Source organism: Apteryx rowi, unplaced genomic scaffold (assembly GCF_003343035.1).
Source record: "Apteryx rowi isolate R43461 unplaced genomic scaffold, aptRow1 scaffold_111, whole genome shotgun sequence".
Lineage (NCBI taxonomy): Eukaryota > Metazoa > Chordata > Aves > Apterygiformes > Apterygidae > Apteryx > Apteryx rowi.
Window position 1 is genome coordinate 1 of NW_020447320.1, and position 72089 is coordinate 72089.

Here is a 72089-nt window from a genome sequence, read left to right on the forward strand (position 1 = left end):
GGGAGCCCGGGCGGCGGCAGGGGGAGGCGCGCTGGCTGCGCGGCAGCCGGGCCGGGCGGGGGCCAGGTGCTCGGGGCAGGGCGGGCACGGCCGCTCGCCGGTGGGCTCCGGGAGGGCAAGAGCCGCGCGGGGGGGTGACACGTCTCTTCCTCTCAGCTTTTCCAGCCTTGGGGACCCTTTCTAACAGGAGCGGGTAGAACGTTTTCGGGCTTCTCCTTACGTTTTACAGAAATTGCTTTTTATTGCTTGGTGAGACAACAGAACAATCCAACGAGGCCTCACTCAACTGTTGTGGGAGTTATGTGGGAATCAAAGCTGCAGACTTAGGTTAAAAACTTCAATTGTGTCTTTGTGTTTTGTTGTTGTTTTTAAGTCGGATTTTAGAAGGCTTTTTTTTTTTGAGCATATTTAGGCTGAAAATAAGGGAGTTTTTGTTTGTATTGTTTACCTGACAAAGAACCCTTCTGTCTTGCTCAATAACTTGCGAGGCCTTTGCAAACTTAGTTTTGCAGAGCAAGAGATGCCACAGGCGTAGTCTGGTAACACTGGGTTTTGGGCAAAGGAAAGAGAACAGTGCTCGTGGGAAAGGTGGCACATGAACACAAAATCAACTCTTCGTTCTGGCGTGTTGACCAATGTGCACACATGTTTTAGCTGAACGGACAATACGTATGTTTCTAAATGCATAGCATAGCATTTCTTGCCTGTTCTGTAAAGGGGTTGTGAAGGAGGGATCTGAACTAGCTGTGCTATTAAGTTTTAGAGAACATAAAAATTTGGGGAGAAATAATAGTTGGTTAGTAGAGGAGTTGTGGACATGAGATCTGGAGTTGGGAGTATGATACTGTGGTTGAGTGGTACATAGATACAAACCCAATTACTTTTTCTGAGCTGGTTGTAAGATAATCTGTTGCGTCTAAGAAAGGATCCAGAAGTCATTTCGATCTTGTATTGTTAGATGCATCACATGTAGAAAGAGTGATTTTCCGAATCTGTGTTTAGATACAGACTTTAAAACGTGAGTGTAGTCTGTGAGTCTATTTAAGGTTATGTTGACTGAAAAACTGGATGTATGTTGCAAGATAGTTACTGCTTCATGAACTTGGAAAGGCCGGAGGAGGGAAGCAAATGCTTCCATTCATTTCTGCAATGAAGTTAGTATATATAATTCATTAATGTACATTCTTCAGTCTTCTGTTATCCTTTTTTCCCCCTACTACTTGTTTGTTCAAGAGTTTAACTGTAGTAGTTGGAAATGAGATATGATAATCTCCCTGATGCTACTGCTGAAGAGCAATTAAACAACAAGCAAGCGCTCCCTTTAGTAACTAGGGGACATAGCATCTTCAGGAACCATTCTTAATATAAAGTTGATATCAATAAGAACTCCAAATTTGTAATTTGGAATTAAGTTAAAAATAATTAGATTTCATATATAGTTGCTGGAAATGGTGACTAGTTTATTTTTTGTTTTTAAAGGCCTCACAGAACTGAGTTGTATCAGGATGTTCCATCAACATGCTGGCCTATCGTATATTCTCCAGACTACAACATCACATTTATGGGACTTGAGAAACTGCATCCTTTTGATGCAGGGAAATGGGGAAAAGTAATCGATTTCTTGAAAGGTAAAATAACAAGAAGGTACCTCTTAGACCAACATTTGCACAAAAGTTAATGTAATTACTACAGACTTGCATTAGTAATTGCCAACATAATAGTGACTGTACTTCTTCATTGCTTCTTTGGTAGTTTTAAGCTGTGCCCTTTTATCATATTTGGAGTGCTTTAGTATTCTTATATATTTGCAGGCTTAAATCTTAGCAAGTTAAACCAGTTGTTAGGATTTCTGAGGTGAATTCAATGTCATCTGTTGTACATTGCTGAAGAACTTGCATATGCAATATTTAAAAGATGACATAGCGCCTAATGTTAGAGCAAACATTCTACACTGGGGCTTTTTAATAAATAGGTTTGTTTCACAGTCCTTTGAAAATGCATGTTTTAGCCCACTGTACTAAATAAAACCCACAGTTCTGGTTTTGTCTCAGTCATGGTGTCTGTGCGGCATGAAGCTCCTGAAATGTGACTCAAAATGTAAGCTCATTAAACAATTTGCCTTCCCTAGAGGCATGAATAACACTAGTCAGCGTAGCTAGTTTTTGTTAACTTCCTTCTGGTCCAGAGCTTGACAAAACTGTGAGTAAAAAGGAGTATGAAGAAACATGAATGCAGCAATGCAGTAGGCTACTTTAAAATATTTCTGGTCTTTACGATTTGAATGTAAGCATGAACTGTGTGGAATTGCACTGCTTGGGCTTTACAAGAAACAGGAATGTGGAATTTCTGAGAACCATTTCCACACTTATCTTTAAAGTTAGCACCACAATCTTGACTTTAAGCCTAACGTGAGGTAGGTGCAGAATGCTAGGGCCTTGTGTGCATAGCCCAGAGCTCCACATTTGGATGCTTGGCAATTTTTTAATGACTAGAAAATAGCAAAAGTATTGTCCTCGTACACTAATCTACAGCTGAAAAAAAAAATTGAAGTTAGCTCTTGAAGATCACTGCTGTTTGCAGTTCCAGTTTTTCTTCTGTCTTTTGAAGACTAAACCTGGACCTGAAACTGAACACAGACTCCAGTTTTGTCAAAGTGAATGGAAAATTCTTCCAATGTTAGCTGCAAGCTTACAAATGGTTTGGCTTGCAAGACCTGAATTGCAATGGCAGGGAGTACTGTGTATAACTCTTATACAGCCAGTGTGCTTCCATTGCTTTTATATCTGGTGTGACAAGGGAGGGAGCATTCCATTTGACTTCTAAAACTAGAAGTGTTAATGACTAGCTTGCTGTGTTAAAACGAACGTGGAGCATAACTCAGTTCTGAGATTGCAGACAGTCTGGCAAATAGCCTTTCTCAAGCAGAAAGATCAATGCAGTTTGTATAAACACATATCAATGTTGGGATGTTATTGTGGTAATGTTTGTGAAGTACTTTGAGATGCCTCTGATGATAGGCAGAAATCCTTGTGATGGCAGTCATTGTTGCTTAACCAAATTGAAAGATACATGCAGAAATACTTTAAGGAGTTATAAATGAAAGAACCAAGGTTAGGATGCCTATAAAATCTTGTCATCTCTTCATCTGAAGTTTAAGCTTGCTGATCAAGCTTGGAGGGGGAAAAAAAAAATCCAGAAAACCCACCATGCTTTTGCTCTTGCCAAGACAAATGTGGTCCCAAAGCCAGGCTTGTTCCATCTATGTAGTCCTTCAACTGATAATCTTTTGCAGTTAAGTGCTGCCCTTCCTACTTCAGGCTAGCTCATTTATCACTTAGATTAATTTTAAGAGTCCCTTCAGTTGCTGAGGTTTTGCATCTTCCCTCTAACAGCCTTAAATTATTAAGCCATCGGTTCCACAACCATTTCCCTAATTAATACCCGGTGCCTTTGCCTTTCTGTTCCTTTTCTGTGCAAAGGCTTTTCCTCTAGCTCTTTTGTGAAGTGTCCACTCTTTACTTTCCGTCTTTCACAGAAAATCTGTGTCCGCAGTCACTTTCCACTTCTTGCTTTGTAAAGGTGGAAGAACCCACAAAATACTCCAGGAAGCTCCTGGTTTGTAACCTTCTCTGACTTTGTAGCAACTACTGGCAACAGTTGATCTACGCTGTTGCCAATTGTTTCCTAGAAAATCAGGGGTGAAAATCTCTTTCTACATTTACCTTCCCCAAGGATGACACTGTTGGCACTTTGACTTTCTATCTGACAAGAATGAATGAAATGTTTCTCAAGTCTCAGTCAGGAGGAACATAAGCTTGTCAGAACAAATATTGTTACAGGTGTTCTTATATGGCACTTCAGGAGAAAAAAATCTCGTTAATAAGTTGTATTTTTTTCAAGTATGGAAGTATAAAATAGGAAAGATACAGTCTTAGACAGTCCTGAAATAATTAAACATCAAGATTTGTCTAGGAAGATCAGTGATGTACCCTTATTTGTTGTTTGTCATGATAATATGCAAAGCAACAATGTTTTTCTGCACTGCTTTTTTTTGTCACACATTGGAGAATTTTCTGGCAAGTACAACTAGATGTGTGCCTTAAAATGTATTATCTTTGCCACATGCAGAAATCTTGGAGGGATATTTCCTAATTTGCTCTTGTAAAACTACATTTTAAATAAGCTATCTTTTGGTCACTGAGAGGGAAAAAAATAGCTGCTCATAGGTATTTCTTGAATTAAATGTAGGTAGGGGTGTGTCAGAGTTAAATATCCCAATTAAGTCTGTGTTCAATTCCGTGAGCATCCTAGTAATTATTTTGTTTAGAATCTTTTTTTCTCTCTGCTTGGATTTAGGGAATTAAATACTAATGTCAACTGTGGAATTTCTTAAAGCATATTATAGGATGGAGGTGAACACTTCTTGGTATGAGCACTAAGATTTCCCAAGTGCATCAAGCCCTAGATTGTCTTGTGATTCTTGTCTGTCCTACTTGTCTTTCAGTTTGAATAAGAAGTTAGCATTCTGAAAACTTTTTCCATAAACAATATTTATGTTCACATTAATATCTTACATGTATAAAGAGTATGTATTTGGAGAGCTTGTAAAAACTAAGTAAACAAAAATGGTGTTAGTGATTTACATCTAGGATGTAGGAATTGCAAAGTAGCATCTTTGGTTTAAATTCCCATATTCCACCCTGCCATGATATACAATGCCAATTGTTATTTCTCTTGTTGTTTCAGAAGAAAAACTAGTTGTAGATGACTTGATTGTACAGGCACGAGAAGCTACTGAAGATGATCTCTTGGTTGTTCACACAAGGCGCTACCTTAATAAATTAAAGGTACGGTACTTACCGATGTGTTTTTCAAGCAGGCTGTCTGGAATTACTGTCAAGGACAACAGATATCCTACTAAGTTCATTGTAGAATCAACTTTTACATACCGTAGAATGGCATCATATTTGGAATTCAACATTGTTGAGAATACTGAAGGAAAATTATAAAAATAGTAGGCAATTCAAATTATAGAAGGGAACAAAAGAGGGTCTACTGTGTTACAAAGGTAACCTGAAAAATGTTCAGCTACAGTGCTGTAATTCTAAAATCAACATAAAGTTGATAATTCATTTTTTCAGAAAGTCAAGTCCATGAATTTTTCCTTTGATTTAATAATGTTCAATCACCACAGTAAAAACTGAGTCTTTTTTGCATGTTATAATACAGTGTAGTAAAAATTAAAAATTGCATAATAGCTAGCAAAGCAACTTCATGAACGAAGACTGCTGGACTCTTCCCAGAGGAGAGAACTTCAAGGTAATAAGTAGAATTTACTTTACATTTGGACTGACCTTAACGTGTCTGATCTGTTCGTTCTTATTCTTTTTCGAAAGCACTTAACGTGGAAGAAATCTTGCTTATTATACTACCATTTTTGTATTTTGTTGATATATCTAAAATGATATTTCAGCAATGTTAAATGAATATAAGGAAAACTGTTTGAAATGCAATCAATAGTCTCCTTAGCAATAGGGGTTTAGCCTTTAAAAGGGTAAATTTTGATTTACTCTGAAGTGTGGTTCTATAATTGAAAATATATATTGAAGAACACTTTTAAATGCAAGGATTACTTTATGGGTTCAAGCTTTAAGTAATCCATAAGAGTATTTCTCCAGGGATTATGTTGTCAGTCTGTGTGTGTGGTGGGGAAAAGTAATGGCTTCATATTTAAAGACCCTGCCCGTATTACTGGAATACAAAAAGAGTTGAAAGATGAATATAGGGGCTTGAGAGTAAGGCAGGCTTTAATTATAATTTTGCAAGTTATCTGTATGTGAAGGTTTCCAATACCAGCTCATATTGGTTTACATATTAACAATGAATAAAGAACACACTGGACATTTCTAAATGAAGCATCTGTTTGTTAAACTTAACATGTTTACATTTTAAAATTACATTTATGTGAGATCTCTCTGAAAATATATTCAGTCACCTGTAGATGGAATTGGATAGTAGATGAGTGTTGATGACATCATTTGTACTTGATGACTTGGAGGGTAGAGAAGAGATTTGTATTAAAAATAATCTTGCTTTTCATCATTCAGAAGAAGACTTTCTTGAGAACCATCTTTGCCCTTGAACAGTGAAAGAATGCTTGTATTGCTATTTCTGGAATGCTTTATTTTTTTGTATAAGGGGTCTATTCTTTGTGTGATATTTTGTTCACTTTTCTTCCTTTTTCGTGCTCTTGCGCTTGTTCATTCTTTGCTATAAACTCACTTGAAATTTTATGCATCATTAGATTTGATCTTATTACAGCTATGCATGCTATTGAGCTTTTGATTCCATAGAACCACCTACATCTTTTTATTGAATTCCTTCATGAAGCAAAGAAATAAGATGTAATGTGCATAGCTCAAGTTTGAAGCACCATGATAATATTTTTAGTACATACAGGACATCTTTACAGAGAATTGTCTGTATAAATTCTGTCTTGGTGTTTATAAACAGTAGTGTCTCGTGCATTTGGGTTTATATCTCTGGTCCATTCTTTTCTTGTGAGAATGTTTCCTGCAACTGTAGAAATAGGAAGATGTCATATTTGTCGTGCCAGAGAATTCCTGCCAAGCAATAAAGATAAGTGCTTAGCTGCAAATGAAAAGTACTCTGAATGAACATGAAAACACCCAGGATATCCTCTATAGTGCCTTATCCAAAATCTACTGTGCTAATTTTTTAATTGAGACAAATTTGCATAGTTTTCTGTTATCACATCTCTGAATGCTACAAAGGTGTTTGTATTTCTGGGAATGCCTAGGTCTCTTAAAATAATGGATCACTTGAGTATTCTTCATTTACAATTTGGGCATGAATTTGCTAGGAAACCTCCATTCCCATTTGGGAGAGGAGGAGGCGGCGTTTAGTGTGTTATCAGTAGCTGAAGAAACTGACCTAAAGATAGGATGAGGATTGGTTGAAGAGAAACAAAACTGTAGGCAGAAAGTAGATCAAGCAATACTGCAAATTTAGTTCTGTATTAGGAGGAAGGGTCTCTCTGTTGCCCTGCATAAGGTGACATGAGTGGTCTTTGCAACAAAATTTGACCTTTGAACTAAGGTGATTTCTCCCCTTCCCCGATTACCTTTGAAGAGTGTAGGTCCCTATGGTAACAATGAATTCTGTACAATTTCCTGCAGTACTTTTCCATTCATTGTTTTGTTCTAGTGTTACGTAAGATAATGAATTTTCTGCATATAAGCATTCTGAAATTTTGGAAGGAGACAGGCAAATAAATAAAACCTAGAAGTTTCAGAGGATATGGATCTTACATGTGAATCATTTTTGTCAGGTGTTTTATGATACATGTGAGGGAATACTGAAATGCAAATGACATGGAACATGCTTGTGTGTCAGTGTTATGCAGAATATGCTTTGCTGGAAGTGACAGAGGCGATTAAAACTTGTAAACTCAGCTGATCACTGTTTTATATATTTCTGAATTATACAAGTTTTAGTTTAAAAAAAAAAGTTAAAAATTAGTAAGCTTTGACTCCTCCTGCACTGTCATGCAAGTGCATCTGCCATGTGACAAGAGGTGCTTGCCTGTTTGTCACATGGTGAACTTGCCACAGGTGGTGTATTTAGCAAGGGCTGTAGGACACTGGAGAATTAACGCAGCAGAAGTAGGCTGATAAAAATAATCCTTTCAGCCTGTGATATTTCCGGCTGTTTGAGGTATCCAACCGAGCAGCGCAGAATGAATTTTGGGCTGTGTGCGTTGTTTTAGTTGGCCATAGACATGGTAACTAAAAACATGTGGTTTTGATCTGGATAAAATGAGCACTTTCAGAAGTCCTTAATATTCCCCTGTCCAGTTCCTCAGCTCGTGTTTTTCAGGCTGTCATCCACTGTCTGTTTGCTTCCTACATTATTGTGCTTTTCCTTGCTTTTTCTTTTTTTTTTCCAAACTTCATTGATGAAAGTTTTGTGCAGTTCAGTGGTTTTCTGTAAACTTTCTTGAGATCAAAAAAATGGCTTTTTTTTCCACCTGAATTTCCATGCAAATGTTAATGTATCAGATTAAGAACTGTAGAAATGTACAAAAATGTTATTTTTAACAGTAAGGATTCTTGAATGTGTGTGGAGAAAAAATTGAACAAGGATACGCAGTTACAAGTAACAAAATCTGGCAGATTTAAGTACTTGCACTACTGTGCATTCTGCAGCATTGCTGTGTAGGGAATGCTGCAGAGCATTCGTTACAGCTAAAGTATCTGTTAAACCTCTTGCTATTTGGTTTTCCTGGGATTAACACCTGGTTATCATTAGATCATAGCAGTGCAGTACCCTGTTGTTGTTGTTAGTGTGTTCTTACCTTGACCTGGAGACTTTTGTGAAAGTTAAACTTCCATGTCATCTTTAAGATTTTTATCTTGTGTTAATTCAAGTTAAACTTGCTTTCTTTATCTGCTGAAGATGGACGTAAGTAGCTTGCTCCCCAGTGAGCTTCTAAATATAGCATCACATTAGTGGCTTGGTGTTGGTTCTGTGAATTTTCCCTTGAAGCTGGAACTTGCTACAGAAAATTATCAAAGATTTAAACACAATTTAAATTCAGATGTTAAAGAACAAAATTCCGTAATTCTATTTGACTTGGCTATTTTAAAATTCTGGAATGCAACAAATGCATAACATTAAAGGCAATACATCAAACTTTGGGTTTGATCATTCATGTGTTTGTATTATTCAAGGATGTATCATCATAAAAGCAATTACTTTGTCTTTCTAATACTTTATTTTTCAGTTTAACTTTTAGTTCTTGAGTACTTACTGCCATATATACAGTTTGGAAAATGATTTAACCTTACTAAGAAGGAGTTTTTATTGTTAAGGGAACTAAAGTTAATAATAATATACTTCAAATTAAGTTCTGCCAAGTAATACCTTTGTAAGTTTGACTTTATATAGGTAGCTGTATTAAGATTCAAGAAATTACTCATTATTGAACCTGAACTTAGATGTTGTTATAGAATTTGGGCTTAAGTTAGGAAAATTAAAATTTCTGAAGTTTTGGGGGTTTTTTGATGTAACATCTTGATACAGTATTATACTTAGTCAAGGTTAATGATGCTGCCTAGTGGTTAATTTGGGGGAGGGGAGGTGTTACTTAAAAAAAAAAAAAAAGTTAATGGTTAACCTGACTGCTTTCTTCTCTTGAAGAGAAGAGGGAGTGAAATTTTGAAAAACTGGAGACTTAAATTCATATATTTAGTAACTTATCTGAAACACAGGAAGGCATTAAAAAATTCTTATGATAAAAATAAAGAAAATGGGTTAAATGGAGTTAATAGCCAGAAAAAATAAATGAAGGCACACTATTGACTATGATGTTTGTATATAATTACTGTTGTATGAATCCAGAACTGGTTGTAATTTTGGTTAAGTTATAGATGCATGTCTACAAGTACTTTATTAGAGAATCAATAAATTGATAATGGCTGAGTGAGAGCAAATATCTCCCAAAAGATATAGTAACTGATATTCTGCTATGATATACACAATTTGAATGCGAAAAATAGTGATTTTTAAAATTAAAGTGTAAAGGGGTTTTAAACCTTTTAACCCTTTTCAAGAAGTATTTTCATGAAAGTGTGTAGCTGTGTTCCTGAATCCCAAGACTTTCCTTAGTCGGATGACTTCCTCCCCATATATTAAGAATTACATGAACACAGTAAAAGACTTAACCTATGTCCAAAGCAGTGACTTTACTCAGAACACTTCTGTAAATGTCCTCAACTGTGAATAAAGCTTTGCTTGCTCTTTACTCATACCATGCATGAAGGTCTTGCATTGCTTTTAAAGATCTGCAACAGGATACTTACGGACTTGAGTTTTTATTGCTACCATTTCTTCCTTTTGGGATTAATAAAAATTAACTCCCTGTTTCAACTTTCTGAAATTTCCTGATCTTTCACACTGGACATCAAAATTTATTTTGAACCAAATATGAACTCTTGCAATTCCATTTTAGAGCAATAGGATGGAATCTAGCTTGTTATATTTGTTTAAAAGCTAAAATATCATGCAAAATGATTTTATCACATTTGACTATATTACAAAATAACTAAAGTACTTCGTGAGTGGTGGAGAGGTGATATAACAAAATGTTTTACAAATATAAGAGTATTAAGAGCTTAAACTGAACTGCTGACAAATTATACATAGTGCATAATCTTATTTATAATGCCACCTTTCCACCACCCTGCTAGTTCAAATACTATGTAGTAGTTGAGGGATTGATAACTGTGCAGTCAAAGTAGCTTAAGTTTTTTTTGAATATCAGAAAACCCTGAAATTGGCATATCATTGTCTTTGGTTAAACTGACCACTCAAATGTCCTATAATTTGTAAACATACAGCTAACAATAATCAGGCTACAGAATATGCAGAATCAGTTGAAATTTCCTAATACTGAAGAAAGTGGGATCCATTCAAAATCTTTGTACAGGGTTTTCAATTCATAATACTTAGTACCTGAATGTTTTAGTATTGGTAACAATTTGAACTGCAGAAGAGGTATATAGTCTTGCTTGTGACTTAGGCTGTGAAATATATTTAGATGTTTTATCACTGGTAGCAATGTTAGTAGAAGTTCTCTGAAGTAATCTACATGTGTTTTCAATAAAAGCATTTACATATTGCAAATTTTTTCTGTTCCAACCTTCAATTCATTTTTTTTGATGATATGACTGCTTAACAAAAGACTTCCTTGAAACGTATTCTAGGAGTCTGTAATATGCTAAATAAATTCTAATCAGTTCTCCATGCTAAAGCTTACACTATATGGTCACTTAAGTATTTGAACTTCTTAGTTCAGTTTTTTTTTCCTTTCTCCTTGATATATTCTTTTGATTCAGCACTGGAAAAATATATTAGATTTGAATGATATATAAGTACAGATTACTATTAACACCACTGAAAGACACTGCAATTCTTTCTCCCAGCCTAAGGGCTATTAGTTTGGGTTTTTTGTTTTTTTTAAGGGAGCTTACTGAAAAACTACTGATTTACCAGCATTTGATATAAAATTCCAAAAGCATAGTGATGGTGTTTTGATTAGAAGTGATGATTCTCATAATTGCATCTTGAGGAAGAACCTATTTGGAGGTTAGTAATAACGATATCTGTGGTCACTTGCATCTGAAAATATAAGTCTGAGCTCTGAGATCTGTATAAAAAAGCCCTGTGAGCTCCTTTTAGGTAAAAAGTATTGATGATGAATCTTAATGTCATCATTAATCAGAACCCTTTTTTCTCCTCCTCCTCATAGTGGTCATTTGTTGTGGCTACAATTACAGAAATTCCACCAGTTCTCTTTCTTCCCAATTTCCTTGTTCAGAGAAAGGTTTTGAAACCTCTGCGAACCCAAACAGGAGGAACAATAATGGTAAGGTGCTCTTGATTCACTTTTGTCATATTCAAATGTGTTGATCAAAACATTATAAATCTGTGAGTGGTAATAGTTTGTATAATTCAGAGCCTTGAGCTCTAAAGCCTTATGGAAGGAATTGGGTTAGTAGTGGTCAGTCCTAAACATGAACAAAGTCTGGCACTTGTTAGCAAATACCAAGGTGAAGGACAGGGACCTGATGTTACTGCCTCTAGCTTGCAGAAGGGAAAGGACTAAGGGGCAGTCTATGCAAGCAATGATAGATATGGCAGAGTTTACAGCAAATACAGAAACTGAAATAGTTTAGAACAATGTTCAAATACAGGCAAATTTTAGGAATGCAAGGTTTGAAAATTGATAACAAAAATATTTTTAAAGCACATCATTTACTAAAGAGTTTTTGCTGTTCTAGGGAAAGATGTATGGATTAGTTACTTTTGAGAATAGGTAAGTGTTTACATTTAAAAATCAGATGACCTTGCTCGTTTTATTCAGTGTGTAATTGTAATAATGAAAGTTAGCTTCTCTGCTTCTTCTATTGTAACTACTATATAGGCAGCTCAGCTGAACCAGAATAAGATATATCCTGTTTCATCTTAACAGAATTGTTTGCTAATTAGTTGAATGAGTGCTCTGGCCAGTAGAGCTGTGTAGGTATCACTAGCCACTTAATTTTGCCTGAAAACTGCTGTTAGGAAGCAGGAAGAAAGAAAACAATTAATAGGCAGAGTTAGGAATGTTATTAGAACCATCTATTTGGGAAAAGATGCCTTTAACTATAAACTAGTAGGACAATAAGTAATGGAGGTCTTTTTGCTCTGTTTATCATTCCTTGACATGTTAGAACTCAAGTTCAGAAACGGTACAGCATAGCACAGGGAAAAGATGGTGACAGCCACAGTCTCTCTTTGCAGGCACTGAGCTGTGGCAGTTACATAAATGGAAAGCAAATAATCTTCCCTGAAATCATTATTATTATGGTATAAATGGGTCTTTGCTGTGTTTTAGCTGCTCTTCCTGAAGCTAGCTGTAAGAGTAGGTGCATGTGAAAAGGATAGCCCCAGATTGATTTTTCTATATCTGCTTGAAGCCAGTTATTGAAGAACACTTTTCTGTGGGTTGGCAAACCTTTTTGCATGTGTGCCAGATACAAGAATACAATTTATTGCAACCAATAGATATTAAAGGTGAAGAAGCCATAAATGAATGATAAAGTAATGACATTATTTTCAGAAATAGGCTACTAGGTTGCTTCCCATTTCTGTCACCAGTATATAGGACCTTAGAAATCAGATGGTATACTAGAATCAAGGTTTCTTATTTTTAAATGCTTACTTTCATGAATGTATCAAGGATTCATTAAAGATGTACATAATATAAAAAGCTCTTTTATGACTAATACATAAAAGGCAGTGCAGCCTGGCATTCAGAAATAATGAAAATGCTGAATTTGTTTGCAAGTCTGACCTGAGAGAATTATGTGAGTGAGTCCAAAAGAATTTGATGAAGCAGTTCTACAAGTATTTGATTGTGCTGACCTGAGGTTAACTGTCAATATACTATCATTAGTGTGTATAAGTGGATCTGGGCACTATTAAGTTTCAGTCCTCATGGGTTTTACTATGTGAAATGAAAGCAGATAACCAGATATTATCAGATTTTGAGGCAAGATGAAATACATGATTTTTCTGTTATATTTACTTTTTTAATGGTGTATCTGTTCAATGCCTGATCTGATATATCACAGTTCATTATTAGGAAAAAACTGACAGTCTCTTTCAGTATTTTAATACTCTGTTAAATCTGTGTCCCATTTAACTGCTGGATTGGGGGGGGGGGCATCTAAAAGTACCTGGAGGCTTTAACACCATATACCTTCTCAGGTTTCAAAGCTTAATGGTCATACTGTGAATTAATCAAGTAAAGAATTGTTTTCCCAGTTGCCCAAAACATATAGGTATGTGTATTTGTTGACTAGTACTGCAGGAGAACATCATTTGTATGAAGATTGTTATTTAAAATGAAATGATTTTAATTTCATATTTTGCTTAATGTTAGACTGAAAATACTAACTTAAAGAATGTTAAACATCTATTTGTATTTCTTCAATATCTTATTGCTACCTTTAGAAGCTCTATATTCCCAAAAGAGAAATCAGTAGAGCTATGAAAGAGTGACCTGAAGTGCTGTATCAGCAATGATCTGAAATGCATGGAGTAAAATGTCCTGTCCTGTGTTTGCTTTTATATAGCAGTATTAATCACTGCTTACAGACAATAAGCCTACTGTAAGCAATATCAAGTGAGTATCTGTATGTTTACAGACATATTTTCAGGCAAGCTATGTTTCTGATACCAGGACTCAAATTACTTTTCTGTAGCATTTTTCTTTCAGGCTGAGCTTTGGAAATATGACAGCATAACCAAGGCTTTATCTTACAGTTCTTGAAAGCGTATACTTTTTTCTTACAGTTAGTTGGATGCAGACACAAAACCAAGGGAAACTTTGGTCTCTTCTGAAAAAATAAGAGGATATATAATAACTTTTTGAAAAGCAAAAAGTACCTCTAGAAGAAGTAAAAGCCTTTACTTTTATTAAAACTATTTAGAATGTCAAAAGAGATAGGAATTCAGAAGAGACGGTCATCGGTGCTTAATTGTACATATTGTTGAAAAATGCTTCAATCTAGCATTTGCTACAAGAGAGGACACATTTGATCATGACAATTTTGAAATTTACAGTGTTTAAACTGTATAGGAAACTTCATTTTTATAGTTTTAAGAGCATACTTTCTAACTAATTTAATAAAGTTTAATTCTCTAAATGGTCTGAGGCTTGTGACATCCTTTTGTGAAATGCAACATAAGTTGGAAACCAAGCAATGGAGTGGAGATAAGGTGTTTTGTGTCCTAATACCTCCATTTGGTCTCTCTGGCATAATCTTGGTAGTTACAGGGTTCAAGCATAAAAAGTTTTTTTCTGTCAAGTTGAAAGAGACCATTTACCTTATTTTTGTAATTTTTAAATTTGTCTGAAAAGCCCTTAAAATTCTGAGCTATAGTCAATATGGCACTAGGTTGGAAGTGATTATACTCGTATTCTAATTAGGGTCCTTAAACAATGATCAGTTTAGTATTTACAATTTTTATTAGTTATTAACAAACATTTTTGTTGGTTATGTCTGTCTCATCTTTTTCCTGCTGCTATGAACTTCTGCCTTCCCAAACAGACTGAGTTAGCATTTGGTGCAAATGAAAGGATGGAACCCCTTCCAGTGAGGTGAACAGAAATTAGTATTATGGGAAGTCTGAGGTGGACATATGGGATTCTCCTGAAATGAAGTATCATCAGAACAGAAAACTTTCCTAGCATTGGCAGAACCTTTTTGTCATGGGCTTGCTTGTTCCTGGCCTGTGGGAAGTTCTGGCTTCTGTGTTTTTGCTGAATGCCAAATCAGCCCTTTATGTAGGCACTGTAACTGCAATCTGTAGGAGGAAAGTGTAAAGGATGAAACTTCCTGCATTTTTTTTAATACTGATTGTAATCTGTACTTAAACCCAGACCCTGCTCAGTCATTTATCTGAAATTTGAGCAAGGCCCTTTCCACCCATCTGTCTTTCTACTTTAGTGTTTATCTTTCTTACCAACTTCTTGCTTATCTCCAATTCTACACTTGCTTTTAAAGCCTTTTGACCAGTTTTTCTATGGGTCACCAAGCAGTTAAAAAATGTACATGCATGCATGTGTTATTGAAGAATTGTGCCATTAATGTGTAAATTCTTCAGGGCAGAGACTGTCTAAATGTAGGTTGTAGATTCTGGGAGTCTGCATTATACCTACCAACTATTATAAGGGAAGTGTCTATGGTTCAATTCTAGTGGAAGTTACCCACATTCTTTTCATTAAAATTCTATCACAGTAAGAAAAAATTAGTAGTGCAGCTTCCCTACTAGTTAGACAAATTATTCTTTGTATGATAGCTATAAACCTTACATTTTTAATATATATTTTTTCCCAAGTTAACACTTGAAACTTTGTGCTTAGCATTGCAGTATTTGGCACATATGCATACTTTTAATGCGTGATATGTTAATGAAATGAATTGCTTTGACTTGTTAATATTTCTGCCTACTGCTGCAGGCTAAATACATTTCTCAGTCCAACTCCATAACTATAATGGAGTTTTAATTTACTTGTGACTCTTTTTCTGTCAATTGTTGGTTTTGTCACCACAAGATAGTAGAGAAAGGAATAGAATAGGCAATTTGTGTCTGGGCTTAAATATCTACTCTTAAGATTGAAAAATATTTTCTAACAGTGCAATTTGATTGTTACAAGCATAAGACTTATTGGTCATAGATATTGAAGTATCCTGATCACTTCAAAAAGTTTGAATACATTGTCATGTTTGAGCTGTGTTGCAAACTGGCACGCTTTCTTGTTTATAATGTGTAATGTAAATTTTCATGATAGCATGAAGTACTCAGAGTAGTTAAAAAAAAAAAAAAAAATCTGTCTGCATAGATATACATACATTTAGAAAAGTCTTGCTTATGTTTGGAGGTAAGGTGAGAGTTGGTACAACAGCAAAGACCTAGGAAAGGAAGATTTTCAGTAAGTTTCCAACACATAGAAAAATAGAGGGGAAGTTTAGAAAGTCACCTCCTTGATCCTGAAACTATCTACTGTGAAGTGAGTTAACTGCTGCTTATTGATCTGAACTGTTAAATAGAAATGACCAGTGACTTCCTCCCAAGTCACTAGAACAATAGTGAATCCTGTGACATTTACCATTCTCACAGGTTGTTAGGTTTTGGTTTTATTTAGGCTTGTGGGTGGAAAATAGTTTTCTGTTATAAGTTATTTTGCCCTTTTTGGACCCTTCAAGCTGCTATTGTTCTCACCTCTGAAATTCCATTTCATAATTCTGCTTTAATACTCTTCCTCTGTTGCTCTCTTCTTGGATGTACATGTTACTTAAGATCAAAAAGCAGTAAGGTAGGAAATAAGTGGATATGTTTGTACACTGTGACAGTTTCTGATGCCTTGTTAAAGACCTAAAAATCTCCAGTCATGAGAAAACCAGATAAAAAACTGAAAATGTTAAACCAGCATTTAAGAATCATTTAAGTGTATTAGGAATTTGGAAGGAATGTGCTAGGTTATGGATAAATTTTTAAGCTTATTAGATGATTGTAGTAGGATAGATAACAAAAAGTACTACCTTTTTAGTAGATGTTAACTGGCAAAAGTGGAAAAGACAAAACCAGAGCATAGTGCATCTCCCCACAGCAAACCCAGGCAAGCCATTTGGAAGATTGTCTCCTGGAAACTTATCAGCAGTAGTTGGAAGGCAGCACTGAATTCTGTCTTTGCTGGCATCTGTGTACTTATCTTGCATGGGAAAGTCTGAGACAGCGTGGTGGGTGTTTTTAACTATATTTTTTTAAACATGCTAACAAGTTAAACGCTAATTTAATTTCTTATGTCTAGAGTGGGTAGCAGTGGAGCGAAAGAAAATAGCTTTCTGAGTTCATGCATTTCTTATAGCTGTAGTCTCTGAAAAAGTCTTGGTTGCTTTGGGTGACAAGTTGCTTGCTTCTGTCTCCATTCAGTCTATCAGTGTCACTTGAGACTCCTAGACAGTTCTCTCCTTCTGTGTGCTATTTCTGACTGGAGTCAATAATTGTTATTGAGAGGAGAATTTTTTTGGTCTGCAAATGCTTCTCTGGACAGCAACATGCAGAGTCCTATATAAGCAAACTGGCTTACTGAACAGCAAAAATAATTGTAAGGAATGAAGGAAAAGATTGGGGAGAAAAGTAATAGAGAAGAGTCTAGAATTTCCTAATATTCCAGCCTTGATTTTTCTGTTGAGGGTGTTGATGGTTACACATGTGAATTCTATTATTTCAGCTGGATTCTACCTAGTCAATACTGTTATGCAGTGTTTTGTGATGCTTTTGCATCATGCTTTTGTTATCTCTAATTTCATAAATGTGTGCTCACTAGTCGTAAATGTGGTCATCTAGAAGAGCATACTAAGCAGGCTCATTGGTCATTAGTTGCCTATAATGTTTGTATCATGCCTAATATAGTAAGTCTCCTGAAGTATGGGTGACATCACTGGTCATTTTTTGACTGATCTTGATGGCTGTATGCTCTTTCTTATCTTGGTCTTTTTTATTTTTCATTATGGGGGAATACATGTACTGTTTAAAAGCAGTTTTGGTTCATCAGACAGTAAAGTTTATACAGTAAGAGTCAAAAGTACAGACTATTTCCAGCGATTGCTGATGGTTCTATTCATCATTAAAATTCCTGTTGAGATTTTTGCACTTTAGTGACTTTTTTTTTAGCAATATAGGAAGATTGTTGGTTTTGTTTTATGAGGAATCCCTAGGAAGTATGCTAAATGACTGATAGCATTGTTTCCCTGTGACTCAAGGGTATTATGGTTTGGAAGCTGTAATCACTTCAAGATAAAATTTGTGTAAGTTAGTATATACTTAGGGCAATGTTTATTACCCCAGAAGTTTCCTTAATAACTAGAGCTGTTCAAATATAAATATTATTGGAGCACTCAACTGTCTGAATTGCATATATGATGAAAATGTATTATGTTCTTTACATAATTTTGGAGAAATAATCTGTTTATTTTAACTGGCAATAGCTCCCCTTATTTAATATGACACTTTAAGAATATTGCAGTTAAACACTTGCCTGACTCTACTTGGCTTAAAAAAAAAAAAATCAGGTTTTTCATTTAAAAATTCATCATTTAAGCATTATGTATCTCTTCTCTATCAATGCTTTCCCTTTCTTGAATGTAATTTGAGTCCTTAGGAGAGCAACAGCCACTGTTTGTGTATCGGGGGGAGAGGGGGGAAATAGATAATAGCCTGTACGATGCTTGTTACATCACTTAAAATGTGTCACAGGACACTCTTCATACTTTGGGGGTTTGATATCTCCCTCCTCCCTTGCTGAAACTGTTAATCTATATTTTCAGGATTTAGTTTACTTTCCTCATATTTTTACATGAACAGGAAGAATATTAAGAGGTTCTTGCTCATTTTTCTACTCTTACCAATATTTCTGCTTTTGGAAGCACTACCACCTCAGATTTTACCAATTTTAACAATGGTTCTTATAAGCATCCTGCACTTTTCACTTTTTGTCTACGAGGGATCGATGTTAATCTTTGCAAAGCACAGTTAGTTTTAGAGCTGTATGACTGCCAGAGCATAAAGTACATATGTGATATCAAATATTTTTTCACCAGTTATGCAGAGAATAGTTTTTTATGCTTTGTATTGAGAAGTCTGATTCAGAATGACCTGCAGAGGTGAAACTTCCAAAACTTCAGTGGGCATGTCAGAAATGCAGAGAGTTGCATTTAGGATAGCCTATAGTGCTAAATGGTCGGCTCATTCATTCATGAAGTTCTTACTGTAATTTTCTTAAGGCAGGAAAACTTGCTGTTGATAGAGGCTGGGCAATCAATGTGGGTAAGTACAAATGTAGCAAATTAAATGATACTTAAACAACATGTTTAAAATCATATTATTCTCATTTAGCATGATGTGTATTCTATTTTTAATAATAGAAAGTGACTCAAGTGTACCTACCTAAAATCAACTCTAACAGGGTTAAAAAAAAAAAAAAGGGAAAAGTACGAAAAGTACAGGATTTGTTTTCTCTTCAACTGTCACCCGTATTGCAGTTTTGTAGTTAAAATATTCTTTGGATGGAGGGATGGAAAAAGGTAACTAGATAAAGGTACATGGTGTTTATTTTTTAGGAAAAGTGTTTGGCTTGAATTAATGAGGTAAAAGTTAGGGAAAAATGTTTGGAGTAAATGTAAATATTTCAATAGAAATTATTTTCATTAAATTATACATTAATTTTCATAGACCTTACCATCAGCCAGTTTACGTATGACACCAAATCAAGGGTTGGTTGATACGCTGGAGAGTTGGGTTGTACTACTTAGTTTCTGGTTTTTGGCAGTGCCGTACTTCAATTCTATTTTTCTTGAAAAAGACATGAATGAACAAATTATTAAGAATATAGTCAATATAAATCTGCTCTCCTGCTCTTATCAAATAGTGCAAAACCAGTAAACTACCAAAGCAATATTTTGTCATGTGAGACCTTGCTTGTAGACTTTCTAGAGTTCATCAATGCTGAAATTTTCAATTATTTCTTACAGGCACTTCTTGATGTTTCTAAAGGCAGTAAATCCTACATAGTGGCATCTGTGCAGCTGTCCTGTTTGTTTGGTTTTTTAAAGTATAAGTAAATTTCTACCTTCAAATAGAAGGAAGATTTGCTATAGCATAACAGAAAATTATCTTTTACTTTTCCATTATTAGCAAGTAATACTCTAAAATATTTTTTTTACAAAGTAAATATCAAATATTGAAAACAAGACAGACATGTAAAAAAAACAAAACTCAAAGCCTGTCATTTACTGACCCAAAGTGAGCAAGTTTATTAAATTTCTGGCTGAAATGTTGGTAGCGGGTTTCTCAGTAAAATATTGTGGCTTGGTATATAAAAAGTGTTTTGCAGGGGAGTTAAGTACTTTTTGGTATAAAGCGTATGCATGTTTGTGTCTTAAAGAGGTTTTCTTAAAGTCTCCTTCTGGTCTGAGTGTTTGCAAAAGACTCTTACAGTGTAACGGCATGTGCAAATAGTGATGACATGATAGTTCTTATTTGGTCTTTTTTTGACCTAGTGTTTGGCATGGAAAAAACCTATCTTTTCCAGTTGCCCCATAATGTTAATTTGGCTTCATTGGGATATGCTGCCTGAGGGCATGAACGAAGTGCAACTCTGATCGTGTGCCTGGGAATAGTTGAACTTTCTCTGCAGTGTGCTTTGTCATGTAGGTGCCATGTATTACATTTGTATATTACTCAGTTCTTATCATAGTTGCTAGATTACAGGGACAATTCCCTTTAAAACGGGGGTGTGCTGATCTTTTGCTCAGTGGCCTGACAGGCCAAATATAAGATAGGTACAGATGTTTTGTGCTGCTATGTAGGGGATTGACAGCTCTAGGTATATTTGCTAAAGAAAAAAGCCTGACATGCAAGTGAACTCTGTCCCTTTACAGAGACAGTGCATGTTCCTCAGTATTTAGCTGTTCATATCTCTTTAAAATGTTTATTTTAGGGGGTGGTTTTCATCACTGTTCAAGTGACAAAGGTGGAGGTTTTTGTGCATATGCTGATATCACACTGGCTATTAAGGTAAGAAATAACTTTAAAATAGTATTTTTTACCATTTGCGCAAATGGAAAAAAAATCATAAGTTTATAAATACTTTCTAATTTACATCTTAATAGGAGAAAATAAAACCATCTGTAGACAGGTAGGAGAATGGAATTGGTGCACTTGATGTTGCAGTACATAACGTGCAGCTATTAAGTGGAAGTGAAGAATTGCAAGGATCAAAATTATGAATGGAAATATGACCTGCTACAATTGTGGTGTTAATGTTTTCTTGCAAAAAACACTAAAAATCAAACTAGATTGTCATTTAGTATCTTCAGTGGTGATTATCCCAGTCTTGCAGTTGAACCTGAAAAATCCACATGAGCTTCAGTGGTTACAATCAAGGCCTATGTAGACACAGAAATCCTCTCTCGGAATCAAGTTGCAGGAAAGGCTCAGACTTGTGAATAAAATTGTGAATGTCTCCAAAATAATCAGGGGATGTAAAGAAATACATCTGGTAGTAGCTGTTGAAAGGCTGAAGCAAGAGCCTTCTGCAGCTAAGGCTTATTTTTATCAAATGTGCTATGGTGTATTTCTATACTAGAATATCTATAAAATATCAATAAACATAAAGCCCTAAAGATTGTGGCACACTAAGACACAACATCTTAATTTCTGTATGTGCTAGTTTGCAGAAAGTAATATACAATGTTCTATTTTTCCTATCGTTTAAACACAGATTGGGAAAGTATAGCTGGTCATAGTTTGTACAAAAACAACAGGTTTTTTTTTTACTATCTATTAATGGTAGTAGCTTGTCCAAACTCCAAGTTAAGACTCGGAGAATTAAACATATTTTTCTTCTCAGACATGACAAAACAAATTAATTGTATTAGCTTAAAAAGTGGTTTTAAGTCTTATGGTCCTGACTGCAGCTTTTTGGTTTTAATGGTGGAATTCCATGCTTGTACAGTTGGCTGTCATCACAGTGCAGTTCTCCACTCTTGCCAATAAGCCTCATTTGAGAAATGTGCTATGATCTGTGTTTTATAAAATTAGCTCCTTGCCGCTTCAGGACCTGTGCAGTTTCACTCTGTCCCAACCCACAGTTGTTGCTGTTGCTTTCTTCATGTTCTTGCTGTCACTAGTTCTACTCCTGCCTCTGATGGCATCAATGCTAAGATCAGTTTTATAAGCCCTAGTTGGACCTATCCAACTGCTGTGGGATGCAGAGGCATACCAGCTGTGCTTGTGTAGAGCCAATGCTAATCTAACAGGACGCATTACCATGGACTCCATTCTGTTATTAGCTGCTGTTGGGTTTATGCCTCGCATGTGGAGCCCACTTCACAAGTTAGAGTGTGTGATGTGGTAGAAACAACTCCTTGATCCTACATTGTGTCAGGTACTTTGTGAGAGAAAGAGGAGATGAGCAGAACTTATTCTTTCTCCTCACAAACTTTCTCTCCAGGTAGGTAGCCACCTGCAGAAATGTCTGTGAAATGTTTCATTCATTTCATGTGATACAAATGTATAGGGTTTTTAATCCTATAACCATAGAGTTTTTATGTGAAGTAAATAGCTTTCATTATCAAGTGTTTTGAAATTGTGTAGCCCTTTATTTGGAAAAATGAAATGCATACACTATGTACTTCATTCAGATCAAAACTGTGCGAGCTTCAAGCTTTCAACTTAATCTGTCACCTAACTATCTCTTTCTCCTTGCTTATGTATTCAGTTCTTATTTGAAAGAGTACAAGGGGTGTCTAAAGCCACAATTATTGATCTGGATGCTCATCAGGTGAGTAACTTCCCCGTATTCAGTACTGCAGATGTTTTGATAGAAAAACAAGGGTGAAGCCATTTTTTCTAGTAGTTTTATAAAATAGCAAATCACAGAATATGAAGTTAATCATAGATAATAGAAGTTGTGAACAGCCTAGTTGTTTATTTTATGGTCCAGCTGGCTTTTAAATCAGTTGAATAAAATTGAACTGAGTTGTAGCTCCATCATGTGGCTAGATGTAAAAATATTTTTGACTTGCATGCTGTTCTGTAGTGTAACAATCTTAGAATAGTTCAGTATCCCAGAAGAAACAAGAATCTCTTAAACAGAATTACAGTTAGTTCAGCATGTATGATAATTGCAGCAGCTTTTGCAGGAGATGAATTTGACCTTCACTGTTGGTGGGGTAAAGCCTGACTTCAGGCTAATGAAGTACAGAATATATCTGTTCACCTGGAAAGATGATTTACTATGGGTACTGAAAACAAATCTCATATTTGGTAGGTTGTTCAACATAATAAGTGGCTAAAAGGAGACTTAAATTTGTTTTGCAAACTGATTAGTCCACTTTATAAATAACTTTTTTCTGTTCTAAATAAAAAGGAAGGAATTATTTACATTACCATATAGATATAATAATATAATTATAGAAAAGTAGCTAAGGTACTAAAGTTAAGTTCAATCAGAAACATCAAAGATATTTTAATAGGTGAAAATAATCCGTTTTTGAAGCAGCTTGGTTGCAGTGAGGAAGCCTAATGGCTGCAAAAGTCTTCCATCATTTCTCCTATCTGCAAGTTAAGGTATCCTAAAATTGCTGTGAAACAAAGGCACAGATTATGCAATAAAAAGATGCTTTGTGTATATGATTCTTTTCAAGAGTGACTGTCATGCTGTAATGGTGCCTTTTTTAAAGACTTGGAATATATTTTGATTTTCAGCTATTGTGCTGGTGACCTCAATCGGCACACTAAACCACCCTTTTCTGTAACTTTTTCCTTTTTGAGGGGAACCAGAGGTTTATGAAGTAGTAGATCAGCGGGTTTATTTTAAGTATACAGACATTTGTGTCTTGTAAGTGTACTAATCCTTGGTACATCCGCTAGTTTCACCTGCCATAATAAAATGGTTCACCCAGAAGCTCTCATTTTACATCTGTTAATTAACTGTTTCTTTGTGGACCAAAGGTGGTGAAGAAAGTAGGAACTGCCTAATTTTTAGCCTAAACAAAAACAGAGGGGTATTCCGATGCTTCCAATTTCCCTTTTCATGTGTATTGGCTAGTTTAGCCCTGTGTTTCTAATTTTATTTTTTTGTTTCAGGAGGAGAAGTCATAGCAGAAGTGTAGTTTAAGCTGTCCAAGGGTTTTTACAAAATGACAAAGTACTGAAGATTTATCTGTGGACTGTAGTTTGAATGAAACGATACTAATAAATGTTTTGTGGGTTTTAGGGTCGACTCCCATGATGCACTGATTTTGGCAAAGATAACTTAGGGATTGCTGTGGAAGATTGTTTTATGCTAGGTGACAAGAGTCTAAAGAGCCGAAAGAATACCATTTAAATTCAGAGATGGAGGAAAAAACATTCAGAATCTGAATTTTCTCTTGAGCATCCATCTTTCTAGCCAATATAGTATTTCTATTGGATTTTCTGGTTTTAAACAATAAAATGTTAAAACTATTGAATTAAGTGGGTATTTAGTTTTTATAACTTTTCCAAGGATTACTTATCTCTCAAGGACTTGAATTATTAGAAGAACTTTAGTCTGATCTTTTAAAGTATCCTTGTAGAAGGCTATTCTAAATGTTGGAACTGACTTTTTGCAAAATTGGAAGGTGGGAGGTTTATTCTTTGGTCGGGGTCACAGTTACCTTTGTAATTTTTGCTTATTTGCATGCATAAGGACAACTGTGATACTTTATTACTTTCACAGGGGTATTATGATGTTGATTTTGATAATACCTACAGTCTTCAGATATAAAAAATACTGTTATTATCAAAACTCCCAAAACTGTACACCTCAAAACAACCTTCAAGACTGTAAACATGAGAATGGCACAGGATTTTTAAATATTAGATCTTTGTAGTCTTAATTACCTTTAGAACTTGCAGATTATTTAGTTCTGTATGAATGTGCTGGAAAAAACCTAACTGTGAGTTTCCTTCAGGGAAATGGCCATGAGAGGGACTTCATGGATGATAGTAGGGTATATATTATGGATGCATACAATAGATACATTTATCCAGGGGATGGATTTGCTAAACGTAAGTATATTTGAAATTAATATTCAAAAATGTAAAACTACTATGTTGTTAAATAACTTTTTCATTTACTAAGACTCCTTGCAGCAGTGTTAACTAAACTTTCTTTGTATTTTACATTGAACATATCACTTTTAGTGATCATTGTAAGTCCCAGTTGCAATAATGCTATAGTGTTCATTGGCCTGTCAGAAGCATCCAGTTGGTTCCTGAAGCTGTAGTTGTGCTTCCTTGTCTGCCTCTTGCCTAGAAGCTTTTTTGGCCTGAAATCAATGTCCTCCCCAAAGAGAAGGGAGACAAACTTGGAGAGAAAAGGTGTGTAAGATGATATAAACAGAAGGGATTTGAATTTGAGAGTTCAAGGAAGAAATATTATTTCATGATAATTCTATAACTGTGTACATGAGATCTTAAGGTTAAGTGTTGCTGACACTGAACTTTTATTTATAAAAAGAAAGTCATGGAATAGTCTGAACAGAAGATTGGACAGCTGCTATTTTGAGGTCAAAAATGCGTGAAGCAAGCTGCTATTTTGAGGTCACAATGAGTAAAGCAATTTTGGAAGAACTAAGTAAAGAATTAGTCACACTTAAATATGCTTATTCACATTTAAATACACTTTTTAAACTTGCATCACATATGCTTGGACTTTTTAGATCATGTGTTAAAGCACAAATTGAAAAAAAATATGGAATAGCAGTTGTTACCATTAGTGATGAGATTTCTTTCTCAAATGTTCCAGAGGAATGTACTTATGTTCTAATGTGTGCACAAAGCGATTCTTAGTTTCAGTACATTATGCTTAGCTGTTTGATGGCTTCTCTTCTAATATAGTGAAAAAGTATCCATTGTGAAACTATTCTTGTATTCTCTTCATAAGACAGTGTTCTGCAGTTCTTTTGAACATTTAGAAAAAGTTGTGGACCGTTTTGATAACAAGTAAACCTCTGGAATGCAAGGGCTTAGTACTGGGTGGTCAGTGATAGCAGTCCATTCAAAAGCTCATGCCAAGCTTAAAACAGTAAGTTAAGTAAGCCTATTGATTTGAAGATAACTGTTAGAATTTGATGTTTCCCTAGATTAAATTTACAAAAATTCATTCAGAATGTTTCCCTAGACGAAACTTAAAAGTCATCATTCAGGATTAGCTAACATGTGAGTAAAGTTCATGTTCTTTTCAGAGTCGTAATTTGTAACACATTTGGGTATTGTCTTATCTGTAGAACTTGCTTTATCAGCATTTAGAAAACAAGACATATCTGAATGTGAAGCAACTTGAAAAAAATGAAATCATGCAAATATTAAGAGCTGGTGCTTGATTCCCCCCCCCCCCCAATAGTGATGTGCCTATTATGTATTATCATTTGTATTAGGAGACAAGTATGTGACAGTCCTAAAAGTATTGCTGCTTGGAGAGTCTCACCGTCACGCCTATTGAAGTATACCCTATATTTGTGCTGAGGAAAGTTGCCTTTTGGTTTCTCTTGATTATTTGGGACTCCTGAGCACCCAGCTATTCTAGGTACATGTATGGCCTTTCAAGAGTAGTGCTGGAATGCACCCTACGTGGTGGGTTTTTTTCCTCACTCCTGCAGAGTTGGAAACGCTGTTGTTCCCTTTCTACAGATGAAGTATGAGATACCAAAGGCTGTGGCCCAAAGGTACATGAATATGTAATTCCTTGTAGGTTGAATAAGGGTGTCTAAATAAGAGTTCAATGTCTGAATACTTTAAACTTTCTTGTGCTAGGTGACCAGCCTAAGATGAGGTCAGAGGGGGAATCTTTTGAAGGGAAGTAGAAGTTTGAGCCTGGGAGTTTGAATCCCTAGGGTAAATACTAACTCATCTTTGTCTCCCTGGAGTTATTACTCTTTTTTTCTGTTTTATTAGAGGAGTCTGTTCTGTACAAGTTGTTTTTTCTGCACACTTCATTAGAAAAAAATTACTAACTAGCATTGCATAATGCTTAGCCCTAAGCATCAGCATATTGTGTCCCTGAGAAGTGATTTGGAATTACGAAGAAGCTTAGGAAGAGAAAAGGAGAAGATAGATTGGGAAAAGACCTAGTTCACTGAAGGGTGAGCAATATAAAGTTGACAGCTGCAGCTCAAAATTTAGGTCCTAAAAAAGCTTTGCTGTTGGACTGAATGTCTTTCTACCTGTTTTTCAAAGCTTTAGAAGTATTTTCATTAACTAGCAGTAGATGGAGGGGAGAGAGAGGCTGTAAAAGACAAAAATGTTGTTCACTGTAACCTCACACATCCTTTGCTGTGTCTATCAGTAGTAACTCTGAGCTGGGTAATGACTAATCAATGTAATTCTGGTTTGTGTGTTGGAGATGAAGACAGGGTGCCTGCAGAAGCATGGAATCTTATTTATGAGTGTCACAAGTTGTTCTTAATGGTTTCATGGGAACAATATGTATTTGTTCCCCATGCTAATTTGTTCACCTCATTCTTTAAAGCTCTATCTAGTATATTCTTTACCCTGAATGGACTCTGAGTGTTGTTCAGAGGAGTACAGCTGTGCAGACTTTTATGAATGTTGTATATAACAATAAGAAAGGAATTCAGGAAAGATGATATTGTAAAGAAACAAAAATCTCAAACTATTCTTGATATGAGAAACACGGAAAGGAAAAGACCCTTCCCTGATGTTTGACAAGGATGAAAAACAAGAAAAGAACTGCCCAGCAATCACTAGCATGAATAAGTGTCATTGTGTTGCATTCGTTCATGCATACTTGGTGGGTGCTGAAACCACACTTAAAATTTAGGGCCCCCAGCCATTTAATTCAGGGCATACTGTATGCTGAGTCTTACCTTGAAGGACCTCTGAAATAATTTGATTAGTTCATGTTTTGAGTTATAACTGCTTAAGAATCCCCAAAGCTAGAATGTATAACCTTGAGTTTCTTTCCTCTTCTACCTCATCAACCCTTCTCTTTAGCTTCTAATGCTTTATTAGAAGCATTAGAAATAATTTGCTTTAAATTAGGAATAGGTAGTTGCTGCTTCTGGTCAGACTGTAGGATAAGAACATTAAATTGTAAATGCTTGGGGCAAAACTAAATGTATTCATAAAGGGCATAACAGCAAATGTTCATGAATTTATGTGAAGTTTTGATTAAAAATAAATGGTCTTAATTATCTCAGTGATATTCATCTTGGGTTTTTTCCAACTGATTGTCTATTTTAGCAGTTGTGTGTTCTTTCCCTTGCCCTTTAAGTAAGTTACTTTTTAATTTAATGATTTTCTTTCATTTTTTTTTGCTGATTGGTAAATCACCCTTTTTCAATAACATTTTCTACTTACTGTCTTTAAGAAATTTTTTGTACATCAAATGTCCTCTCTTCAATGGAATTTTTTCCAGGTCATTGTGCTTACATTTGCTGCTGCTTGCCGGGAAAACAAATTGTTGAATAATGTTTTTTAATTCAAGATTCTGAAAATGCAAAGTACTTTCAGAATTTTGAGAAATGTTATCTTTTTCTCTTTGCTTACCTATATTTTGCTTTTTCTTTCATAACAAATTGTTTATTCAATAACATTGGAACATTTTTTTTTTAGGTGCCATAAAACGCAAGGTGGAATTAGAGTGGGGTACAGAGGACACTGAATATCTTCAGAAGGTACAAACTCATGTGGAAGGAGCGTTAAATGAATTAAAACCTGACATCATTGTTTATAATGCTGGAACTGATATTCTAGATGGTGATCCATTGGGAGGACTTGCTATTTCGCCTCAGGTTTGTATAATACTGGAATGTATACAGACTTTCTCTTCTCAACAAATACTGAAGGTAGGCCTCAAATGAATTACTTGTGGAAGTTTGTTAGATACAGGTAAGAAGCATATTTCAGACTGAAACAGAACCTTTTTCTGTTACAGATACATTTTTCTTTCTCTGCCCTTTCCCAGTGTTTTTTATCTTCTCTTCCTTTGCTGACGTGAAATATTTGTTCTTCATGTGCCCGTTTCAATATCCCTCATCTTTTCTCTAAAGTTTACTGCTTTTGAACATCCAGATAGTACCCAAAGAGGTGTATCTTTTCACTCTTCACTTAACTCCTGTTTTTTTCCTATGTTTAGGAAGTCCTTCCCCACCCCAACCCCATTCTGTGATGTTTCTCCTATCACCTGCCCCCAGCAGGTATCTTGCACTCCATTTGCCTGTAGCACTCCCATCTGTTTCAAACTGTTCTTCTGGTATCTTCCAATTCTAGCTATTTTGTGCACCCCTATCTGCATATTCTTAACAAACAGCTTTTTTTCCCCCCTCTACATTCTTTTCTATTCAAGTATCACTGCCCTTTTTCAGTTCAGTTTTAGGGTGTTTTGGCCTTTTTCAGTTCTCATTTTTTTCTTCTCGAATCTAGTTCCTGCTTTAAATTTTGATTTATTCTATATAGCTTCATAGAGGAATTGATCTTCCTGACATTAACAGGTTCCCCTCTTCTCAAAATAAAAACTTAGAGATCCCTTATTTCCCCCAGTTTCTGTGTGATTCCTTCTCCAGCAATTCCTCAGTCTCTTCCTGCTTTTATATTTGGTCCTCTTTTGCTCTCTACCATTTCAGTACAGGAAAAAATGCGTTCTTGATTTGTGAACTGTCAGAATCCTTTCTAATTGAGCAATCACTTAGCCTGTTCAGTTTTCATCCTGTTTTGCAGTACGTCAGTTCTCAAACACTTTCTCTTGCTTGCATAGAGCCCTGGTCCCTGTTGTTTTTGTTGACTTCCTTATGCAATTCCTCATTCTCAGTCTATGTAACTGAGGAGTCTCTTCGGTGCTTTCTGACTGCATGTGAAGCCCTTGCTGAGCCATGGGTGGAACAGCTCAGGAACTGCACTGGATCTCTGGGTTTTGTTCTTGTGACTGTGTAGAAGTCTCCCATTGGAAAGAAGTGCTGAGGGACTTGGAGTTGTTTGGTTTTCAGCTGGGAGAGGATACTGCTTGAACTGCAACATCTCATTTGATGGAACAGAGCTTTTTTGGAAAGGAGTGACCATCATGAGAAATGGAGGCTGGTGATGTATGTAAAGGACTTTAAGATGTGCTTTGTTAAAACTTTATCTGCTGTGTGAGAAGGGATGGTGCTAATTGCCAAGGAAAATAAGTTGCTGCACCTTGTTGGGTGCTATGTAGAGGAAGAGAGACAGAATGTAGGGGCTGGGGGAAAAGAAAGGTGAAGATATGCTTTTGAATAGAAGCTGAGTTAAAAGGCAGAGTATGTCCACTCTCCATGCAGCCACTGATTCAGGTCCCTGATGGAGAAAATGTTTCTGCAGCTCAAGCTTTTGTTTTTTGAATTGAGGGTTGGGCTTTTTGTCTCTGATCTTCTTGGTTTACATGTGAATGACATGTTCGACCAAGCTTGGTAAACTCTCAGGTTATGGGAAATACCAAAAGTTGAAGGCATTGAGCTTGGATAATTCATCTCTTCAAGCCTCATTATTCCAGTCTTCAGTGATATAGTTGTAAATGTCATTGGTATTTTAACGTCTTTCCATAGTGTTAATTGTACTCAAAATTATGCATCTATAGATTGCTACTAGTGGCAGTCTCTTGGTGCTTCAGGTTATAGCCAGAATATTTGAGTAGCAGCATGCAAGTCCCTCTTAGCTTTGTTTGTAAGCGGCAACTGTATCAGGCTGTTATTTTCAGCTTATGTATTTTCTTTTCTGGTAACAAGCAAATGCTGGAAATGAATTCAAGTCTTTTTCCCTCAGTTTTTCCAGAATCAGCCACTAGAGATTGTGGAGGAGGAATGAGGAAACTAGGTTCCTATGAACTGTGACATGGAATACTTCCATTTCCTTTGTCTTGTTTTTCATTTTAGTCCTGATTCCTCTTCTTTTACAGGGCTGTCTCAAACTATAAAGAAATCTTTATCATTGCGTGGTTTTACAAAACATTTTTTCAGATAAATTTGAATTTTATTTTTTCCCTTTACCATTTACTTGTGGTTGGTCTCTCTTTTTTGGTAGAGTAGTATTTCCTAATATCTTTACAAAAAGTGTTCCTCCACTTTAACCCCTCTGACTAGCATATATTCATTTTGTACCACTTCTGCTTCTCCTTTATAGTTTATTGTATTTGATTGCATTTTGAATCCCTTTCCCTTACTCCAACTCTTTTAGTTCTTTAACATTTAAATTTTGAGCTGATACTCTTCTAGTATCAAATACAGGCTTTTACTGAAGAAACTAGAAGCTTATAATTAAGCTAATGGATGTGGATATGTGAGATCTGATTTCAGTTTTTGATTCTACTGCAGGTTTGGAAAAATTGATCAGGTTGCTTAGCTTTTGTCAGTAGAGTGCTATAAAAGTTGAGCATAAACTGAAGTGCTTTGTGAATTCAGGCAATCTTTCTTAGTCTCAATTCATCACCTGTAAAATGGGGTGAAAATTTTCAAACCTTGATCACGTAGTCAGTTTAGATTTTTATGGCTTTTGGGCAGGAATTATTCTAGGAGATTTTATAAGGGGACTTCAGTCTATTGTGTCCTCTAAAAACAAAGTGAAATTTTTCTGATTTTGCTGTGTGTGGGGGGGGTGGTGGTGGTGTTTTTTTAAGATTGTGCTTGTAAAGCTGTTAAAGAGACTTTGAAGTATTTTGTTCCTACTATAAAATGCAGGGCTTGGTCACGTATCCAATACTGTAAATCATAGGCTAGAAGTCTAAAAACTAAAATACTGTATTTGTATCACTTTTTTTGTAATTGTTTTAAATATGTAGGGAATTGTGAAGCGAGATGAAGTAGTATTCAAGGCTGCCAGGAGCCGCAGAATTCCAATCTTGATGGTGACATCCGGAGGCTATCAGAAGAGGACAGCGCGGATTATTGCTGATTCCATTCTTAATTTGCACAACCTGGGGCTTATTGACAAGGAACTAGCAACCAGTGGAGTTGAAAATCCTAAGGTAGAACAGATGCTTAGAAACTCTGTTGCAGACTTAAGCAAGTTGTCACTGCAATGACAAGATCCTAAATATTAGGAAACAGCTTACTGTTTCAGGAATAGGAGATCTCCACTTCATTAGCATAGTTATTATAACATATTCAAAAAGGACTTAACTTGTCTATAAAATAACAAAGTACAGATAATATATGGTCACAGAATAACTCTGTTTAACTTCTGAACCTATCTTCCACAAAGGCAACATATCCTTGTGAGCTAATTTAGACTTGCACTGAAGGACACTGTCTTTCAGTTTATAATATTACTGTAGAAAACGTTAATTGCTTCTCTTATTGTTATGGATAGTCTATTATGTTTAAAGAACTATGCAGTTGGTATCCAAAGACTGTCCGAGACATATTTCAGAGGATATGGCTTTGACAGTGGTGGGAGAAATCTGGACTAAACCTGATTTGTCATTCTTTGTTAAATATATTAAATTTTATTTATTTTTTTGAAAATTGTAAGAATTTTGTGCAGTCTTCAACTGTCAGTTTAATGCTAAAGTTTATGTTCAATACTATGAAAAACAGTTTAATTATTTGGCTTTTAAGCCATAGCCTATTAAAACATAAATTAATAAACTTTTATTTTATTCCTATTGTTGACAGTGACTTAAATCCTACTTTATAAACAACTTCAGAAAAGGAATATGAAATACTCATGTTGATATGCAAATGACCCCTAAGGGCTCAGCATTAATAGTCTGTTTTCTGCATCTCTAAAAATAAGGCCTGCATGTAAAAGGCAATAGCTACTATGCACCAAAAATTGCGTAATAAAGAAATGAAATTAGAATTACTTTTAGAGTTCTGAGAAATCTTGTAGAAAATAAAATTAGCAAAAGTTCAGAGTACCTCTTGTTGTAATAAACTGATACTAACCAGCCTGTGTCATGTATAAACCATCATTGGAGAGTTAATTTTTGATTTTTTTTTACTAGTGCTGCATTTTTCATGTGCTCAGAGACTAGTGGTAATCATAGTTGTAGTCATAGTTGGTAATCAAATAGTTCATATTTAGAATAAAAATACTGTGAAATTGCTACATTAAACTTATGTAATATCTTTATATGAGAGCTTTCAGGAGGTACTATGATTTGGGAACAAAATAGTGTATTCAAAAGAAAATTAGGTGCATTTATTAACAGCAAAGTTTGTTTTTATTTAAGTTAATATACTTTGCATTAGATACTGTTTGTAGCATTGAGTCATAAATTTACTAAACTGTATATTTTTCAGAAGCTTTTTTAACTTCTAAGCATTCGCTTATTTGTAGTACACGTTTCATGTGATAAGGTTTGAGCCTCCTTAAGAAGGGACACCAGTATTTTCCTCATGGTAGTAGAATCGGTGTATAAGCCATTTAAGGAATGTTTAAATCTAATTAGGATACTTACCTCAGTTAATGCTAATTTTGAGACTAGTAGGGTTTTTTATTTGTAGGAACTTGCACAATTGCTATGTTTGCTTTAAAACAGATTTGGCGTATTGCACTGATCTTGAGTTGCAACACTTATTAAAAAGCACTTTTAAATTTCTTACTAGATGGGTGGTCAAAGTACTAATGTTGAGATTTATTTTTTTCTATACTGTGTTACTTAAAGATGTTGCTATTCTTTCCTATAATTTTTATAAAATTATAAATTATATTTCTATGAACTAAAACTCTGTAGTAATGCCATATGGTCTTTTCCAAAACACTTTCTGTTTGTGTTAACCTGTTTATATTATTTTCCCTCATTGGAAATTAAAATGATGTTGAATATTGCTGACTGGATTTTTTTTTTCCTTTCACTTTACACATCTTGGGTGACAAAGATTTTGAATGGAACAGTTCATTGAAAAGACAAGAATGTGCATTTTTCATATGTAAAATGTAACTGAAACTGCAGTAAGTCTTAGTGTGAAGAGTCCAATGCTTGTTAACAGTGGATGATTTCTGAGAGGTAAGGTGTCGACCTCTTAAAGTTTTGTCATTACAGATATTAAGCTATAAACTTAGGTTGTGTAAGGACTGCAGATGTTTGCTAGAGGTCTTTATAAGTGACTGCCCTTTCAGAGGGAGAACTAAATATTTGCAGAAGAGCCTCCAAGTTTTCAAAGTAAAATTTGTGACTAATTAAGCCACTGACATGTTGATTGCATTTTCAGTGTTCACTCTAAAGTTAGAATCAGCAGACTGCTCCATGTATTTCAAAATCTGTAATTTAGTGCAATATTTGAGTTGTTAAAAAACAAAAGATGAACTCCTACACCTTATGAAGCCATTTCAAGATAAATGACCACTGCTTTTTCAAAACAAAAAGGATGAAACTGTTTCTAAGTTGAAAGATGTTGTGGGGTTCATAATTCCTGTAACGTTCAGTGCACTTTGCCTGATAACAGTTCATCGTGGAAACCTTGCAGCTACCAATAACTATCAAAATGTTTAGCTTTGACAAAAAGTTCATGGGACTCTGAGGAGAATTTCAGAACTGATAACCTAACCTGTAATGAAGAAAATACTTTGAAGAAAGATGTAGTAGATCTTGATGTTAGACTCAAATTATTTAAGTAAGAAGTAATTTGGATTGTTCAGTATCTTAGTTAAAGTATGCACATGAGTTTCCTGTTACTCACCTATTGTGAAATGTATTAAAAAAATGAATAGAGTTAGTTTCATCTGTTTGATTTGACAGTTCGCATGTCGATTTCCAGCCCCCTTTACCTCTGTTTTACCCTGATTTGCAGCACAGAACTGAGCATTAAAACACTGCAGGGATTTTGATGGGAGTCTTTGACTGACTAAGTTTTAGCTGTAGGTTCTAATATCAATCTCCATTGAATTTAAGGCTTTTTTTGTGTGGTGGTTTTGCCTGTGTGGTGTTTTTTTTACACCCTGCATTGCAAAATTCCAGAGTTGCATCATGAAGTACTCCATGAAAGTATTTGAGAAATGCTGTAATTGGATAATTGTGATTAAAATGTGGAGATTAAGTGAATTAATAGTCTACTTTGTGTGTGTGGTGTAGGTAGTGCATGTGTTTGGTAAATAATAACTATCCTGACTCCCAGGGTCCCTGCTCTTTGTTACCCTCATTGCTTGAGGAACCTAATACTTCTGAAATCGTTCTCTAACCTTCTGGTCATGCTACCAGACTAACTTGTTCACCCTTCTTTCTGCCCTGTCACATACAACCATGCACACAGTTCTCTTCAGTGCTGGCTGTATACCTTTTTCATGGTCTGAAGTGACAGAAGTTTCTCATACTTTACAAATTGTACTATATAATTCTATGTCCTATATGTAACATAGCCAGTTCGAGGAGAACAATGCTCCTCTAACAGATACAGAAGTTAATAATTTAGTAATCTGGGATATAGTCTTTGCTCAGACTGTGCTGCCAGGCACTAAAGAAACTTGCTGAGTTCAGAAAGCTCGAGGGTCTTGGTGCTATGTACTATGACAGTTGTTGAATAATTGAAAACATTCTTCATTCGAGAAAACTGCTTTCCCTTGGAGAAGCAGCAAGCTCACTTGCCATCTTTACTTGATGAAAGACAATCTTCCTTATATCCCCTGGTTGATTCTAAAGTGCAGGGCAGATCAGAAACAAAAAAAGGGCTTGATCCCAAGTGATACCATGCCCTGAACTGAACTTGCCTTGAGTTTAGCATGAGTTGTATATTTCCTAACCATTCTAGAGGAAGGTCCAGAGCTTGCAAATTGGTCTGTATATACCAGCCTTTAGTTTAAGCTTTAAATAGGTGTGACTTTTGTTTAAGTCTTCCTTGATATTGATGTTTCTGGTAATCTGTTAGACTTCCCATCCAGTATCCATCAAATTTTCTTCTTCTCTTTTATGCAGCCCATTTTGCTACAGCCAGTCACTTTTACCAAAGATTAATAGAATGAACTCCTTTAAATAAGTAAAAAATTTAAAATTTTTAAAAAAGCATCTTGGAAAACTGTATGAAGGACTAATTCCTATTACTAGACCTGATTCTCTGGTATGATCATCATGACAATAAGAATAGGAGGTTGATTTTGCTCTGTTTCTGAATCAATGCAAGTGTAGTACTGACTGTTATGAGGCTTGTGGCAAAACAGTAACTCCTGCTTTACTTCATACAGTATTTGAGTGTGCAAATATGTGATGTGCTGTATGTAGTAGTGACTTTCTGAAAGTAGGATAAAATGTTGCTTTGACTGGAGAGATTGAATAGACATAGGGAATAGTTGTGGTGGGGCTGTGGTTCTGAAGTGGTAGCCCAGTACAATTCTGACTTCCACCCCAACAGCTTACCTGAGATCAAACTTTTGGCTGGAGATGAATTAAGCATAGAAATTATGAAAAGTAGTATTAGGCACATCTTGTGTTACCAGTCCTGCAGTATTATATTTTGCCAATACAATGGTCTGTGGAGCCACAGCATGCTTTCATATATCATTTTCCTTCAAAAGCAACATTACAGATAATTAAATTATGTTGTTAGATATAAAGCTAATTACATATTTCCACTAATAAGATCTAACCTCTATTTATTTAATTTTGCATCCCCTTCCAATCGTGATGTAACATCCTTTGAGCTTGACAAGAACTGACTATTTTAGGCTGGCCTTGAATACACTGATTTTTCATTTTTACATTAATAACTTATCAGAAATAACGCATCTTGTCTTTATAGTTTCTTCAAGTTAATCCTTAATAGTTTTAACAGGTGAAATACTTTGTGAAAGCAAGATCTGTCTGATTTCTTTTGGTTCTGATGTCTAAGAAAGCTCTCAATCCTGCTAGCCCAAAGGCAGCTTGTCATTTGTTCTGTGGCCTTGCCCTTAGTTTTGTTTCAGGTACGGAGGAGGGCAAAATGGGCTTAAGATAATAGCCAAAGTTGAGACAGTGACACTGAAAAGCTAATTATAAGTCAGAAGTTGTACCCTGCTCTTTATTCTTCTTGTGTGTGTGTTGTTGAGAGCTACAGCCAACAGGAGCCCCTCTCTGCTTTTTGTAAGAATCGAGTAGAATCTTCCCTGGTATATGTAGGTACTAGGATATTCATTTGCATTTTCAATATTTTGTATGGTTGCCTCTATCTTCCTTCTTTGCTAATCTTTCCTATCACTATTATCCAGCAAAAGTGTCACCAAGAACATTCTGCTTTTTTGTGATGGTGACTAGGACTTTTTCTGATTGGGTGCTGTTCTCCAATGGCCAGCTATCTGTGAGTATGGCTTAATCAATTTTTCACCTTTCAGATGTGTCCAGATAATTAGAAATTCTCAGCATAAGGGCTTAGCAGAGTTTGGGCTTACTCATTTTGGTCCTAGATTCCAGCAACTCTTACTTGTGTTTAGTGCGTGAGACTTTCAGAAGTTGATGTGTAAAAGCAGGCTCTGCATATGTACCTAAGTGGCATGTATACACAGCAAATTCTATTGACAGTTGTTTGTTTTCAAATAACAGTAGGGTCCCAGTTGAGAAAGAGATGTTTGATTGCTGCCTGAATAGAAATAATTCATAATAACCTGTTCAAAAATGAAAAGAAAATCTTTGATTTTAATTAGATTTCTTTAAAAAAAAAAATCAAAACAAATACCAAAAGTAGATGCAGCTTTGTTTTTTGTGGGACTTTCAAAAACTGGTGTGTAGAAACTGCATCTGATGGTTCTTGGCTTTCAGATGTTATGCTTGTCTTGAAATATTACTGTAAATTAGATAAGTTATTCTTTGCCAAGACTACATCTTGTGATAATTACAGAAGTACAGATTAATGGAAAGCGGGGGGGAGGGGAAGTATTGCTGCAAGTGACATAATTAACCAGTATAATCATTCTTGATTTCATATGATAGCACTGTTTTGGTTTAGCGAAGGAAATAGTGGTATAATAAGATGCAGTCCTGCTTGTTGCTTTGTGGATGTGAACAAGAGGGTGAAGTCCTGAAGCAGATAAGGGGTTCTAAAAATTCTAATTCATACCTACTTTTTTCCAGAACAGTTAAAATATTTAATTATTTGAACATTGTAAGATTTGAGTGATAATTTATTTAAAATGTGTTGATTCTTACAGATTCTGTCGTAGTGTTCATAGGAGTCCTTAAAGTGATGTCATAAGTAATGGTTACAGCTCAGCTATAGTCCAGCACGGAGCTTAAGCATAGGCTTGGTCTCAAGCATGCCAAGGAGTATTTCTAACTGCCTGACTGCAAGAGGGGCTATGCTTCTCTGCACAGCTGAGTAGCTCCAGCTGCAATCCATAAGAAAGGTGATAACACCTCTGAATATCAGGCTTCTAGTTCTGAACTTGCCAGTACTGTACGTGAGGTTTCAGGTAGCCCTATAGTATCACACAGTACACTGATTATCATTATCTGTATCTTTTAGTGTGAATTTGCAACAATTTTCTAAAATACTGTTAGGGGAAGTCCTTAGACCATTTGAAGTTGCCAATGGGAATATTGGTGAAATTAGCCTTTTTTGGATTAATTATTTCAGCTTCATGGAATGCTGTCCCTGAAATCAACCCTGAAGCTAATTTTTTTCATCTTGGCCATTGTTTCTCAAAAGCCTGCTTTTGTTAAACAACCCAAGAAACTTCTGGATAATTTTGCATTAGCAGTGTTAAATATATTATAGGAACTACGAGGAAATTCTTTAAGGATTTGTACTTAGGCATGCAACTAAATAATGCACTTAAAGCTATAGCTAGCATGTTAGGATTCTACAAACATTCTACAAACATGAGTTAGATGTACCCACTGCTCGAAGAAACATCCTGTGATGAGGATATAAAGCCAGAGTGGAGCTTGGTGTCCTATTATTGAACAGAATTGGCAACTAAGAGTACTGAAAGTCAAAGAATTATTTTAGATGGTAGAAATAAGACTGTATGAAAACAAAGAAGTCTCAGCCCTTCCCTGTTTGAGAGGAAAAGTCAGCTTCTGTCTTTCATTCTTTCCAGTATGCAGCAGCATCTGCAGTCTTTGTAGCTCTATAGATAGTGCTGGTCTTTCATCCCTTTTTTTTCTTCTGTTATTGTTTCTAGATGTAAATATTGTGTCACAAGGATGCAGTTTTCAAGTGGAAGCCATAGTAAAACACAGCCTTGTTTTGATTTCTGGAGGAGTAGCGTATACATTCCACCAACTTGCTTCCTTGGCAATTTCTTCTGATACGTCCTTCTCCTTACTCCTTATATTTACTGACTTATAAACACATCATATAGTAAAGTAACTTCTCCATGTAGCCCAAATGATAGACAAACTCATGCATCTCAAGAAAACTTTCCTCATGACTTCTATTTACTGTTGATAGTGTTAGAAAGCTTTAGGAGTACCCAGTAAGGGAATACATTTTAATGTTAACAATTTGGAAACATCTGAAGTGTTTCAGATTTAGGTCTTTCACTGAGCTGTAGAACAGATCCATGTTTTTCCCACACCTTAATTAAAAGCAGGTACAGGTTTTATAAATACTGCAGTAAAAAAAACCCAGTTATGACAGTGACTATGTTAAAAGGCAAGAGAAGTCTTTGTATTTTCTCTAGCATGCATTCATTTACTCTTTAGGGAGTAGGATATTGAAACAAAAATCAATGAGTGACAGGACTGTATATGTTATCATTAGATAAAAGACCAAAAGCTGAAAAATTAATCTGAAAACTGCTAAGTCCTGTATCTAACTGACCATGATACAACCATATAACTACTAATTCTTAATCAGATATCCCAGCTGCTATGGACAGTCTTCCATATGTTGTCATAAAACCTCAGGAAGTAAGTACAGGCTCTGTAGTCTGGCTTTGTTTGTTTAATAAAAAATTAAACTGTATTTCCATGCTGGTTAAATACAAAAACTTAGTTCAAGGAAAGACTTGCTTTTAAAAAATATTATGTCTCAGGAAAGGTAACACCTTTTTTCTGAATATATAATTTCTTAAATTGTAAGATAAGGATGAAAAGCAAAGTTTTATTTTGTTTGTTCAAAAGCTCTTTCCAGAATTCATTCTGTCTCTCAGAACTTGTGTGTCCGTGGCAACTGGAAGAGTATGCTCCATGTAGGTGTTGAGGGTGCATGAATGGCTATTCAAAAAGGACTTGCTCCTTGATGAAGTTACAGTACATTTCCCAACATGTTGCAGCAGGAGATGCCTTTTGCTAAATTTTGCATGGCAGGAAGTATAAGGCTGAGTTCTCCACTCAGTACGCAAAGCATCTTTCTAACTTAGTCACAAGAGCAGACTATTAGTAATATATAGATCATTTTTTCCTGTAACCTTTTGTGCACATGCAACACCACCTATTCAATTTAAATTCTGTAATATCTTAAATAATTTGTCACAATGGAATATCAGCCTTAAAGATATTTCCTATTGTGTTGGCATATCAGACCACATCATTACTGCAAAAAAGCTCTATTGTAAATCTGCTTTGTACAGTATTTCTAGACAGAAATTTCCTTACAGGATGGCAAACACTAACTATCATGTCAAGTGCTGCACTTTGAGCATTGGATGTAGTGAATGTACCTTAAGGTTGTGGTCTCATATGGTATTAAAAGTTGTAAATTTGATACACTGCACTATTAAAATAATTAATTTTAACTTTTCAAATTTTAACCATACTTTAAGAAATAGTGAACTGTCCAAACTAGCAATTTAGATGTTTCACTGGATTTTCAAAAAGAGGCTAGATGGCCTCATTTTGTGAAATTCTTGGTTTACGCAGGAAGGAGTAGTACAAATGACCATTGATAGCCTTCTCATTAGGGTGCTTGTTTAGTATGCACAAATTGATGTTCATTCTGTCTACTTGTGAAAATGCAATTTGCACAGACTAGTGACACATACAAATAGCATGGAAAAGTGAGTGTTACAGTTTAAATGTGTAGCCTTGTGTGCCAGCACACTGAATTAAAGGGTTTCATGAAGTGTGGTGGCAGCAGTGCTGATGAACTACAGACATTTTTTAGAGCTGACTGCATATGCTTGAGAACAATACTAGGAAATCAAAAAGGTTTATATTTTTTTGACCTCTGAAAACAAATGTTCATGACTGAAAGTGTTAAGCCATAATACATAACTGTTTTTACAGTGTAGTGGCAATAATTCTATCTTATTTTTAAACACCTGAGGTTCCTGATGTAATATGTCTACAAAGCTTGAGGAAATAAAGCTGAATCACCAAATGAAGAATGCAATAAACTGAATCCAAAACAATTACCATCTGTTTATATTCTTCCTGATTAAAAGTGGAAGGCTGATTTTTGCCATATGCTGCAACAAAAATAAGGCGTTCCTGTGTGGCAGCATAGACATTTTCAAGTTGTTCACAACTAGAGAATTATACCTCCTGTCTCCCTTTCAGACTCTAAATTTCCTCAAATTAGTTGCTGAAATGAAACATTTTCAGGGTACGGATAAAATCAAATATAAACCTTTTATTTTTCTCTAGAGATGAGCAATCATTACTTAGGCCCCACCTAGTATAGTCCAAAACAAATAGCTACATGTGATGTGCTCTCTTATTTGAATGATTTGTTGATTAAGGTAAATTCTATTAAAAAAAAAAAAGGGGGGGGGGATTAGAGTTCTTGCCAAGAGACTGTGGTTGTAAGTTTTAGTTTGCATGCAAGTCCTTTCCCAGCTAAGCACCAAGAATATTTAAGCTTAGCTGTATACAGTATAAACCTATAAAGTATTGTCAAGGACAGTGCTGGCAAAGTTGGCCCTGATTCCTTGTGCAATGTTTAGATAATTTTTTGGAGGGTTGGATTTGATTTAATTTTCACCATGAACGTATTGCTAGAAACCCCCCCTTCTGTCCTGTCGTCTCTTCATCTCGTATGCTGTCTTCTTCTTGTTGAAAAAAAAAAAAAAAAAAAAAGCACAGACTGTGGAGATGATGAAATCAGTAGTGGTCACACAACAGAGATGCACTTCTTGTTTCTTTTTCTGAGGCACACTCAAAGACCTTGAAATTTTACAGGCTGTGGGAAATAATCTTTCAGCATACCTCAGTAACATACTGTCTTTGAGATGCAATGAGTTGATGGACATCTGCACTGGGAACCATTATTATCCCTACAAAACGTATGTACTCCTTCAGTTCTACTTATGATATACTTGCAGTGTGTTAGGAAAATAGCCTATGTCACTTTTGAGGTGGATGTCACCCTGTTGGTGACAGGGATAGTATGACTGTTTTGGGGACACTTAGAAATGTGGAAATATACTTTTTTTTCTTCCAACTCTGTCACTTAAATGAGTGTACAAGTGGTCATGTCAGTCATCGAGAAGAGTTCTAGGTATGAAGTTGGAGTAATATCTAAGTAGATATATTTTGATGGTAGCTCACTTTGGAGAGAAGAATGCTGTCACTCACCCTAGACAGTGACTGTTAATCAGTCCTGTCTAAAGGTGGAAAGTTAAGTCTGCACAGGGAGAGGGAAGATCCAAAGACTGTTGGAGAAAGATAACTAGTGAAGGTAATAGTGTAGGCTTGAAGTTTAGTTGTTCTAATGTTTAGAAACATTCTAATTGTTTGTTTTTAATTTCTTTCCCTTATTGGCAGTGGCTCAGGTTTATTTAACTGGACTCCTAGTACATCTAATACTTATGGCTCTGGTTGCATCTCATTTCTTTCCTCCTCTGCTGTAGCAGTTTTGCAGTTCAGCTAATGAGAAGGAGATGGAAAAGATTTTCCAAATCAAAGAGCTGGCCGAGTTCCTCTTCCTTTGACTATCTGGAAGAATTCCATTGAGATTAAAATTGTAGATCTGAAAGAAAATTTGCTGCTTTCATAATGCTACTTCCATTGCTCCTATGAAAGAGTTTGCTTTTCTTTTTGCATTCTATACAGGAGTTTTTCAAACTGTTTTTCCGATGAGAGGGTAGGACTCGATATCCGTGTATCATCGAAAGGTCTGGTCATTTTTGGTAATTGCCAATACCTAAATAGAAGAACATTATGTATGAAAATTTTTCTTTAAAAGTTTCTGTGTTATTAGGTAGTATTGTGGTATTCTACTCTACCTTAACTGGGTTCCTGTGGTGCACCTATCTGTATATTATACAAAGAAATCAGTGCACAGTTCTTTTAAAAAGATCTAATTATTAATTTTTAACTATTTAAAAATTGAGTGAAAATACAACTCGTAGACAAGTGCATCAGCAAAACGATGGAAAAGATATGGACATGCAGTGGCTGAGGTGTCAGTCTGACAACTGGAAAGGGTTTTTTTTCCTGTGGGTAACAATAACTTGTAGAATCAGAGTGAGGACACAAAATCTCCTTAGCAAATTACCAAGGAGCACAAGTCTCTTGCAAAATTCCTTCACTAACTTTAACAGGAGTCGCAAAATTTCAGTTTAACTTTGCATGCATGGAAGTTAAAGACAAAAGTATCATTGCTATCTGTCTATGTATGCATATTTTACGCTGCATGATGACTATTCAACCAACTCTTGCTGCAGCCAAAGATTATATAACTCCTTCTCTCCTGCAAAGAGAGGTTGGCTTGGAGACTCTTAAGCTAGCCTTTTGTCACCAAGATAGCCTCCTACACAGCAGTTTCAGGGCCAGCTTACAGCTGTAAATAGCTGTGATGTGTAACCAAACTACTGAATATGGAGAAGACCATAAGCTTTTTTCTCTGTATTTCAGGAGTTCTCAGTTTCCTCTGGTTCAAGGACCTGCGGTTGAAAACAATAGCCATTGCTGTCATGAAAATAAAATCTCCGAGAGAATGTGTGTCTCAGAGATAGGAATAGGAGTCCTAATTAAGCATGAGAAGGTTGAATTGTAGGCTAATTATCTTTACCATCTGTTACCTAATAGGACTTTGTAACACTGGGATTTAAGGTTTGTCGATTTTTACTATCTTTCACTCTAAACCTGGGCATCTCTGCCAAGGCCAACAATGAAATGAGCACATTAAGATAATAAATCTCCAGTGAACAGACTAAGTTATTTATTTTGGATGAACAAGGCTACATGTAAAACTGGGGTGTGTTGTGGTTTGCTAAATAAGCAATAAGTAAGCTAATAAGCTTTAGTTGTGGGAACATTTGAGCCTGAAATGTGAAAGAATGCAGACTTTTCAAAATATGGTATGTGAGAAAAATGTATGATTTAGTGTTTCCATTTCCATAGAGGAAATAGCAATACTTTGCTTGAATCAAATGATAAATTTCCTTTAAACTGAGTCATATGATGATGAGAGAAATAAATTCCCTCTAAGCTTTTGTCAAAGCAAGTAAGGGAAAAGTTAGGTGTTTTAAAGTAACCTGCAATATACCAAGAGGTATTAGCAGAGAAATACCAGTTATTAAGCAGAGGATCGTGCTTATTTTTCCTATTTAAAGTTCTATAACTGCCCTAGAAAAATAGAACTGTTTATCTGAATCAGACTTAGTTTCTGTGATCATTGCACTCTTGTAGACATTATTTATTCTTAGATAAAAACATGTTTGTTCCTTGAAGTAATAGAGATAGCTGGGGAGGCAGTGCTGTGTCATTAGTGTTTCTGCATTTGAGCTTTTTGACAGCATATGGTTTTTGAAGTGCATGTCCTTCAGCATGGAATGTACTTTTCTGACTGCATATTGTAGAGAAATGAGTGTGTGTGGCGGGGGGGATGGGGGGAGAGAAGTCTGCGCTACATCTTGGTACTTCTGTTATCACAATGCATTTTGAATCCTCTGGGTAGGATTAAAACTGAATATAACTGGGAAGAGCTTTTGATATGGGGAAGAATGCAGAATCATAATCAAGTGTGATAAGGTTTTAGAATATATACATTTAAACATCAATAAAGATCAGTTTTACTTTTATGTCTCTACTGTCATTTTTAGTACTTATACCTGAGAAGGATCTTTTGATTCTGCATGGGGTGTAAAAATTTGTTGGAGGGAGGGGGAGCTAAAAAAATTTGCAGGCTGCTAAGTTGCTCAATGTTGGAGACTCCTGAGTCTCAGAATACTGCTCAAGAGCAGTATGATGCATCTGTGATGTCTTCCAACATGAAAACAATTAGTTCTTTAGGCACACAAACAAGATTCATACTTACTATGATTCTCCCAGGAATTAATTAGACTGGCTTTAGACAGGTTTTCCTCATAGCATTATACAAGGGAAGGTTCAGTCATGTTTGAGTCTGAGTTTTGAGAGACTTAATTATGCCATGTCAAAGCCAGTGTACTGTTTCCAGTGACCCAATTAAAACCTGCTTCCCCGAAAGGGTTTCTTGTTCCCTAACTCAATGGGATTATCTGTGCATTTAAAATCAAGGATGCCTTTATATATGTAGTGGCAGGAGCAATCGGAGACTCTTATAAGATGGAGCTCTTCAGAGGCTTGTGGTCTTGAATTGGTGTCATTTCAGAACAGATGCGTTAGCTCTGGTTAAACAGCTGGGTAGCATAACATCAGGAGGCTTATTAAAAAATTAAGTTATTAAAAATTATTAAACTTTTAGTGCATTTATAACAAATTAAGTGCTCTGCAATTAAAAAACAAAAGTACTCAGTTTAACAAGCTTTGAGCCACTGTGTATATCTTTTCATGAGCTGCTCCTTGGTCTACATCTCATTATGTAACATAATTGTGTGGCCCAGCTTGTTTCCAGTAAATTGCCTCTCTGGCCCCATGGCAATCTTACCACCATCTCTTATTCAGCCTCTCTCCACAGGAAAAGTCTGAGAAAACAGGGTTATGGGAAAGATGACCAGTGTTTACAATAAGCCAATGGGGAACCCAGCTGTTCTGATGGGCTGCAAAATCTTGGGGAGGAAAGTCCAGTGCCTTGAAGAGAGCACATACCAGTATTCCTCTTTATGGTAACACTTTTAGAAGATGTATTTTCAGCGTGGCACACAGTCATCTTTAAAGCCTCCAATCTGTCTTTGCTGAATTACTTGCTTATTAGAGAAGGGCCTAGCGATTTTATATTTTAACTGGAGGAAATCTCTTGAACGTGTGTTGAATTTGGAAGTCTGATTTGGCTCAATTAAAATGTGATTAGGTTTTCTGTCTCCATTGTAGAAGCTCTAAGTGCTCTGGAGAAACATTTAATGTTGAAGACTGGCCTGCTGGTTTTGGCTGAAATAAAGGTAGAGAGAAATATGTTATGCTCTGAGAAATTCCAGGACTCCCACTAGGTCAAAATTTTTTCTCTCAACTATAACATTTCATCAAGTTCCCTAGTAACATGTCTCAATGCATCATAATCATTATTATTTGGAAATCCACCAATTTTACAAGGAACTGAGAATATTTATTATATATGCTAGATGGTGTTCTCTTCGTGGAGATATCTAATTAAAATTATTTCCATCCTTTCTGGTTTCAGACTGAACTAGTGTTGTATGCCATTGTTTTGCTGTATGATATGTGCTTTCGACTGGATTAATTTAGTTACAGGAGTATTTATCTAGTTAATTCTATTAATTACAATATCTGTAATCAGCTTAACCAGGCCAGATCCTGTCATTTAAATCTGGGATAAAGCAGAAATGAGTTATACTTTGAGAAGTGTACTTGGCATGATTAAAAACAAAACTTGGAGATGCAAAAATCTCTGAACTTGTCACCTTGTTATAACCAAAGGAGCTGGGTACTCCTTATAATGTTTCACTTCAGTCTGTCTAATCCTTAAATTTTTACAAGAAGTCCTTCTAGCTGGTCTTTGTGTGGAATGTTATTCTTCCAGCTGAAAATACGAAAAGCTTAATTTAACCAAGCTAAAGGTTTGCAGTGTGCCTATTCTCTAATCTAAAACTGGGTGACAGCATAACTGAAATTTAACAACAGACCTTTCTTGGCTTTGGTAGAGTGTATTTGAGCAAGCTGTTAAGAGGTGTTCTAACAGGTTGTTATCTGAGTTGTCATTTTCAGCTCAGCCTTGAAAGAGCAGTGATTTGTGTACAGAACTGCAAAACCCTTCTTTTGTTACCACTCCAGTCTAAAGATTTTGATAATATAGGAAGCTTACAGTAAAATAGGACAATAATGTTCCATGTGTGTACTAAATGTGTACTGAATATTTTTGACTCTGATATGCAGGATCTCCTAGACCTGTTATTCTAGGATGTGGGTGTTTCATACTAGTTTCACAAGTCTTCACAGTGAGTGGCTTGTCCATTTTTTGAGAAGCAGAGCTAGGATTTTATGCATTGTGGGCCTCCCAGCAGTTTCTTCCTGTGGTCCCACAAGCCAAAGGGTTGTCCTTGCCCTTTCCAGTATCCTCTCTATTCTGTCCTTTTTAGAAATGCCAGGCTAGCACTGGGAAATGTCTGTGTTCATGCTAAATGCTTCAGGTAGGACACCAGTAAGTGCTGGCTTGTATCCAAGTTTCCGAAACTCCTTGGGTAGACAGTGCTTAATTGGTTCTTCATTCCTGTTAAATCAAATGGGTGTTAGGCACCTTATCAGCTTTACAGAACACACCCTAAGTGAGTTGCCGAAGGCTATATAATAAGTTATTTGCAAAGCTAAGAACTGATTGCTGGACTCGTAACTTCCTGTCCAGTACTTTAACCACTAGAGGACACTGCCCCATTATTATTTGGGAAATTAAGTGTTACATGTTTAAAACCCCTAAATCACAGGGGTCATCTTTTTATTAGCTTCACTTGATCTCAGATTTCTTTTTTTATTTCACACCATAACTATCCACAGTGCTGCCATATGTTAAGATTCTACTTTAAGAGCTGAATAAATGCCCAGAGAAAGATAACATCCTCAGGCGAAAGCAAATGCCAGATCTTATTGCTTGGTGCCTTGAAGAAACGAGAGCAACACTAAAAGACCTGCAATATTAAGAGTGGTGCACTGGTTGGATGTTCTCATCTGTGAGCAATCAGTAGGGTCATGCTTATTGCTGTGATCTCTTTGAGGCTTTGTAAGCTTGGCCTTTGCCCTTAAGCACTCCAGCAAGGCTTGTCTGAGTGAGTAGATCCCTTTGCCCAGACACCTGCCTCTCCTCTGGGCAGCTCCACTTCTGATATTCCCCAGGCTCAGGCACTGAAATGGCAGTTACTGAGGCTGGAGGCAGCTGACTGAGGGGGCGGATGGTGATGCAGGGCTGGTGTGGTGAGCCCAGCGGGAAGGGAGGAACCAGCTGTGTGCTGGCCTTCCCCTAGCCCAGGCTGCCCTTGTCTGGCCAAGGGCAGGGGTGAGAGCGACTGTGAAAGGTGTGTGCCTTTCTTGCAAAGGGCAGGCTTGTGATGGCAGAGCTGGCATGATGCTCTCATGCTTTACCAGCCTGCCATGAGGTCTTGTGCTCTGACTGTGACAGAAGCATGAAGCCGCTTCATGCATGGTGCTCCTGACTTCTGTGCAAGGTTGAGATGCGAAGGCTTCGGTGACAGAGCTTTGCTTCCTTTGCCGGAAAGGAAAAAGATGGAATTATTATTTTGTCAGTGTCTTCACCTCAGAAACTTTGAGCTTCAAACCTAGGCTTTCTGTCAAAAAGTACTTTTTCTCTATTTGTAGCCAAACAGGAGAATATAGAGAAGTTTCAAGGTCAATTGATAGAATTTGTTACTGCTTTCACTTACCACAATATTTAATTGTACCTCATCCCTTGGTGGTATCAGGAATGTATCTAGCTTTTAAATATCGTGAGTGCATTCACAGAGCTGCTCCAACCATACAGGGATACCTGTACATAGTAGTAGATGTTCTCTGTTAAATCCCACAACTCACTTCTGTTGCATCATGAGCATACTGCGTTTGGAAGCCTTTCCTCATGAATCAGATAAATGCATCTCCTCCAGGACCTGGTTATTTTCTTGTATATTGTGCACCATATACACTGCAGATTGGAAAAATGTAATTTGCTGGGTTAAGTCACAGAACAGGTTCTGCTCAGTTGTCATGAATCACTGAGAGATGTCCAAGACTGAACCCAATTTGGTAAAATGATACTATAACCACAAGGAAATATGATAGACTGGAAGTATTCATCAGTCAATTCCTATGCAGTTTCAATATTGGTGTGCCCATGTGTATTGTATAAAAACTGATTATGTTTATCTGCAACACATCTCACACTGATTTTTCAGCAGCTCGCTCTGTGATTGTTTAATATTTGTAATAGTAACTGCTCCCCATAAATATAAGCTATCCAAAATACCCCTTTTATGTGGAAAATCTCATATTGTTATATTAATGATGGAGAAAAATAATGGAAATTGTCATATGGTAGATGAATATTATAGTCCACATGTATGATTCCCATTAAATATGACTGGTAGGTTCTGTGTCTTGAAGATAAACTGGCGCATTTTTCATTTCCTAGGAAGTATTTCTGTATGTTAGTCAGACAGTATCTGTGCAGACTTTCATGCTTAATGCTGCCAACAAGCAGTATCACAGTTACAAATGCATGTCAGCTTTATTAATTTTCTTTGTTACATTTGTGGAGAATGCTTTCTCTTGTATACTGGACAAGCTTTTCTGTTTTGCGAATCATTTTGGTGCAAAGGTCTCTTGAGACTTGATTTGGCTGAAAGACATCCAGATGGGAAACCTAGTTTTGAATGACAGATGCCTGAGCTTTGCAGCCCTAAAGCTTCTGAGGTAAGGAGGAGAGGGGGAGGTGTAAACTCAAAACGCAGTGCTGCTTGGATGTATAATATAAGTAAAACCACCAAGGTCTTGATAAAGGACCTCATGAAAGAAATATGAATCTTTTTAATACTGGCATATTAGAATGTCTGATTAACAAAGATAATAGTTCTGGGAGAAGAGAGATGAAATAATGGCTGTTTTTGAAGAACACAAGCAGAAGAAAATCTCAATGTTTTGAAAAGGAATTTGTACTATTCTGCAACATTACATAAATAAGAGTTTTCAGAATGTTCAAAGATGCTTGCAAACTTCGTAAATTTTGAACTTATTTTAAGAAAATGTTGTAGGTTGATTAGTAATATCATGGAGAGCTAGTAATGATTTTCCACACATGGAAATATATAGAGCTTTTCAATTTTATACACTTGGAGTCCCAAATCAATTACATAAGCAATGGCAAATATATATTGTTTGTGTTCATTTTATTAGGAGAACATTTGGGTTCATCTTTAAAACTTGCTATAGGACTGCATCAAATTCTCTTCTATGTCAAATGAAATAATAGGTGATTTTTGCTGAGGCTAATGTTCACTGCCGTTTTACCTCTAGTTATACCTCCTAGGCCTGTCTGCACGTGCAAGCAGTTTGGTGTTTTTGAACTTGAGTTGGCTCGCCTCTCGAGGGATGTTGCTTGCAGTGTGAGCTAGCACAGCTCCCCAGCTGCTAATACAATCTCTGTGCAGTTTGAATAATATTTAATGCTGTATCCACTCTCATTTAAGCAGAGCTAATGCGAGAGGAGTTAACTTGAGTGCAGCTAACAAATCTGTGGTAAAAATAGCCTTAAATGGCTATGCTCAATAGGTTCTGTGTATGCCCACAAAATTAAAAACAAAAACAACAAGAAGCAAAAAAAAAAGCCCTACAAACATCATGGATTTTCTGTACAACCTACTCTGTGTTCTTGTTTCCTTTTTGAATCAAGTAAATCCATAATTCTCTCTCTTGTACCAGAAGTGTGATTACCTCACGCGTTTTACCAAAGGATGCCTACCTACTGCAGGCAAACAAACCAGATGGATTCATGTGTATGAATGCAAGTATGCTGTATACAAAAAACAACTTCTATAGCAAATTTAATAGCTTTGTTGTTAACAAGCAGTATTTTTTATAAATACATTCACTATTGAAGTTCTGGAATGTTTTTTAACCCTAATGCTGCTATTCCAAATCATTTTAATATTTGATATACAAGTGATATGGGTCACCTAAGTCTCATCATGTTTCTGTACTTTAAATGGTTATCATGCTAATGTTTATGAGCGTATGTGGAGCTCGTGAATGAGTTTCATGTGAGTTCTGTCCCAAGTGAGCAAATCAAAGGTTTGAGTGAAGTCTGTCCTCATACTCCAGGTAAAAATTGCTGGTTATTGGCCTAGGTATGATAATATTCACTTTCTTTTAATCAACAGCCATTTTTGTGAATGCTAACAAAGATGGATATGGGTACATTGAAGTTCAATTCTGTTTAGCATTATCTCAAAAATGCTCAGTGGTTGCGCAGTTCTACTTGGGACACAGAAGAGAGTTGTCTCGGTCACAGCTCAAGTACTTGAGGGAGCCCACTGTACTCGCTTCCAGTCGAGCAGTGTTTTCAAAGCTCTTTGACTGGGCATTTCAGCTGTGTCACTGGTGACAGCTAAGCAGGGCTGGGGGTGTTTGGCAGAGAAATACATGGTAGAAGAACTGTTAAATGTCGTTACAAGTAAAAAAAAAAATTTATATTGTCCACTATTTCACCCCTTTGCATTGTTATTTTTAGTTTGATTCCAAAAAAGGCCAAATAAGTAATCTTGATTAATGGCTGTAAACTGGATTTATCTTAATCGCTGATTCATTCCAACTGCTGTGGATTACAGATGGAAATGATACCAATATGTAGCCACAGTTATTAGTGTTCTAGGATGTTGTCTAATGGAGTACAGTCCTCTGTTGCCCAGTGTCTGTCTCTCTCTCCCTTCCTCTCTCCCTCTCCTGCTTTTTTCCTTTCTTTTTTTTTTAAATCATCAGAGTTACTTTAATTCTTCTCTGGAGTTCTTCACTACCTTTCATCTCTCTCAGGACTCGTTCAAATCTGTAAACAAGCTATATGCTGCAGTGGCACAACTCCTACATATATTTGTGTTCATTGCCCTGAACTGTTGTATTCCATAAGCACCAAACCAGCAGTGTGAGGATATAGACTCACTGAAAACACGAGAGAAATTCAGGTTTGTGTATACAGTTTATTAGACGCTGCTTAAACTTCACTGTTTCTTTGCCAAATCAATAAAAGTTTGCTAACAAGGGCCTGTTCCAAAAATGTATCAAGCCGCTGTTGTCCAGCTCTTTGGAGATGTTTCAGTACCAGGGAGTGTTTTGCAGACACTGCTGTTTTTGTTAAAGCAGCTAGTTCAGTCCGCTGACCTTGCCAGAGTGCGGGGTGCCCGCCTTCGGTGATACTACACCAGATCTTCCTCAGCTTTCAGCTTAGCAGCTGGAAGCCTTCACAATTTCCCTTCTGTTTTGCTGTTAAGATACATAAAAACTTCCATTCATTAGGAACTCCTTGAACTTCAAGGAGTGGGCAGATATGGAGTGTCCAGATTCATGAATCAGGCTTTTGCAGTTACGGCAGCGATAGGACTATACGTTTGAAATGTTTGGACTTATAGCACATAAACAGCCAGTGTAGGATGCCAGCGCTCTGAAGGTACCCAGGAAATACAGGTGGGAGCAGCATGGGCAAACCAGGCATAGGGCTTGTGATCGGGGTCTTTTGGCAAGAGCTGTCAGAGAATGTATTAATATCTTGTTGCTGTCGATTTCATACCTGGAGCCAAATTTTAGCAGTGGTGTAACCTTGGACGCCAAGAATTTTTGTTCTCTCTGGTTTGGCGTATTGTGAAAGTTCAAAGAGAAAAGGTTCAGACAGAAAGAGACAAGAACCTAGATGAATTTTAGAACATTTCTCAGTGAAATTTTGCAGGTTTTGTCATCACTTGCAAGCTTTCTTTTGACTTTTTTCCTACCATAGAGCTAGAGGAGTTAAATTCTGGTGATTAAATACCATGTTAAAATGAGTAAACATATGTATATTTTTTAGCACTAAATCACAGGAATGCTATATTAGATGCTGAAAAGGCAATCCAAAAATTACTCTTTTGGCAATATTTTAGAAATTATTTTAGGTGCCTGCCTTTAATGTCTTTGACATGTACTTTTTAAGTGATTTATCCATGCATTTTTAGATTTCTTTTTCACTAGGAATACAGAAGAACTAATTCTTTGATATTTAGATCCTCATAATTGTTCTTGGAATCTTTCTTTGGATGAAGATTTTGGCATTGATACTTTAAGTGAAACAATCCTGTATCTGGATCTCATTCATCACAGATCTTGAAAAGAAATGTCTTGGCTTTTGAATACTGACATGGAATTTTTCAAATGATGAATTCAAACTGCAAAGTATGTGTACATTTAAATGCAAATTCCTTAATTCCTAGAGCTTACGTAAGGATCATATTTGTATACATTCTATTATTGGTAAGTGCAAGTTTTAATGTATTATAGACAATGGAATATATACCTGTATTATATTACACTGGGTTTAAATGTGGTAATATTTCCCAAATTGATTAGTTTCCTTCTTGAATTCTGTTTGATCAGACATCATGAATGGAAGCTGAAGGCATTATTGTATGTTCAGTTTTTGTCAATTTGCATATGCTATTTTTCCTTAGTGTTTTGCACTGTGGTGTTTAGCAGTTGTGCTATGGATAGCATTGAATTGACCTAGTCTGGAATTGGGATCCTGTTATGTTAAGTACTGTACAAATGTAAAGCGCAAAGACAAGAAAAGGGGGTGGGGGGTAAAGAAGGGTCCAGACTAAATGATGTAATAGGTTTTCTGTCTCCGATCTCTATGCCTCCAGTTCTGAAAAGGTGTTTATGAGCTGTGATTTGTCCCACTGCACTTAAGCATAACTACTTCTAGTGTGTAAAATTAAGCTCATACATATATCATTTCAGGTTTGGGGTTTATCACTAACTGGAGCATGGTTGTCGGAGCCAATACTTTCTTTAAATGGGTCCCTGGAATTATGGAGTATTTGGTTGTACTGAAGCAACTCAGTGAACACGAACAAAGCCTAGCATCTCTGACATGGAGTTTCTAGATTTACATAGTCGTTTGTCTCAGGCCTGACCTTAAAAAAAAACCCTAGCGTTTAGTGAGAAGAAAAGGATTAAGTCCTGTCTCTGTACTGACTAAATCCCTGGCCTCTGCTGAGAATACCATTAATGGAGCCAGCAGTGGTCATATCTTTTTTTTTGAGACTATCATAAATTGTATTTATTAATGGCAGATTATATAAATTTCGGCCAAATCTTTATCAGCACTTAGGCCAGACACCAGATAAACAGTTGGCCACAGTTATGGCCTCTAATAAAATTGTACGTGAAACTTGAACTCAATTTTGCAGTTTAAACACACACTTAAAAAATGAGCTGGTTTCTCAGTGGTGTAAGCTGGCAGTACTCCATAAAGTCAAAGCAACTCCACTGCTATATATTAGATGAGGATCCAGCCCTTTTTTCTTAGTGGGAGAGTCCTGGCTTCTGCTCTGGCCCTTGCTGTGCTCGTGCAGGAGGGGAAGCAAGCACGAGTCTCCGCTGGTGCCCGCGTACAGACCCCGCGGGGTGCCCTCGTCCCGTCTCCTGGGCAACATGCAGCGTCGCTTTGGGGGGGAGGAGGAGGGCAAGATTCACCCCACATCCCTCTTGTGTTTTCCCCTCCAAAAGGCTCGTGCTTTGCTACCAGTTGCACTAAGACAAATTTCCTGATGTTGGGAAGAGATTTACCCTTTAGCGACGTGCTTGTGCCATGAAAGGGGTAGATGTGTGTGCATAGGAGCCTTAGCTCCTAGGGACCTTGGTATCAAGTTAAAGCAAAGTGACAACACATGTAGCATAAAAGGTTTGTAACTGATACTGTAGCAGCTCAGACGAAGTTCTGGAGTGTAGCTTTTATACTATTTTTCTAATTTTTTTTAAAGTCTTTGAAATACTTTTTGACATCTGCTCTTCATTACACAACAATATAGCTATCTTTTTAGCAAAAGAGACATTTTTCATAATTCCTTTTAAAGTTAACAAACACATTTTAAAATGCCCACAGTAACTGCAAGGGATTTACTTTCAGGTGATTTGGCCATGCAGCCCAGTCCAACTACAACATTAAGTTTTTGTTCCATTTCTGCATTTACCTTGGTCACAAAAACCATTGTGGTCACTTAAAACCATTTTTTTTATCAGAGTTCCTGGGTTTGTTTTTTATTAAAGAAATACTTTGACTTAGCGTGGATGAACGATACGAAACTCTGGCAGGAAATCTGAATCTTGCAGTACTTCATGTACTGAGTACATCAGCAAAAGCATTTTGTCTGTTCTTTTTATGGACAACATGGCTGTGCTTGGGATTTTGTTTTCTTTCCAATTAAAGATATTTCATGTATTCCTTCTTCTACACTCAAACGGAGAAATATCTAAACTTCTAAGGGATTTTAACAGAAGTAGTATGAAAAATCATAAAACAGAGGTATTTAGTCCCTAAAAGTTGACCTCCACCACCCCTGCCCCCCCTTTCACACCTCACTATTAGTTGTATTTCCTTCTCTGAAATCCCAGAGCTGAATGTAGGACTAGGGCTGTTTTGAAAAAATATGGATGCTTTGAAGGAGAAGCCAGGGTGCAGTGCTTTCAGCGGTAAGAGTGCGGAAGTGCCTGGAGTGATTATCGCCGCAGCATGTTCGCGTAAGGGGCAGCACTGCCAAGCCCTCTCTTGGTTCGGCGTCGCGGCTGTGCCTTGCGGAGGAGCGCGCGGTCGGCGGGACGGCACAGACGCGGCGCTGGGAGGGAAAGCGGGTTTGCTCGGGAGCACGGAGGAGTCTCTGTTGACCCAAGAGGTACCACTTCTGTTAGAGAAGGTGTTTATCTTTTGTTGTCTTTTTGTTTTAGGAAAATCATTAAGTTTTTGATAAACAAGGAAGGGGAAACATTTTTGACAGAAAATACTAGTCTTAAAATTTTTTCCATTTCTTAATATTTGCAGTTCTTTAACTTTGTATGTGTAGGAGGAATTTTTCTAATCTCTGGGAGAGTTGGAGATTTTAACTCTTATTTTAAAATATGAATTCCTCTCATCAGTGTTAGGGTTTTTTTGTTTTGTTTTTTGGGTTTTTTTTTTTTAGGCAACAGCCAGCACAGGCTATATTTATGGGCAATGTCTCCAAAAAAAAACCCACATATGCATCCTCTTTTGATCACATAAACTACTGGAACTGTACATACAAAATGGGGAATGCATAGGTGAGAGAGTAACAATTTTTTTCTGTACATCATTGTAAAGATGCATCTGATGACTTCTGAAAAAGTGATCCTCAGGCTTCCAACCTTTATTGCTCCATCTTTTTGGAAGAGAAAAATAAATCAAAGGAACAAGAAAGAGTAAAAAGACTAATGGTCCTCTGCAGAAATATATAGAGGGTGTTGCCTAACCAACCAACACTCAGAAATCTGTAAAAATATGTGAATGTAATGCAAATATGTGTGTAATGTAAATATGCCCCCAGGCTGCAAGTCTATTCTCTCAAAATATCATAAGGTTGTTTTCCAGGGAAGGTTCCTTGTCAGTGTGCTTTGTTCCTTGGCTACTGTTGTCTGCTAACACCGATTCACTTTCTTAGAGTTTCAGTGTCATGACCCTAACGTATGTGACATACATAAGAAAATAAGAGCAGCTTATTCTAAATTACGACACAGCAGGCTATAGCTGGGATTAAGCAGGACAGTGACTAGATTAGGGCTGCAAGGTAACTCAGTTTGACTTGTTCTCAATGGTTGAATAGTATTTGTTTAATTGTTTTGACTGCCTGCTACAGATACAAAAGGAAGCTTTAGCTTCATTCAGCTTCATTCAGGATCAGACCAGCTGTAGTGTTTTCCAAATGTGGTGGGCTCGGAAGAGATCTGGCCAACCATTCTGGGTGGACTCCGTTTCAGCTCCGTCTCAAAGCACTTGAGTGGAGGGAGGGACCTCCTCCTTTAGCCTGCAAGTGGACTCCAGGGATCCTTGTTGCCTTGTTTTCATTTTGCCAGATATTATTTCTGGTCTACGTCCAAATACAGTTCTAAAGCAAGATGATATTGTTATTCTTGAAAGTGATGAGTTACCTGTAGTAAGAGTTCTCCTTCAGTCTGCTTTTTTCTGTAAGTAGTTTCTCTGGAAATAAAATGTTTTGCTGCAATATACTTCAAATGCAAGACAGACAATGGTATCATTTTTGACCTAGTCAAAAATCTTAGAAAAGAAAGCTTTCATATTGCTATGGTTGAATGGGATTATTTGCTCAGACTGTAGCATTGTATCTATCTGCTTTTAAATATTGTCTACACTTTCAAGTGATAATGTAGTGTATTTTATAACAGTTTATAGAAATCTTTTAGATACAATGTTACAGTCTGAGGAAATAATTCTGCAGTCTAAATTGTTAACATCATATTTTATTAGGTAACTCATTCTGATGATGAGAACACACAATATGCTTACTTTTTTTTTCCAGAATAAAAAAGCATAGTTTAGTTTCTGGGGAAAAGAACTATGTCAAACATGCTGCTTGCAAGTCATGGAGAGGAGGGAGGGAGATGGAAAGAATTGCCATTGACTAATTCAAGGGATGCTCTAATCGACTCCAACATTTAAACAAGCTTCTTTTCATACATGTATTGGGCCATTTTCAGTACTAAATGGCTCCATTAAATGGTTTTCCAGGTCTTATGCAGGCCAGGCAGCTATTAAAGTCAATGGGAGTTTAGCCTCTTTAAGAAATGGAGCATCAGTTCTTCTGCCAGGTGAAATATATCATTCAACAAAAGCTAAACTCTTATTCAGAGAATCCAACAAGCTAATGTAAACAAGGATATAAAGCTCCTCAAATCCTGCTGAGCTGTTTTTGCAAAAATAATGTCTTTTACAGCACTAAAATAAGTTCCCTGGGAAAGACAGATTAGAACAACACATACGTTGCGCTACCTCTTTAAAAGGCTTGTCTGCAGAGGAGTCAGAATTGGAAATACTCAGTGATGGCACTCTCCAAATGAAGCAGTACAGAAAGCTGAAAGAAATTCCCCCGGGAAAGTTTTAGAAGAGATAAAATGAGTTTGTACAGCAGTAAACCAAATCCATATTTATGACCCAAATCTTACCTAGTGAAATTTACCTTAAGAATATCAAGGATTAGGGATGATGTAGGTATAGATGTTAAAGAGAAACTATATTCACAGCTTTGGTGTTTGTCATGATGTGTGCTGGTTGAGACCCTTGGGAATTAAAGTCCTGTCACCAACAGGCTGAAAGGGCGCTGGGTGAGTTTCCTGGACTCTGAAGCGTTTAAAACCATCCCTAGATGCTAGTACGCTAGCGTGTGATAGGAGTGATGTCCCGAAACCTCTTTAAAGGGTGTGAGGGCCCTGGTTCTTGTCAGGACATGTAAATGCTAAATGGGGGGAATTCCAGGCTCCGTGTGACTCCTGGAATGTAAATTGATGATAACAGCCCACTGCTGGCCAAACGCAGGCCGAGCCATCGCTCACCCGCGAATCTCCTCAGGTTGCTTGTTTTTCATATACCTCAGTCAACACAGATCTAAAACTAGATATAGAAAAATACTTCATTCTTTTAGAAGAGAAAAGATGTTGCATCAAAGATGGACTTTTATGAGCAAGTAATTATTGAAGAAAAATGATATTAACATTTCTCTTTCAACTAAGAGCTGAAGTGCACTATTTGCTTCTTGCTGTCATAAAAATAATCTGTGCTTCTGTCTGCATTTTCTTCTTTCATGTAACACAAGTGCTCCCAGAAAGTGGACAAGCAACACAGCTAGGTAAATGCACTTACCTAGTATTGTTAAATGAGTACAGTCATAATACTGTAAATAATGGGGAGTTAGACTGCAGGCAAGGACAGCTTTTTTTTTTCTTTATTTGTTTCATTTTGTTTGCCCAGAATACTGTGGGCTCCTGGGATCTGCCCTCTGTTGCAGCCTGCGCCATGACATCTCACTGCCCAAGAGGAATCCAAATTCACTAGCTCAGAAACTGGAAGCAATCTAGTTTGGTGGGCTGGAGCTTTGCAAGGGCTGTTCTGCTCCCCTTTTTGAGCTAGTGTAGGGTAAATTATTTCATAGCGTTGTGTGCTCCTCGTGTTGCTTCTGGGACCTGAGCTATCCCTTGGCAGCTACGTTGCGTACTTCAGCACTGGGCTGCAGTCTGTTGTAGGCTTCAGGTTCTTAGGCACAACAAATAATAAATAATAAAATCCTGTAGGAGCACATTATAGGGAAAAGGACATGGGCTTCCATCTATCCTCCTGAAAACCAGGTCCCCACAGTCTGACCAGGAAGTGTTTGTTAACTTTTGGATGTGGTATTGACTTGATAGGGGAGAAAGCAATCTGTCAAGGACAGTTACCTCAGGCAAGCACAGATGTCCTGAGAAGAGAGATGAGGCAGCTCTGCCCTTCCATGCCACGTATGCTGACATCTGTCTTATCTGATTATTTCCTTGCTAGGAGAAATCTTCTGTTCTTGATGTGATATATAGGAATAGCCACGGGTTGGATGGGGAGTTTCACTGCTGAAGAACTCACTGTGCTGATCTAGCTCAGTTGAAGTCATCTCCATACACCTCTGCAGTCCTCCAGAAGCCTGCATTGCTGTCAGGCTCGACTAAACCTTGGCAGCAGCCGGTTAACCACAACTGCTGCTTACCCTCTTGCTCACTCCTTCCTCAGTGCAATATGTAGTCCTGTGGAGTCTTGGTTTATGACTGAAGTGCCTCGATAGGACTGTAGAAGCTATTTTTTTTTCTAGTGCATTCCTCCAGGTTTAGGAGTTATCCCTAAATATCATTTATAACTGATGGAGGGGAAAAAAGTACTTTTTGTGAAAAAGCAGCTATTAAGTAGTGGGATTTATTTATGGGTAGTTTTCTTCACTATATGGATGATCACATGACCAATATTTGCTTTTATCTCTGTGTATCTCTTACAAACTTATCCTTTCTTGTTTATCACCACTGATATGCAGTCAGAGAGCTATTTCTAGTCTAGGAATTTCTTGAAGAAAGAGGCCTAGGTTTCAAAGCGGTGGAAGCTCAAAGTTTCTGAAATGTTGGTTTCAACTCTGGGGGGAAAAAATGGTATTGTTCCTTCTAACTGAGAGTTTTGTTTTATGGGAGCCTTCTTACATGTCTCATTGTTCATAAGGTGTTCTACAGTCATGTGCCAATGCTCACACCTTTCACCCAAGCGTAGTAATAGAAGTATCTTGAACTGTAACGTATTGTATAAAGATTTATTTTGACAGTAAAATAGTAGGATTCTCCTTCTGCTGTTCCAGTAACTCCGCCACTCTCACAGGGCATTGCAACACGGGAGGAATTGCGTGTGCTCCACCGCAATCCACAGGCAGTAGCTGATGTGCTCCAGGCACCTGGTAATGCCAGAAGCAGTCGGCAGTTCGGTTGCGTGCACCTCCCCAGTCCCAGTGGGCTCGTCTTAGAGTGATCCTGCACACAAGGTTAGAGACAACAAAAAGGGCATCGGCTCTGGTAAGGACTTTTCCCAAGTGTCTATGAGACAGATAGTCATTTCTGCCCTACGCATAGCTCAGATTTCTGGTGATAACTTTGAATGCCTCGCTCAAGTCCTGATCTTTGATGCGGTTGTTGCTTGTGGTTGTATGTATTTTGAATGGAGCTTAAAGTCCTGACTCACCACGAGGCTCTGAGTCCAGTTCTGCAGTGATTTACCAGACAAAATTCAGATTCCAGTTTGGATCCTTCTGCCCTTAACAACTGAAGAGGACTGAACACACCCTCTGCAAGCATTTTTACTGCTCAAGCTTTTGGAATAGATACGAAAGGTTTCTAAGGGTGTTTTCTTGTTGTTTTTTTCCCATTTTTCAGTTGCTAGAACTTTCTGAGGGACAGTTTATTTTTCCTGCAGTGTGTCTCACACCTCTTCAGTTGTGAACACTGCCAGGCATTGATGAGGACGCTTGACTCGGGGGAATCTGAATGTGACCTTTTCCTCCTCTTTCCTCATCCTGCTACTCTCCTGCTGAAGCAATGGCTGTCCACTGCCCACTGCACAAATGTTTCTCTCTGGATATTACATGGTTATTTTGCAGAGGGCTTCTCAGAGCAGATGTTACCATTAGTTTACTCCTCCATCTCTGCACTGACGTTTTTATACACAAACAACAGCTTGCAGTCCTGCTGACCTTTTAATGGAAAGAAAATACCCTGCTCCATTGCTGTTTGCTTTCTTTTAATGGTGCTTGGCAGTAGTGGCACATGAAGGCTTGTGATTCCCTCCTCCTGCTGGCAGATGCTTTTTGTGGCCCTTGTCCTGCAGGCATGTTCTCTCCATGCGCCAGTGCCCTGCTACTTTTCTCCACCATTGCCTGCTAATGCCGACGGAAGAAAGACTTCCCAAGGAAGGAGGTGCCTGGCTAGCAACTGGAAGCATCGGTGTTGTTGCTGGCGTACCTGCTTTAGGCCTCTCTTCGTCCGGTCAGGAATCTTGGAGAAACAGTCTTGCTCCTTTTGGCCCTGCCTGGGACGGGGCTGGCTCAGCGTGAGCAGTTGCCTAGGGCACCATGTTGCTGGGAACAGCAAAACATCAGAGCTTCACTATTTACCTTACTTGTGCTTAAAAAGCAAGCCCTGCTGCTGGCAGGGGTGAGGGCGACAGTGGAGCCTCTATGTCGGTAACTACTTCAGGAATGGTTGTCCCTCGTCATCCTCACTACCTGGGCAGCCTGGGCCTGGTGCCCATCTCTGATCTCTCTTCTTTTATCCCTCTCTTTCTTATGAGGGACAGATCTTACCTGGGCTCCTGCCATGGCAAAATGTAACAGGCGAAAAGCACAGCAGTGGGGCTGCTGCCAGGGGTCGGGGAAAGAGAGATCAGAAGTTTGTGGTGGAACTGCTGAAGCAGAGGCCACGAGCTGCAGCAGGGAGACTGCTGGCAGCATTCGATCAGTGGCTAGTGCTACTTCCCACAGCATGTGCGGGAATATAGTATAGATATGTATCTGATTTTTTATAAAACAAAAGGAATAGTAGCTGTAAGAGTAGAGTATCAGTGGAGACAACTGTAGCTATAATGGTTTGGTGGAAGTTTACGTGGCTTTTGTGTTTGTCCCCCTAAGGAATATCTTCACCGAGTTCTCCTTTGTGCAGACACTACTGTCACATCCATCTGCACCAGGGATCTGTCTCCTGAACATAGGGCTCTTCTGACGCCATGGCTAGGGAGCACAATCTTCCAGTGCAGCTCTCCCTTGCTCCCAGAAACAACACGAACCCTTAGGATACCAAGTGACTCTAGTATCTCTCCCCAGGTCTCCACCCTCAAGCCCACCACTTGGCTCAACCACTCGGGGAACAGCACATGCTGAGGTGACACAGACTTCGGCTTTGCACCGAAATTTCTCAACCTGTAGCTAGTGACTCACAGACAAAACACACAGGAAAATTATAGCTGTATTTCAAAATAACAGATGCTTTGTTGTTTCCTTCCCACTGTGGATTTTCCATTGCTCCAGTCTCTCGGCCTGCAGGCAAGATGCCTAGAACCTCTTGGCCTCTGCACTTCAGCAATCCCTGTGTTAAGTGCTCCAGCTTCAATGGAAGGCTCTTCAAGTCAGTGAGTCCCTATTCTTCTTTATTTGGAAATACATCCTAGTAAGAAACGATTCACTGAATTTGCACTGAGATATCCAGGGATGCAGTCAGTTCCTGGAAGTACCCAGAGTTCATAAGCTTCACACAGCTGAATGGCCCAAGCTGTAAAAGTGTAATTGAGGGGAATCCGGAACAGGAGGCTGCTCAGGAGAAAGCAGCCCCATGGCACCTCACTCATCCATCCGCTTCACCTGGTGTGGATGGTCCTGCAGACTCCCAGGAACTGTAAGGGGCAGTGAGGTGGTGGCTTGGCACAGACTGCAGCCTTCTACATCCTCTGAACTTGAGAAAATTCTGGGAATACACGGGTTATCACCACAGTTTTCCTAGCTTAGTTCTGATTCAAGAGCATTTTATATATATAAATATATATATATTTTTTTAATGAAAGCACATACACACATTACACACAGCCTCTATGTGCATGAAACATTCCTTTTTCCCTGAGCTCTCACTTTTTTGCTCCCTCCTGTAATGCTCACTTGGGAAACCCTCTTGCAGCTTTTCCTCACGGGCATGGCTGAGGTGGCTTGGGCATGGGTCCCCCTTGCATCCAGCTCCTCAGGGCGACAGAAGGGCCCTGTGGTCTTTGTCCCTGCCCATGCCCATGCTGATGGATGCCATGTGCCCCGCTCTGCGGGGGCTGAGCTGGCAGCGAGCTCTGCATCACCTGCAGGGGCAGAATGATGGCTTTTTGCAGACCCCTGTCTACTGCTCTCCAAGCTTGAGAGAGGGCAGGACGAGATTAGGAGCAGGAGAGGAGGCAGAGGAAGGGAACAAGCCACCGCAGAGAGGAGCCAACTGTGGTGAGTAATAGGATAAGTCATAAAGTAAATTGACAATTAAATCTTGTGTCTTCTTGCTGACAGAATGATTCATTTAAGTGTTTTGAATCAGCTTCTTACTTAGTTTAACAGTGTATTTGGTGCTTATAAGGTATGGAAGGTTAAAATGAAAAACTGAGTCAGTATTAAAAAAAGAAGGAAAGCCTCTTCTGTCCGTAGCCTGTGGATTCATAGAAAAGTGAGTTTTTCAAGCACAAAGGTTCCTGCTCCGCTCCAGGAAAAGCCTAATTCAGTTTCACTTGAAACACTGCTGATGTTCTCATGCTGCCATTCATTAGTAGAGATGAGCCAATGTCTTACTATTTATATTTGATTTTTGTTTGGAAACAGTAGGAGAAAAAATGTGCCCACTGTGAACATTTGGTTCACACAGGTCTGCATATTATTTCAGCTGGAAAAGTAGCATTATGAGTTCACAGAGGTTTTCCCAGATGAAAATAGGTACCGGCGGGTGTGCCACTTGGATCTGGAATTGGCAAGATGCTTGGATCTGTTAGCAAGATGTATCATGTTGGGTTGCCAGGAATATCTTGTTTTTTGATTTTTACTGACTTTAATAAGAGCAACCACCCAATGTGCTGGGCATCCTGGGCAATCTTTTAAAAATGCATAAAACAGATTAGTTAGTTCCTCTGAATCAAATCAAACAGCCTAGTGATAACACAAACTTGTTTTTTAAATGTATGTAAGTGCCATTTAATGATTTATGCTGCGAAGAGAGTGGTGCTGTTAACTAGCCTCACATCATGTTCAACACTAGCATGCATGTGTATTTTCTGCCTTTTTGATCTGAGTCTTTCTGCCCACCTCTGGTGGTGGTGGTGGTGGTTTTTCTCTTCAGAGCGGCACTCTGCTAAATAACCTTCTGCCACGACTCACTGAAGAGCCCTTGGTGGGAAGGATCTCGGCTGGGGTGATGCAGCGAGCCCTCGCGCTGGGGAGTGCTGAGCCCTCTGCAACAGACGGGCATCGATCCCACACAACGGTCAGCGGTCCAGGGCAATAGTCCTGGTGAGTGAATCAGATCACAAGCAGAGTAAGGTAAAGCGTACAATTTCCCAATGTACTTTTTATGCTTCCATCCCCTTTTCCTCTTGCTTATGCTGAAAACTGTGACAACACAAAATAACTAGTGTTGCTTGAAATGTTTATACCACCTTGTGTTTAAAAAAAAAAAAAAAAAAAAAAATTCACTGCAGAGCTGCCTTTTTTTTCTTTTTTGGCAAAAGGCAAATTACTCTTCAATTTCCCTTTTTCTTAACCACCATCATTAATGCCTCCATAACATCACATAAACTTCCCCTCCATTGACTCCCCAGCCCTGTTTATCTGACACTCCCAACACGCGTAGCCAAGTATGTGAGACGGAGGAAATGCTGGATGTGGATGCAGACGCTGAGCAGACTAGGCAGGCTGCCATCTCCCCGTGATGCTATATGAGCAAGGTAGAAATACAAGCAGGACAGACCACTAGTGAGAAGCAGCAGCTAACTGGTAGTTTGTAAAATGGGCACTTTGTGGAGCGGCTGCCATAGCCTGCTACTTTTCCTAATGTTACAGTTAGCGATACCGTTTTGGCTGGGCCAGGATCCAGGCACAAAATGATGCTGGAAGCTCTAGCACTGAGGAGAATTTCAGCCTCACTTTGAGGAAAAATCCCACTGTGATCTGTTTTCCTCTGAAAGGAGGAGGATCAGGCTTGCTGGAGCCTGGGTCAAAGGTCTCCTTTCTTCTCTCAGGAGCACATAGGATTTTTCTTCATAAAGAAAAGAAAAAGGGTCAAACAGCCTATACAGCACTACCCCAGATACTAGAGAAGGAAGAGGAGGGAAAATAGGAATGAGAAAAAGCCCAGCTATTAAAGTACCCTCCTAATGTCTCTTTCTGTATGAACAGCTTGGTCAGCTCTCCACTGCTTTCTCCACCTCCATCCTCCATTGCATCTCCCAGCATATGGAAGGAATAAACTGGGTGTGAAAACTGGGGAAGGGGCAGAGGACGGGGAAGGACTCCATGGTGCTTTCCACTCTGAAGAAAGGCTGGGGAAGGGGACAGAGGAGCCTGGAGCTTCAGGAGGAGATAAGAGACAGCAAAAAGGGGGAAGAGCCGATGATGTAGCTGAGGAACTAGGAAGAAGAAAAAGGGGAGAGGAATGGCTTGTGGTTTCTAATTGCAGGCCTGGTGAATGAGCAGGCAGGAAGGACATCTGAAGTGCTGAAGAATTTGGCACCTCCTTGCCGCTAGGCAGCCAACCCCAAAGGTTTGTCTCTGCCCCGTCAAAGTGCATCTGCAGCTTGTGTTAGCCCAGCACAGGTACCAGTAACAGTGTCAACAAAGAAAAATGGAGGTTAGTGTAAAAAGCTGCCTAAATACTGTGTTTCCAGCAGGTTTTGTGGTCTGCGTTGAGCATTGTGCTGTTACGGTCATGCTGTTAGCAGATGACAACCTGATCAGAGAGAGGGAGCAGAGGTAAGGCTACACAAGCTCTGTTTGCTCCTCGCCTGCGGGGTAAGTGTACTCTTTGCTTTCTATGCCTCTTTTTTGGAATACAAGAGCACCTTATATGAAGCTGCTGTGGAGGAAGCCTCCCACAATTCGTGGCAAGTGGGCATCAACTTTTTTTACTGGTAGAAAAACAGAGGAGCAGGTTGGGTAGAGGTGTGCCCCACGTCATCCTGAGACCACAGAAGTCCTGTGCAAGTTTGAGCTTTTAGTGCTGATCCTCAGTCACTGGGAGGTTCTTCGTGCTATGTTTTGGGGTCTGGCACAGGCTGAGCTACACTAGCTTAAGTCATACTGATACTTTGCCTACTCCTGCGTGAAGCGTGCATCTGTATCAATAGCTGCCTCTGCGCGGAGGGTAAGGACCATTCATTTTAATCTTTTCTGCTACTGTTTGGAAGACATAGGATTGGGCTAGAGCTGTAGCTTCTGAGGAATGGCAAACTAGTTGTACAAAGGAGTAACGTGCAAACACCTCCATTTGTGAAGAATTATTAGCGCAGCAGGAGCCCAGTCTCAGAGCAGGATGCTTGGAAACCGCTGCAACACAAATAGTAGGGAGTTCACACACACAAAAGACTTGCTGACCTTATCTAGCCTTACAGATGCACTACACCTTTTCATTTAAAAAATTGTCATGGGAGCACTCTGCCCACTCCGGAAGCTCGATGCTTCCCCCGCTGCTGCTCTGCAGGAAGATGCTCTCTGTTATACTGCTGATGGCTGGGGACAGTGCATTCCCGTGGGTCCCTCACGCCGAAGAAAAATAGGCCTATTTACAAGAAACAAGCAGCTTTGCATAAACTACAGATACAAGCAGCCAATTTCATGTTCTTCCAGCACAGAAATGCATACTTCCCCCATATAAAGAATTCAGTTAACAGCAGCCACACTGCAGCTCCAGGGGTGTGTGGTTATGAGATCATGTAACTTGGGAATAGGAAGCACCAGACTATGCCCCGTGTCTTATAAATACAGCAGATGTATGATGATTATGTCATGATAACAATAAGAGTTCCTCTGTAATGACATCCTTAATAATTTATCGTTCAGAACTTTTTAGATTAGGATCGTACTGTGTTCAGAGCATACTCCACGAAATAGTCACCAAGATCCTAACGCTGCCTATACCACTAAAAGAAGTAGCTGTTATCTGTTCCTGGACTCGCATGATGTGTGTAACCAGAAAGTCAGCTAATCTTTAGTTGGGACCATGGATAGTAATGCTTAAACCACTAATATCACCAAATATGGTTACAAGAGATTAAATAAGGGTAACCCTGTTGTCAACCACATTCCCTTTTTTATTACCAGATAATATTATGATTATAGTTATTTGTGCATATTTCTTCTTTATATACATTCATGTAGAGTTTAGGAAGGCTGCAGCTGCAGCAGGAGTGGAAGCAAACAGGGAAATGACTCACCTCCCCTGGGCAAGCAATGGATTTTCAACCAAGCAAACCACAGGAAAACTGACATTAGAGGTGGAGCATCGAGTTATTTGGGGGAACAAAATGTCACGTCAAATGACTGCTTCAGGTTTGGTCTAGTTTTTAATAGACTTGTAGGCTGTGAAGTAAGTGTGAAGAAGACATACTTATTGTTTCATTACAAAAGGTCAAGTACACTAGACACCTTAAACTGCAAATGATCTAGAGGATAATGCAGTTGAAATTAATCTTTGCTCTATTCGCTTCTAGCAGGAAGGCTCTAGCTCTGAAATGAAGAGCTGAGTGAAATTTTAAGAGATAGCAGCAAGCTCACTTTTTCTTTATACTACTTAGAAGCTCCTAGGCTGTTTGCACTACGACTGAAAGTGCCACATGCAAGCACAGTTAAAGTGGCTTCCAGTCGCATGATTTCCACTTTTAACATTAGTGCTGAAATTGGAGGGAGCCTACAGGAGGGACCTCTTTAAACAGCTGTTGCTTGCACTGTTTGTAGTCATGCGAGAATAAGTCCTTGTTATATAAAGGCATTTCTCCACTGCAGTTTGCAGTAATGTTCAGGTATCCAGGCCAATGTGAAACAAAGCTTGTTTCATGTATTGGTTTAGTCTGTCTCTATTCTCTCTGAACTTCCAAGAAATCCTCATTTAAAGATGCACTAGGTACCTGTAGCGCGCACAGCACAGTCTGAAGCGTTCCTATACCCTCATGGGTTTAGACTGGGCTTGAAAACACGTGTATCACGCAACTGAGGGACCTTAAAGTCTTTAGTCAGCAAATGAGTTGCCTTTTTCCTTTCATTTCCAGTGCTGGGAGTTAAAAGGTGGAGACTGGGAATGCTAGTGCAGGTCATTTCTGTCTCCATTCCCCATTCAGCAGGCCTGCCTTCCCCAGCGACCTTGCAAGAGCTCTGTAGCTTTTCGCTATGAAAATACCACACAGAAAATCCTATGCTTCTGCATAGGATTCAGAAATAATACACAAGTAAGTTCTGCCTGCTTCTCGTTCCCTGAAACCAGGCTACGTATGTGCATGTGTGCCTGCCAAGTTTCAGCCCAAGGAGAGTTTTTACACCTGACTTTTAACCCCCTGAAATAATTTTATTTTGGAAGCAGTGACATAACTTTATAGTAATGCAAATACACCACTATAATACAACTGGTTTATAACGCTTTTATGAGGTGTGTATATATGATGTGACATCCCCAGGGCAAGCCGAGCCCGCAGCGAATCCTGGTAACTTTCCAGCAAGGAGGCCTGGTCGCTGCGGGGATGGCAGAAGCGCTGCAGGAAGGTCTCTTCAGCAGCAGACCTGGCGTTTGCAAGCTTCCCTTAGAAAGTAGCAGCACGCGTATTCACTGAGCCCAGAATATGACCCATTAAAAGCTAGTAGGTTTTTTTCTTCTCTTCAGCACTGATGTTTACACAGAATAAACCGGATTGTAGATACTGCTATTGATCAACGTTAGGTAAGTTCAATAGCTGGAGCTCTTACTCTTCCGCGCCCCCGCCAAGGCAAAGCAGGGTTACATATACAGCTGATGGACTGATGGCTCAGTGGGCTGAATTTTAAATCAAATAACTTTAGCAAAGAAATAGAAGGGAATTTCTATTCTTTTTACGGTATGGACTTCTGGCTTTGAAGTCTAAAGTAATAGTGTTATGCCATGGGTCACGTAACAAAATGTTCCTGTGCTGGTTTAGTTTGGTTTGAAGGAACCTGGAACCTGCCTGCACATTCAGGTACCCGTGGGATGTCTCCTGTGGCCCCAGGCTTTAATCAAAATGTAAACTGTGTCTGCTACTTATCTTGCGTTACTGCTAGGAAGAGGAGAAAATTTTTCATTGTCACGTGATTTCTGAATGTGCAGAGTTGTACCGAAAAGAGGGACTGCCAACGAAGAGAAGTGGTTTTGGGGCTAATTGTTCAACTAATTCATATGCAGCTGGCATTCAGTAACTAATCTGCAGGTCTTTTACACTGTTCAGATTGTTCGCTGCACTGAATTCTTACTCCACAAAAACACAGATAAATACGTAAAATATCCAGTGTAGTCACACCTCTGGAACAAGCATCTAATTTAAAAATGTGACTGAAGATATGAAAAACTTGGGCGTTTTGGGCACCAAAGTAAATTCATGGAGACTGTGGTGGCTCTAAAGAAACTGGATGTACGAGGAGAGCCAGAATAAATGGTCATTTTTAAGGATTTCAAGTACATTGTTTTCTGTTCTCACTGTATACACTGATTGCCCCGTTTTGAAACATGAACAAAGGTACGTTGTTAAGAGCCGAGGTGGCTTAAATATTGTCCTCCAGAGCTTCTCTTATATTCTTGTGAGCTCGTTTCTTGCCCTTGAAAAGCAGCTGTATATCGCAACTGTGTGAGAAACAGGCAACAACGATGCCAGCAGTATCTTGGTCTCTCGTGTAACAATTTCAATTCTTTGTGTTTTATTACTGAAGACAAGAAACACCTGTCAGCTTTGTTTTGAAGTCACATCTTAATTGGCTGAGCATGATGTACTGTACAAATCCAGTTTATTATTTTCTGATTGCTACTGTTAATTAGAGTGGCAAGGAATAAAATTGCCTGAATAGATTCATAAATAATTTATTACTCTTTTTCAACAACTTTTTTTTTTTTTTAACCAGGAATTTGCTGAGTGAATGCAAACAGCTAATTAGACAAAGGTGCCAGTTACAGCTAGCATTTTGTCTGGGTTTTCAAGAATATATACCTGTTCTCATGGTTTAAGTGTGCAACTGAGTTTTGAGTAGGGATGTTGATGCCATCTTAAGATGTTCAGTCAAGAACGATTAATCTTGTACACTCCTACCATTTTTTGTGTGAGCATTCATGTTATTGTGCATTAAGCTGGTAGACTGTGCGCACAGAGATGTTGAGCAGACCTTCGCGATGTGCAGGATCGCTAGGCTGGTGGGTACATGCTCGCTTTGCACTGCTATGTCAGCGTACAACCGCTCTAAACTTGTGAAAAAAGCCGCCTAGGCTTATGGTCAGTTGACACAAATTTGAATGCCAAAACAATACTAAGCTTCTACTGCGTACCAGCTAATTGGACTGCTTTTCTGATATTTTCCAAAATGCTGTTTATTGCGGTGGAATGAGTAGTCTAAGAGATAGAATCAGAGAAACAATTGTGGCAACTAATTCAGGTTTAGAAAGGATTTTGTTTTTCTTTGAGACATCTAATTGAAATAAGTAGAAATTGTGATCGAGGAGCAGGGAAATGTGCTAGATCAGTGGCGTGAAGACGTTTTTGCCCCCTTTGCTCATGCAGCTCAGGAGCGCTGCAGCGAGCCTTCGGCGGGTTCATGGGGGAGGACCCGAAGGAGCCCCGGCGGCTCCTCTGAAGCACTTCACTTGCCTGTGCAGGGGCAAGCGGAAGCCCAAAAGGGCGGGTAGCACTCCCGTACGTTGTTTTAGAGTGTTTTTATATTGCAGGCTTTGGTAAAAGCAGCTTTTAATTTTTAACTATAGAATTTTTGCTATTTTTCTTTGGGTCAAGGTGGAAAGCAGTTCTTGCCGCAGCATATTTTTTTTGGTTTCTGATGTTGGCAATAGATCAGATAAAATACAGCCGTAAACGATTTTGTTTGTTTGCTGCGCTGAGCTTGGGCCCAGGCCCGGGGCCAGCTGCCTCGCGCCGCCTGCCGCCGCGCGCACCCGGGCTGGGGCGCCCGCACCGAATCCCCCGCTTTCAGGCCCAGAACAGAGCACGAGTTTACCTAGCCCCTTTCGCTACATATATAGCAGAAGCTGGGTGTCTTGCGCCAAGCGAGCGGGGAAGGGGAGGCGCCGGCGGGGCCACGGGGCGCTGCCGCCGCTTCGAGAGCGTCTCGCGGCTTCTGCGCGACTTCGGGGAACGCGGCGCCCCGGGGCTCGCGGGCGTCCCGGGCGCGGAGGCTGCGCCCGGCCGTCGCGGGGGCCGGCAGAAGCCGTGCGGTGGTCTCGAACCAGGGGAGCCGGGGCTATAGGCAGTGGAAAGCTACTGTCCAAAATTTGGAGTTAATCAACTGAATGCTATATGTATGTATGTTTTTCACCTAAAACTACGTGTTATTTTAGTAAACCTCTAGAGAGCTTCTTGCTATAGAAAAGCTATAATTCATGTACATTTCTACAACTTTGAATCATGTTTTCACACATATATCGGCACAAAGCACTGTATGTAAGAACAGCTATTTTTCAAAGAAGCTTTGCATCTTTTACTGCAGATCCTCAGACTTATTTACTTTAGTCTCACCATATGGGGAAAGCAAAATACTGTGCATATATGCTGTGGTATTACAAGTATTTATTATTTTAACTCTTATGGCTTTCTTTCCCGCACTGGTGCTAACAGTTCATATGCTTCCAGTGTAATGCAGTACTTTTGGCCATCGCTTCCTAAATTTATTTTAAAATGAAAATGTATTAAGTTTCAATATGCACATACAGTATTATATGTACTAGTATAGTTACGTATTATATGTACATATGGTATGCAGTATGGCATGGTATACCTTGCTCTATTTTTTTTTCCCCAAGTGGATCAGCTGGTTATGTAGGGGGGAGATATGAGGGGAGCCCACCGGGGACTATTTGTTGCAGACTCTCTGATAGCCCATAAATATTTTATGATAAAGCATCTGAGCTCTCTTTCAAAGAATATTGCTCCCAGCCAAAATACTAACACTGAAGGTGACAGGATCTTAGCCTCTCTAGCCTCTTTCTCTTGCTCTCTCTATATTGCAGTCTTGCGTGATGGTCCCAGAGCACCTGGCAGCTATTTACTGAGTCTCTTGATCTTCACTGGTTAGAAATCCATACGCACTGCTCAAGGAGATGGTGCTATTGGGGATCTCGCTAAGTCTTTGATTTTTCTGCCCTAACTCTGATTTTTTTCAGAATGTCTCTGTTTCTTCTCTGTACCTACATTACTAATCTAGAATCATTTGCTTCCTTGACTTTTTTTTTTCTTTTTTTGTACTGCTGGCTTCCCTGCCTATTTGACTTGTCCACTGATGTTGCCCTCCCCTTGTCACCCCCAGCGCTGACAAGATGCTTGACCATTATGACCCATCGACTTACGAGTCACATTATTCTTGCAGTGGTACTAGTTATGTTTCTAACTCTATAGTCTTCGCCCCATTTCTTTTAACAGCATCTCTGTCTCCTT

The 72089-nt window shown here is 38.1% G+C and overlaps 1 protein-coding gene across 7 annotated transcripts; it reads left to right on the top strand.

Moving 5' to 3' along the window:
- The first annotated feature begins 232 nt into the window (after positions 1-232).
- Positions 233-32297, top strand: HDAC11 (histone deacetylase 11). 7 transcript variants are annotated; one of them, XM_026076558.1, is made up of 12 exons: positions 387-1154; positions 1480-1628; positions 4747-4847; positions 11333-11449; positions 18921-18963; positions 20636-20712; positions 22418-22480; positions 24636-24732; positions 28300-28361; positions 28441-28478; positions 29617-29765; positions 31475-31565. In XM_026076558.1, the coding sequence occupies exons 1-11, from the start codon at positions 1129-1131 to the stop codon at positions 29762-29764; spliced, it is 921 nt and encodes a 306-aa protein (XP_025932343.1). In that variant the 5' UTR covers positions 387-1128; the 3' UTR covers position 29765; positions 31475-31565. The 7 variants fall into 7 exon arrangements, with proteins under 7 accessions (XP_025932370.1, XP_025932362.1, XP_025932343.1 ...); XM_026076585.1 differs by lacking the exons at positions 387-1154; positions 29617-29765 and adding an exon at positions 233-249 and having other exon boundaries at positions 28300-28478; positions 31475-32297; XM_026076577.1 differs by lacking the exons at positions 387-1154; positions 29617-29765 and adding an exon at positions 309-327 and having other exon boundaries at positions 28300-28478; positions 31475-32297.
- The last annotated feature ends 39792 nt before the right edge of the window (positions 32298-72089 follow it).

What these genes read in the sequence shown, in the direction of transcription:
- HDAC11 (XM_026076530.1), top strand. Translation starts at nt 1,129, where the DNA reads ATGCTTCCATTCATTTCTGCAATGAA. An exon ending in TTGATCTGGATGCTCATCAG is followed by an intron (nt 22,481 to 24,635) that starts GTGAGTAACTTC and finishes AGTTTCCTTCAG; the next exon opens with GGAAATGGCCATGAGAGGGA. An exon ending in AGGGGATGGATTTGCTAAAC is followed by an intron (nt 24,733 to 28,299) that starts GTAAGTATATTT and finishes TTTTTTTTTTAG; the next exon opens with GTGCCATAAAACGCAAGGTG.